At 41.2% G+C, this 72089-nt stretch overlaps 1 protein-coding gene across 2 annotated transcripts; it reads left to right on the top strand.

Moving 5' to 3' along the window:
* The first annotated feature begins 33581 nt into the window (after window positions 1–33581).
* On the top strand, window positions 33582–64799 carry LGSN (lengsin, lens protein with glutamine synthetase domain). 2 transcript variants are annotated; one of them, XM_075923686.1, is made up of 4 exons: window positions 33582–33641; window positions 42032–42584; window positions 56073–56251; window positions 59086–64799. In XM_075923686.1, the coding sequence occupies exons 1-4, from the start codon at window positions 33612–33614 to the stop codon at window positions 60283–60285; spliced, it is 1962 nt and encodes a 653-aa protein (XP_075779801.1). In that variant the 5' UTR covers window positions 33582–33611; the 3' UTR covers window positions 60286–64799. The 2 variants fall into 2 exon arrangements, with proteins under 2 accessions (XP_075779801.1, XP_075779800.1); XM_075923685.1 differs by having other exon boundaries at window positions 42032–43031.
* Window positions 64800–72089: the final 7290 nt, after the last annotated feature.

Genomic DNA, 72089 nt, shown 5'->3' with positions numbered 1-72089 from the left:
GCCTTAACAGTGCCAGCATGGGGAGCAGCGGGGTCCAGGCTGCAACATGCTGCCTCACCCGACCTCCATTTCCTCTGCTAGCACTGGGTTGTCTATTCCTGAGCCACTTTCTAGTTCCCCCTGTGGACCTACCTGTTGTGATTGCTGCTTCTCAAGTTCCTCCAGAGGTGCCAGCACTGGCAGGGTGTCCATGGGCTTGGGGTCTGAGTCCCTTCCTGGTCTTGGCAATGTAGCCCAATCGCCAGGGTCTGGTGTGGGCTTTGGTTTCCTCGACCTGTCCTTGGTGTGTGGCAGGGTTTGCAGTCACCTTGGCCCATTTCCAGGGTCGGGCAGTGGTTCCGGGGGCCCTATCCAGTCATCCCTCACATGCTGGGCATGTCATGTCTCCCTCCTGGGGAGGCCAGGGAGAGCATCTGGGTTGCTCACCTACTGGGGTCTAATTGAGCTCTCAAGCTCTGTTCTTATAGTCCCAGTCCAGCCCTTCCACTTCCTGTGGGAGGGGATGGGTGGCTCTGGACCTGCCCACCAAAGGGTCTTATGGAGGGCTTCCCCTTTCAGGTCAGTGGGCGGCCATGCTGACTCACTACGGTGGTGCATCCATAAACACCTGTTGTTTTTTGAGGGGTGCCATGAGGGTGGTGCCTCCATGGATTCTGTGAGCAGAGCTTTAGGCAGAATTACCCCGGAGTGAGGTGAGCGCTACAGAATCCTTCACACTTTATGCCCATATTGTTGTTGTTATTTATATTATCGTAGTTGCCTATGAACCTTAGTCGTAGCCCTGAACCTCACTGTTCTAGCTGAGGTACAAAGAGAGAACAAAAAGATGGTCTCTGAACCACACTTCCACTCTTAAATCCAATGAGCAGCAAAGCACATGGTCCTATATTCCACTCTTCTGAGTTATACTTGGGCCTTGATCCTAGAAGGACTTTCATTGTGTGCAGCAGGGTGTGCTAAGTTGTTACACTCCACTAGAAATGGAAATGGAGACTTACAGTAGGGACAATTTGGTGTCCTTTGCACAGAGCAGAATCCCTGAATGGATTTTCTCCCTTTTCCACATCTGCAAGATAAAGCATGGACAGTATGCTAACATTCATCATGCTAATGAGGTGTTTAAGTGCCTGTTCCTCTCTGCTTTAATTCTGTTACCAGGCAGGAATAGCTTGATAGTAGTGCAACAGCTTTCTTGTTATTACAGGGTCAGGTTTCTTTGTTCTCCATTTCCTTCTAATCACATTTTACCATGAACTAATACATGTAACACTCTGTACTTGAGCTGCACAAGATCAATGTGCTATTTATGGAAAATAAGTTCTAGGCCTTTGTTACTGAAAAAATATATTTTAATGAGTCTGATGTACCAGTAAGAACTTTGAATTGTGTTATTGCTTCTCAGAAGTGTAAACAGACTGGTGATAATCAGCCCTCTCTAGAGTACATGGGTCAGATTTGCAAAGATTTTTGGATGAATATACATACTGATGCCTACATCCCCCATTTAGGTCCAATTAGCTTTTTAGAATAGAAGTGGGTGAGGGTTGAGATAGGGCTAAAGACAGAGAGGATTACTTGTAGGTAGATGAAGGAGGACAGGGCTGTGGGATAAGAAGCAGGTAGGCCAGAGAGCAGGAAGACATGTGGAATCTGTTTGTGATGTAGCAGCTGATACAAATGAAGGAAAGAGAGGTTGTGTGTAAGGGGATAAGAGAGGCAGCAAGGCAGGTATACTAGAATCAATGCTCTTTAGTACTTGAACTGATTGGAAAAAAGCTTGGAGTCTATCATCACTCCACATCTGCCCATACCTTTGCCCACAAGCTAATTGTGTCCCCTGCATCCCAGTCAGTTGTCTTTCTCACTTTTATCTATTCTGCCTTCTACCTCTCCATCAATTTTGCATTTCCAACTTCTCCACTGTTCCGTCTGCAGCTCCCAGGTTTCCTTCCTCACCCCCCTTCCAGGACTGGGAAGGGGAGCAGATGAGGGAGGAGGAAAGAAAGAGGGAGGAGAAGAGGATACATTTTGTTATTAAGAGGTTGAAGAGGAGGAAGTTCAACCTACAACAATAGGTGTAGGACCTATTTAACATGGTGCTAATCTGCAATACTAGACTCATCCATGAATGTTGTAGCCAAGTTCATGTGATCCTGCCATGGGATGGTCAGGGCAGTGTGTGCGTGTGTGTTACACCCAAGTCTTCAACTGCTGAGACACAAGGTCTCGTTGCAGTGGGCAGCCTAGGAGGCTGGAGTGTGCCCCGAAAAGAGTTTAACGTCTGTGACTTTACTGCTAGGACCGGGGTCCCGTCGCAGAGGGCAGCCAACAGGATCTCAGACGCCCCAAGTTTATAGGAAGAGCTTATTACACCTCAGATTTTAGCTGCTAGGATACAGGATCCCTTCGCAACGGGCAGTCTAGGAAAGACTGAGAGATGCCCCAACGGATCTGTCACCTGGGAGTGACACAATCCAAAATGTCCAAGCTCTTCCTATACCTGTCCCTTTTGACCGGCTGAAGTTCTTTTGTTTGTGTTCAGTTTGGGTACAGCAGCACGGGTTCAAGTCAGAAGCTTGACACGCACTGGCTTATTTATAGGAGAAAGAAAGAGAAAATAAAATAAAATAAACTTGGTTCAATATATATATATTTATAAGTGAATGAGGGCACCCACTTATTTCCAAAGTTTATAGCTAAATCACCTTACCAAAGGCAGTTTACAATAGAAATGAAGCAGTTTGACTTAAGAAACTATAATAAAGTAACTAAACTTATAACAGAGTGACAATTAAAGTGTACACATAAAGAAACACATTGCAGGTACAATTCTCACCCCTGCGTTCCAGACTTGGCGTGGCCAGCGTCTTTCTCTCAATCCCTCGGGAAGAAGTAGGGCGAGGTTGGGCATCCCACGGACCTCAGGAGACAATCAATACCTGCCAGCAGGTGTAGGTGATTGGAGCTCAAATGGGGTGGGCTACTAAACCCCTCTTTATACCCCTTGGGTCACGTAGGCTTCTTCTTGGTCTCAAGTGGCCAATTAGGAAAAATGGCTTTGAATGCCAAGTTTCCCACGAAGGGTTCAAAGCATAATTCACACCTGGGAAAATGCAGACAATGGGCACCTCTGGTATGTGATGAGCGAAGATTCCTCTCCTGGGACAGTGCAGGCGTGTCAATTACTGATACTAGCCATCAGGGCGACGGGAGGCCTCCCAGTCATCAGCTAGCCCATTTACTGTCTGGTTTCTGTTTATGGTAGAGTCAGGAACAGGCAGCACACCTGCGTTCCCAGGGCATCAAAGGCTGACTGCCTTTCTCTTGCTCTCGGGGGTGGGGGGAAACAAGATGGGGTTCATGTCTGGCTACAGGGTGTCTACATCTGGCTAATGTCAGGCATTTCCAAATGCTCCATCATTGGGCAGTTCCTGGTGTGGGTTGCTAGGTAATAAATCCTTTATTTCCCTCTTTGGCTGTGTCTAGACTGGCCAGTTTTTCCAGAAAATCAGCCGCTTTTCCGGAAAAACTTGCCAGCTGTCTACACTGGTCACTTGAATTTCCACAAAAGCACTGACTTCCTACTGTAAGAAATCAGTGCTTCTTGCGGAAATACTATTCTGCTCCCATTCAGGCAAAAGTCCCTTTTGCACAAAGCTTTTGCGCAAAAGGGCCAGTGTAGACAGCTCAGATTTGTTTTCCGCAAAAAAGCCCTGATCACGAAAATGGCAACTGGGGCTTTTTTGCGGAAAAGCGCGTCTAGATTGGCACGGACGCTTTTCCGCAAAAAGTGCTTTCGCAGAAAAGCGTCTGTGCCAATCTAGACGCTCTGTTCCGAAAATGCTTTTAACGGAAAATTTTTCCGTTAAAAGCATTTCCGGAAAATCATGCCAATCTAGACGCAGCCTGTCAGTATAAATCTGCATCAACTGCACCACCCCATTTTACTATCATTTTACTCTTCAGTCCATTTCACTACATTTTCTCTCCAAGTGGCTATAATAAACCTAATAAATAATGATGTGTGGTCTGACTGGACACTTCCCTCTCACAGGAGACCAAGTGCATCCATTGATGCCAATTTTCTGCCCTCACCCTCTGTCATGCTTATAAACCCACAGGCATGGTTAGAGGAATCATCTTTGTCAACTTAAAGAGGGGATGGAGTTGTCACCATCCGTTAAGTGACACACTTCAGTATAGCACTGCAAGTATTAACAAGGTATTCCTGACATGTAGTGTGCTTCATAATACAGCACTGCCACATGGAATACATCTTTCTGAGGGGATAAATATAAAAAAGCAGGAAGCTGATGAACCACCAAAAAGTATCCCCCAAGAGGATGTGATCTAAGGAACGCTTGAAGCTGACCAGGGCCATCTAGGTCTAAGAGTATCACTGGTTATGTCTAGATGGTGGTGCTATTTCAGGATACTGGAAGTATCCCAAAATAGCTATTCCATGACTTTAAACATGCATGTTATTTCAAAATAGATTTCGAAATAATGGGCACACTATTCCAGCGTCCCTATAGCCCTCATGCCATTAGAGTTAAGGGACATTTCAGAATAGCATTTTATTTCAAAATTTGGTGCTGTGTAGGCTACACCAAATTTTGAAATAAGCTATTTTGAAATTATATGTAATAAGATGGGTGAACTAGAGTACCTCGTATTAAATGAGGAGATTGACATAATAGGCATCACTGAAACCTGGTAGAATGAGGAAAATCTGTGGGACACAATCATACCGGGATATAAAATATATAGAAAGGATAGAGCAGGCCAGGTGGCCGGCGGAGTGGCACTGTATGTGAAAGATAATGTAGAATCAAACGAAATAAAAATATTAAGTGAATCAACATGTTCAATAGAATCACTATGGATAGTAATTCCATGCTCCAATAATAAGAAATTAGCAGTAGGGATATATTACCGACCACCTGACCAGGACAGTGATACTGACATTGAAATGCTAAGGGAGATTAGAGAGGCTACCAAAATAAAGAACTCTATAATAATGGGGGATTTTAATTACCCCCATATTGACTGGATACATTTCACCTCAGGAAGAGAAGCGGAGATAAAATTTCTCAATGGCTTAAATGACTGCTTCTTGGAGCAGCTGGTGCAGGAACCCACAAGGGGAGAGGCAATTCTCGATTTAGTCCTGAGTGGAGTGCAGGATCAGGTCCAGGATATAACTGTTACAGGACCGCTTGGGAATAGTGACCATAATATAATAACATTCAACATTGCTGTGGTGGGAAGAACACCTCAGCAGTCCAGCACCCTGGCATTTAATTTCAAAAAGGGGAATTACACTAAAATGAGGAGGTTAGTTAAACAGAAATTAAAAGGCACAGAGACTCGAGCCAAATCCCTGAAAGCTGCATGGAAACTTTTTAAAGACACCATAATAGAGGCCCAACTTAAATGTATACCCCAAATTAAAAAACATAGCAAGAGACCTAAAAAAGAGTCACCGTGGCTTAACCACCATGTAAAAGAAGCAGTGAGGGACAAAAAGGTATCTTTTAAGAAGTGGAAGTCCAATCCTAGTGAGATAAATAGAAGAGAACATAAACACTGTCAAATCAAGTGTAAAAATGTAATAAGAAAAGCGAAAAAAGATTTTGAGGAACAGCTAGCCAAAAACTCAAAAAGAAATAACAAAATGTTTTTTAAGTACATTAGAAGCAGGAAGCCTGCTAAAAAACCTGTGGGTCCCCTAGATGATCGAGCTATAAAAGGAGCAATCAAGGACAATAAAGCCATTGCGGAGAAACTAAATTATTTCTTTGCTTCAGTCTTCACGGCTGAGGACATTGGGGAGATTCCTGAATCTGCACCATCCTTTGTGGGTGATGAATCTGAGGAACTGTCCCGGATTAAAGTGTCATTAGAGGAGGTTTTAGAATAAATAGAAAAACTTAATGTTAACAAATCTCCGGGACCGGATGTCATTCATCCAAGGGTTCTAAAAGAACTCAAATGGGAAATTGCTGAGCTATTATCTGTGGTTTGTAACCTATCCTTTAAATCGGCTTCTGTACCTAATGACTGGAAGGTAGCCAACATGACACCAATATTTAAAAAGGGCTCTAGAGGCGATCCTGGCAATTATAGACCGGTAAGTCTAACTTCAGTACCGGGCAAATTAGTAGAAACAATAGTAAAGAATAAAATTGTGAAGCATGTAGAAGAACATAATTTGTTGGACAAAAGTCAACATGGCTTCTGTAAAGGGAAATCCTGTCTTACTAATCTGTTAGCGTATGTCTACACTACCCCCCTAGTTTGAACTAGGGGGGTAGAATCATAGAATCATAGAATAATAGGACTGGAAGGGACCTCAAGAGGTCATCGAGTCTAGCCCCCCGCCCTCAAGGCAGGACCAAGCTCCACCTACACCATCCCTGACAGATGTCTATCTAACCTGTTCTTAAATATCTCCAGAGAGGGAGATTCCACCACCTCCCTTGGCAATTTATTCCAATATTTGACCACCCTGACAGCTAGGAATTTTTTCCTAATGTCCAATCTAAACCTCCCTGGCTGCACTTTAAGCCCATTACTCCTTGTCCTGTCCTCAGAAACCAAGAGGAACAAATTTTCTCCTTCCTCCTTGTGACACCCTTTTAGATATTTGAAAACCGCTATCATGTCCCCCCCTTAATCTTCTTTTTTCCAAACTAAACAAGCCCAGTTCATGAAGCCTGGCTTCATAGGTCATGTTCTCTAGACCTTTAATCATTCTTGTCGCTCTTCTCTGTACCCTTTCCAATTTCTCCACATCTTTCTTGAAATGTGGCGCCCAGAACTGGACACAGTACTCCAGCTGAGGCCTAACTAGTGCAGAGTAGAGCGGCAGAATGACTTCACGAGTTTTGCTTACAACACACCTGTTGATACAACCTAGAATCATATTTGCTTTTTTGGCAACAGCATCACACTGTTGACTCATATTCAACTTGTGGTCCACTATGACCCCTAGATCCCTTTCTGCCATGCTCCTTCCTAGACAGTCGCTTCCCATCTTGTATGTATGGAACTGATTGTTCCTTCCTAAGTGGAGCACTTTGCATTTCTCTTTATTAAACCTCATCCTGTTTACCTCTGACCATTTCTCTAACTTGCTAAGGTCATTTTGAATTATGTCCCTATCCTCCAAAGAAGTCGCAACCCCACCCAGTTTGGTATCATCCGCAAACTTAATAAGCGTACTCTCTATCCCAATATCTACATCATTGATGAAGATATTGAACAGTACGGGTCCCAAAACAGACCCTTGCGGAACTCCACTTGTTATCCCTTTCCAGCAGGATTTAGAACCGTTAACAACAACTCTCTGACTACGGTTATCCAGCCAATTATGCACCCACCTTATCGTGGCCCTATCTAAGTTATATTTGCCTAGTTTATCAATAAGAATATCATGCGAGACCGTATCAAATGCCTTACTAAAGTCTAGGTATATGACATCCACCGCTTCTCCCTTATCCACAAGGCTCGTTATCTTATCAAAGAAAGCTATCAGATTAGTTTGGCATGACTTGTTCTTCACAAACCCATGCTGGCTATTCCCTATCACTTTATTACCTTCCAAGTGTTTGCATAGGATTTCCTTAATTACCTGCTCCATTATCTTCCCTGGGACAGACGTTAAACTGACCGGTCTGTAGTTTCCTGGGTTGTTCTTATTCCCCTTTTTATAGATGGGCACAATATTTGCCCTTTTCCAGTCTTCTGGAATCTCCCCTGTCTGCCATGATTTTTCAAAGATCATAGCTAAAGGCTCAGATACCTCCTCTATCAGCTCCTTGAGTATCCTGGGATGCATTTCATCAGGACCTGGTGACTTGCTGACATCTAACTTTCCTAAGTGACTTTTAACTTGTTCTTTGTGAATCCTATCTTCTAAACCTACCCTCTCTCTGCTTGTATTCACTACGTTAGGCACACCTCCAGACTTCTCGGTGAAGACCGAAACAAAGAAGTCATTGAGCATCTCCGTCATTTCCAAGTTTCCTGTTACTGCTTCTCCCTCCTCACTAAGCAGTGGGCCTACCCTGTCCTTGGTCTTCCTCTTGCTTTTAATGTATTAATAAAAAGTCTTCTTGTTTCCCTTTATGCCTGTAGCTAGTTTGATCTCATTTTGTGCCTTTGCCTTTCTAATCTTGCCCCTGCATTCCCGTGTTGCTTGCCTATATTCATCCTTTGTTAGTTGTCCTAGTTTCCATTTTTTATATGACTCCTTTTTTATTTTTAGATCGTGCAAGATCTCCTTGTTAAGCCAAGCTGGTCTTTTGCCATATTTTCTATCTTTCCTACACAGCGGAATTGTTTGCTTTTGGGCCCTTAACAACGTCCCTTTGAAATACTTCCAACTCTCCTCAGTTGTTTTTCCCTTCAGTCTTGCTTCCCATGGGACCTTACCTACAAGTTCTCTGAGCTTATCAAAATCTGCCTTCCTGAAATCCATTACCTCAATTGTGCTGGTCTCCCTTCTACCTTTCCTTAAGATCATGAACTCTATTATTTCGTGATCACTGTCCCCTATACTGTCTTCCACTTTCAAGTTCTCAACTAGTTCCTCCCTATTTGTTAAAACCAAATCCAGAACAGCTTCTCCTCTGGTAGCTTTTTCAACCTTCTGAAACAGAAAGTTGTCTCCAATACAGTCCAGAAACTTATTGGATAGCCTGTGCCTCGCTGTGTTAGTTTCCCAACAAATGTCTGGATAGTTGAAGTCCCCCATCACCACCAAATCTTGGGCTTTGGATAGTTTTGTTAATTGTTTAAAAAAGGCCTCATCCACCTCTTCCACCTGGCTAGGTGGCCTGTAGTAGACTCCTAGCATGATATCACCCTCGTTTTTTACCCCTTTTAGCTTAACCCAGAGACTCTCTACACAGCTATCTCCTACATTCATCTCCACTTCAGTCCAAGTGTGTACATTTTTAATATACAAGGCAACCCCTCCTCCCTTTTTTCCCTGTCTGTCCTTCCTGAGCAAGCCGTACCCTTCCATACCAACATTCCAATCATGCGTCCCATCCCACCAGGTTTCTGTAATACCAATGATATCATAGTTGTATTTATTGGTTAGCAATTCCAGTTCTTCCTGCTTATTACCCATACTTCTCGCATTTGTATATAGGCATCTAAGATACTGATTTGATCTTGCCTCCCTGTTGTGCCCTGACCCTCCTTTCTCCTTGCCATTATAGGCCGTAGTCCCCCCCATTTCCAACCCATCTCCCAGTCCCACACATGCAGCACTTACCTGTGGGCTTTGCTCACCTGCCCCCAACAAACCTAGTTTAAAGCCCTCCTCACAAGGTTAGCCAGTCTGTGTCCAAACAAGGCCTTCCCGCTCCTAGAAAGGTGAACTCCATCTCCGCCAAGCAGTCCTTCCTGGAAGAGCACGCCGTGATCAAGGAAGCCGAATCCCTCCTGACGACACCATCGTCGCAGCCAGGCATTCACCTCCAGGATGCACCTCTCTCTGCCCGGGCCCCTACCTTTGACAGGAAGGATAGAAGAGAATAATGTAATGTATGCATACCGAACTTGCTAATGAAGCCTGGGATTTGAATTTCCCGGGCTTCATTAGCATAAAGCCGGCGCCGCCATTTTTAAAAGCCGGCTAGTGCGAACCCCGTGCCGCGCGGCTACACGCGGAACGGACTAGATAGTTCGGATTAGGCTTCTAATCCGAACTATCTGTATCTGTATCGTAGGTTAACTTCTTCCCAGCAGTATTCTTATTAATGTAGATTTCTGATAAACTGAAAGCAAATAATTTTGTTCTTTTAAAACATTTTTACTTGTAACTGCTCATTGCAAAATAAGTAGGCTTTAGAGTGTTTGTATTTTAAACTGCAATTCAGCATGAGTCCCTATATACTTCTACTTGATATGAAGCATTAGTCTGTGCGGATGGTGCCACCTACTGTAGCTAAGAAACATGACAACGTCTTTCTTATAGTTGTAGTCATTTAGTTGTCAACCATCAAGTTTAGAAGTGGAAATCCTCTGTGTTTGGGAGTCCTCTCAGATCTCCCTTCTGCCTGATTATCTGAAAGGCCAGCTTCCACAAGGGAATGGAGCAGGCTCATTGGAAGGACCTCTACCATCCCGAATGCACCTATTCCATACAAGTCTCTTTTCATATTCAAATTCTGTGCTACTCCAGTAGAAAAAGGGCTTTAAAAGATAGTAAATAGAACCAAAATTTCTGCTGGATTAATTACATGCAATCTCATTGGTGTTAATGAAATTCATCTGGGAAATTCAATTAATACAATTCCAGGAGAGTCAGAAGAATTTAGTAAGTACAGAGTCAGCTCAGGCTTACAATGAAAAAATGTGGGAAAACAACTCAAAGGCCTAAATAAGAGGTGCTCTCTTATGTGCTACCTACCTATTGTCTCGGACTTTGTCTACTTTGGGCATTTCTTCCAAGCTCAGCCATCGTGTGTGATTTCTGTGATGTGCGTGACATACTTGTAGTCTTAGGGCTCATCTAGACTATGGGGAAGATTCGAAAGACCCCATGTCTAAACTACTTTCACTTTCGAAAGCTCTGCTTTGAAAGTGAACATGTTTAGACGTGTTTTTTTGAGGAAAACCTCATTTTTTGAGGAAAGGCTCTGCTTTTGAAAGTGAGATCGGAAGAAGACATCTTCTTTCGAATCTTCCCCGTAGTCTAGATATAGCCTTAGAGATAAGTAAGACTCAGCATGGATTTGTCAAGAACAAATTGTGTTAAATGCAGGGCCATCCTTAGGATTTATGGTGCCCTAGGCGGGATTATTAAACTGGTGCCTCTATTCCTGACTTGCTCTTAGCAACACAAACGTAAGCCTACAGTATTGGAAAACTTGCCACATGCACGTTATTAAAAACAGTTTAACTTAATTAAGCACACTGTAATGCTGATGGACTAGCACTAAAGAAGGAGCACTATAGAAAAAAATTCTGATTTATTGACAGAATGATGCAAATAATATATTTTTTTAAATTTGTCAACATTTTATTAGAAATTTATACGAAGAGGTATTGAAACAAAGATTTGTTTTTAAATAGAAGTAATTTTTCTGGCTATTTTGGCTGCAAAATCAGTAATAATGTCATCATATGACAAAGACAAAGTGATATCTTGTTCAATTGCAAGAATAGCAAGACCAGTCAAGCGTTCCTGACTCGTAGAATGGAGATAGTTTTTAATGAGCTTTAGTTTTGAAAAACTCCGTTCTCCTGATGCTACTGTTACAGAAATTGTCAGTAGAAAACGAGTGGCAATGTATACATTAGGATATATGTTAACAAGTTTGCTGGTATGAATAAACTGTGAAATGTCCATCACTGATTTTGCATGTGGCAATATCGATGACAATATACTCAATTCTTCATACAGTTCAAGTCCATTTAAATCAAAACTATCACCGTGCTTCCGGAGGCTCTCTAGGTTCTTGCACTTTGTCATTAGCTGCTCTTGTTTTCCCATTTCGTTGAATTTAGTTATATCATACAAAAATCTAAACTGTTCATGATGTACTCGTAAGGTATTAAACCTTTCATCAATGGCAGATATTGCTTTATCCATCATAACATTGAAAAATTCAACCTCAAATTTCTCTTCTGGATCATCTATGGGCTCATCTGCTCCTTCATATTCTGCTTGCCGTTTTTTCCTTGAGACGCGTGTCACATTCGGACATGGAAATTTTGGTTCGACACCGAGTGCCTGTGCAAGCTCTCTTGCTGTAACCTGTGCTTTTTTTAACCCATTTTCTCTGTATTTCACTAAAAAGTCTCGTGTGTTGTTTAGTAAGGTAAGTGTTGAATCAAGCTGCATCACTGGACTCTGCATTATTTTGCTTACCTTGAGATTTTAACAAGAATGTCATACCAGATTATGACAGATGTTAGAAACTTGAAGCTGGATATTTCACAGGCCAATGACTGTGCCTCACTTTTAGCTTTTGGATCTCTGGCATCTTCCGAAATAGCAATCCGTGCTTCGTAAACTTCCTCAGATTGATATCGCAATGTTTCTGCACTTTCTACTCTGCTTTCTCAGCGTGTCTCAGATAGAGGCTTAATGGAAATATCATCGATATGTGCTTGAATATTTGCCATCGTTGAGTGGAAGCTGAAAAGAGCATGCAAATGCATTGCAGCAAACCAAAAAAGACATAGCTTCCACAGAAGACTTGGCCATATAACACAAAATCAAATTAAGGCTGTGGCATGCACACAGAACAAAAAAGACTCGTGGATTTTCTGCCAGCAGTCTAGCTTGCATGCCAGAAATGCATCCTCTCATATTGGCACCATTATCATAGCCTTGTGCTGTAATGTTCATTATGGACAATCCCATTCGTTTTAGTTCATCAAGGAGAGCTTGAAGAAGTCCAAAACCTGCAGTGTCTTCTACTTCTAAAAATGTGATAAACGATTCCTTAACTGTATTCTGTGCTGAATTACTAATGTCAACAAATCTTACTGCTAACGACATCTCTTCTTGATGACTTGTGTCTGGAGTGCAATCTAGAATTACAGCAAAATATTTTGTCAAAGTAACCAATGAAACAATTTTGTCTCTCACTTTATCACTCATTAGCATGATCAGTTCATTTTGAATTCTTGGTCCCAAATAGTGGTCATGTATTTCATTTTCAGTTACTCTTTGGAGATGTTCACTCATCACTGTGTCAAATTTTCCCAGCAGTTGTACAAGGCCCAAAAAATTGTCATTTTTGGGCTGGAATAATTTCTCAATGCCTCCTTTAAAAGCAAGATTGTTTGTTGATAGATATTCAACAACAGATTATAGACGTTCAAGAACACGACACCAATGCTGCTTCTCTGACTCCAGCAATCTTTCATTTTGGGCATCAGGAGTTGTTTGATTTTTTAACCTTATACTCAGCTCACACCATTTGTGCATACTTTCAATGTGGTGTGCCTTTTCATGTTGTGGTAATATGTGACTAAGATTTTTCCAATCATTAATACCCATGGTTGCTATCTTAAAATTTCAATTATTGAAAATCTTGAGAAACAAAATACAGCATCCTTGCATTTAGAGTACACAAGCCACCGTCTGCTGACAATTTCACTGTTAGAAAGTCTTTTGTAGTAATTGTTTTCTCTGAATTTCCTACCTCTAATGTCTTTAGGATATTCAAGTCCTTTTATTCTCAGAGGGCCTTTCTCAAGTATAATGGCACGGAATGCGTTCTTTAAAGATTGCGGCCATGTGTCATAGCCCATGCTAGTACAGTTTCAACTGTTGTAATTTCTTGTTTTGTGTCTGCAACTGTTTCAAATGATTGTTCTGTGTGTTGTTGTATTTCTTGAGCTTCATCTGCATAAAAATTTTCTTCGGCAGTTACTTGATGATCTTGATCAACTTCATTGTTTTCATGACTACAAACTTAAGTAGAGAACCCTTCTGTGCTTGTATAGCTAATCCTATTTCATCTTTCCATTTTCTTTTTTGTGACCCAGAAAGTTGTTTTTGATGTGACATAACTTGTAAGGGTGTTTTTTAAAGAAATAACTGTTTATATTATTGTCAATTATCAGAAATATTATTTAAAATAATTAATATAGGATAGTTGTGAGTCTGTGACCTTGAGCTAGTGTGAAGACATCTCACAAAGTGCTCCATCCTGACTGAGACACAGTAGAGTTGGAAACCCATGTCATTTTTACAAAGCCACTTTTTAGTTTTAAATGTATAATGGGTATCAGTTTTAATGTTAGTTACAACTCTATATCAACCTTATACAGCCGGTCCCCAAGTTACAAACGGGTTATGGACCAAACACGGGGCCGTAACTCGAAATGTTTGTAAGTTGGACCCCATTGAGTAACATTGCGACCGCGCTGTTCATAAGTGCGGGTCGCGTTCGTAACTCGGGGACCGCCTTTACAACTGCTTAATTGGAGGTTTGGTCGTAAATGCGAACGTTCATAAATCGACTGTTCATAACTCAGGGATCAGCTGTACTGTAAATAGATTAATGGCATTATCCAGTTTAATAAGCTGGGTTTCCAAGCAGTGGGAAAATATAACCTTAGTTTTATTCCTAGGTAAAGCACAAAGTGACCAAAATTAAGTCAGCACAGAATCATCTTATCCAGATTAAGGTAGCACAGAAATGTTACAGAAGTCCTATTGTGCCTTATTTTTATTTGAAAAGACGTTAGCAATAACAGCACATTTTGGGTACTGCCAAAAATACATGATAAATCACTGCCTTTAAAGTTCCATCAAAAACTGACATTTTCACAGCTCTAGTATGATCTGCTGCACAGATTCTTCACAAGGAAGTGTCCCTGGCCTTTTAAACTCATATTAACCATGTATTTACTTTATGAAAGTTGGACAAAACATTGTGAAAATGTAAGACATTGGCTGCCCAACCTCTGGGCTGGCAAAAGCTATACTGACTCACTGGGGAAAAAAGCAAGAGAATCTTAGTACAACATATGGTCACTCTGTACACTAGTAAGGAGATGAGCATATTACAGTTGTTGGAGGGCTCTATTTAGCAGTAACAGGGCTATAGGAAAACCAGTCAACAGTTTTTGTTTCTCTGAAAAAAACTGGCCCACTCCCTGCCCCAAACCAAACTTATCACAAATCATTGTCAACAACTTAATTTTCTGTTTTTGTCTAAGATATTGATTTTCTTAAAAAATACTGAAATTGGATTCAGGATTGTTAGCAAGCATTTTTGGCAAACAAAATTGTTAAATGACCATCTAAATGGCAACACAGTAGTGCTTCCATGCTTGGCTTACTTCCCAGCTTGCTGGTCCAACAGCTGCAGTAGAGGGGAAGATAAGAGGTAAGCTGCAGGATCCCCATATCCCCCTCTTGGGGTGCAGAGTGGCAACAGCAGCAGCAAACCCCCAGGTCCGATCACACACCACTGGGCACTACTGCCAGCACCACAGACCATGGTGAAGTTAGCACAGCATCTGATCTTAGGGACGGGGCACCCACTCATCCTGCCCTGCACAGCTCCCCCCAGATGAGATGAATCGCTGCCAGTCTGGGGGAGAGATGCGCTCCCCAGCTAGGGTGACCAGATGTCCTGATCTTATAGGGCCAGTCCCAATATTTGGGGCTTTGTCTTATATAGGCACCAATTACCCCCCACCTAGGGTGACCAGACAGCAAGTGTGAAAAATCAGTACAGGGGGGTGGGGGGTAATAGGAGCCTATATAAGAAAAAGACCCCAAAATTGGGACTGTCCCTATAAAAGTGGGACATCTGGTCCCCCTACCCCAACCCCATGTCCTGATTTGTCACACATGCTATCTGGCACCCTATCCCCAGCCCAGGACCGGCTTTAGGAAGTGTGGGGCCCAATTTGAACAATTTTGACGGGACCCCACAGAAATTTTGGTTGAGCAACAACAACAACAAAAACAAGTACACAAAATCACCCGCCAACACCTCCTCCCCCCTCCTGCAGCACAGGAAAGCCCTGCGCTGAACTCATACCTCCTGTGGTGCAGGCAGCCAACACACTCCTCCTCCAGGGCTGGCAGGGGAGGCAGATTTGTATAATTTTTGGTGGTGCCCCATTATCCACAGCCCCTGGCCCCCATTACCTACGCCTCAACCCCCATTAGCCACACCCCGACCCCCATTAACCACGCCCTGACCCCCATTAGCCACACCCCCTGACCCCGTTAACCAGGCCTCTAGAGGCAACACACTCAGGGCAAGATGGACACATGACCAGAAGTAAAAGGTGTCATGTCACCCCTCTCAAAGGGTATGTCTACACTACAGCGCTAATTCGAACTAACTTAGTTCCACCTTAGTTAATTCGAACTAAGCTCATTCGAACTAGCGCGTCTAGACCTAAAAACTAGTTTGAATTAGCATTTTGCTAATTCGAAATAGCGCGTCCACATTAAGTGGACCTTGAAGTGGGGTTAAGGATGGCCGGAAGCAGTGCTGGCAGGGCATCAGAGGAGGACTTAGAGCGTGGAGATGCTGTCTCAGGCTAGCCGAGGGCTGTGCTTAAAGGGTCCCGACCCCCACCCCGGACAGACAGTTCTCAGGGGTGCCCCGCTTGCAAAGCAGTCCTGGCTTGGAGTGCCCGGACTAACCACACTGGGCACATCACAGCACTCGGCCATCAGCCCGGCTGCACTTGCCGCAGGCTGCCATCTGGGGAGAGGGAGCAATTGGGGGGCTGCAGGAGAGCTTCCACCCCCAGAAGCCTGCAGAGCCAGCCCAGTCCTCCCCATTGGGGGCTCGTGCCCCATTCCTCCCTCACCTCCTTCCACTTACCCTTCCCTAACCCCTCTTCTTGATGTACAAAATAAAGATAACTTGTCTTTCAAAATGGAATCTGTCTTTATTGAACAAAACTGGGGGAGACTGGGAAAAGGAGGTGGGAGAGGGGAAGAGAGAGGCTGGGAGCGGGGAGAGACGGAGGGCTGGGTGGCATCGGGTGGGTGGCTCGAGCTGTGCCAGGTGCAGGGTCTGCTGGCTGGGTGCTGGCAGGCTTGCACCTGGCACAGGCACCGTAGCCAGCCCGTGCCCATTTAAGGGCTCCGGGGCCAGGAGGGGGGCATACGAGTTTCCCTGGTGGTGCCCAGAGTGGCCAGCCTCCCACTAGTGGCCAGCCTCTCACTAGTTCGAAGTAAGTGGCTACACAGCCCTTAATTCGAACTAGTTAATCCGAACTATGCATTAGTCCTCGTAGAATGAGGTTTACCTAGTTCGAATTAAGCGCTCCACTAGTTGGGATTAAGTTCGAATTAGCGGTTTGATAGTGTAGCACCTATCAAAGTTAATTTGAACTAACGTCTGTTAGTTCGAATTAACTTTGTAGTGTAGACATACCCTCGGTGCCTTCCTCTTTCTTCCCCCTCCGCACAAGCCCCTTCCTCTCTTCCCCCTCCTCCTCCGCACAAGCCCCTCCCTCTCCCAATACCTCTCCTTTGTTTTCCCCCTCTCCTACCTTCTGCCTTCCACTTTGTGGGGCTGGAGCCTGCACTCAGGCCCTGGACTCTGAACCCGGAGGTAGGCCACGTGGCACCGAGGCGTTTTAAAGTCCTGGGCCGTGACATCACATCACGCCCGGGCATCCTCCCCGCTCACCTGCAAATGTGGCGCATGGCGGCGGCAGCAGCCGGCAAGGGGGAGATGCACTGAGAGCCGTGCATGGCAGGGATGGGCCGGGGTTAAGGGGGATGCTCTGAGGGCGGAGTGGGAGGACGCGCGGGGGGGCCAGCAGGTGGGGGCCGGGGCCCGCTCCAGACAGGGCTGGAGGAGAGACCCAGCTCCACATATTGCTGAAGCAGGGCCCCCGGCTATGAATATTAACTCGCTGCCCATGGCGCCCAGCACACTTCCCACACTTTGTGGGAATCGGGTGTGGAATCTCCCTCATTGGAGATTTTTAAGAGCAGATTAAATGAACACCTGTCTAAATGGTTCTTGGTCGTGCCATGAGGACAGGGGGCTGGACTTGATCATCTTTTGAGGGCCCTTCCAGTCCTATGATTCTATGATAATACGATTCTATGATTCCATAATATAGTCTATGATTCTATAATATAGAGCAATGGTCTCAAGTTGAGGTGGGAGAGGTCCAGGTTGGATATTAGGAAAAACTATTTCACTAGGAGGGTAGTGAAGCACTGGAATGGGTTACCTAGGGAAGTAGTGGAGTCTCCATCCCTAGAGGTGTTTAAGTCTCGGCTTGAGAAAGCCCTGGCTGGGTTGATTTAGTTGGGATTGGTCCTGCCTAGAGCAGGGGGCTGGACTTGATGAGCTTTTGAGGTCTCTTCCAGCTCTATGGTTCTATGATTCTATAATTCTATAATAAAAGATCATGATTGCAGAATCCTCACTGCAGGCGATATCAAATGCAGGTGGCAAAACTACTGTGCTAATTTACATGCTTCATTTTTAATAGTGAGAACAATTACACTTTGGAACAATTTACTGAGGAACATGGATGATTTTGCATTACTGACAATTTTAAGCTCAAAAAGGTCGGGAATTATTTTGGGAGGTACTGTGGCCTATGTTATAAAGTAGCCAGACTAGAATCTATGAAATGTACAGAAAATAGTGATTTGTTAAGGAAAAAGCCAAATTATCCATTGTTCTTAGTATACAGCTGAGTGAAGATTTTTTTTCATTTATTTAGTATTTTATTTCTTGGTCATTTCTTCATTGAAATTATTTTGCTTTACAGAATAGACAAGAAGCATTATATGGTATATTTCTTGCTACTGTAACTTGGCTCCCTAAGTAAATCTCTGCTGTGTAATCTCAATGGTTGTCTTTCTGTAATTTACTTACACTCTAACAATATATAAAATGTGATAACAGCAGTGTGACTAATAAGCACTTTTCCTCTTTCAAGAACTAAAGAAAATAAAAGAGAGAGAGAGAGAGAAAATTAAGGTTCCAAGGTTCCAAATAAATATTTATGAGCAAATCCTGTTCCACAAGCCAATGCTAAGTACATGGTCGAAACTCTAGGCACAGGAATACACTTAGGCTACGTCTAGACTGGCATTATTTCCCACCAATGCTTTTAACGGAAAAGTTTCCCATTAAAAGCATTTGCAGAAAAGAGCGTCTAGATTGGCACAGATGCTTGTCCACAAAAGTGCTTTTGCGGAAAAGCGTCCGTGCCAATCTAGATGCGCTTTTGTGCAAAAACGCTCTGATCGCCATTTTCGTGATTGGGGCTTTTTTGCGCAAAACAAATCTGAGCTGTCTACACTGGCCCTTTTGCACAAAAGCTTTTGCCCAAACGGGAGCAGCATAGTATTTCCGCAAGAAGCACTGATTTCTTATATGAGATCATCAGTGTTCTTGCGGAAATTCAAGTGGCCAGTGTAGACAGCTGGCAAGTTTTTCCGCAAAAGCAGCTGCTTGTGCGGAAAAACTTGCCAGTCTAGACACAGCCTTAGGGTACATCTAAACTCCGTCGACGGAGCTATGTAAAATAGTTTACTCGCGGCGGTGATGGAGGTTGGGTCCATGGAGTGCTATTAGCCAGAGAGTAGGAATGGTGTCCCTCACCTCTGTTTGTGGAAGGCTGGAGATGGATGGCACGAGACAAATCATTTGGTCATTGTCTTCAGTCCATCCCCTCTGGGGTACCTAGTATTGGCCGCTGTTGGCAGACAGGCTACTGGGCTAGATGGACCTTTGGTCTGACCCAGTACAGCCGTTCTTATGTTCTTATGTTCTAAGCTCAGGGTCGGGAGTTTCACTGGACCAACTTGATTTTCATGCAAACCTGCTCCTGGGTTCGAATGTGGCCTTTGGTGGCCAGGCTGGCAGCTATCCTGCCCTAGACAGCTGCTTTCCTGTGCCTAGTGTGGAGACTGTGGACGTTGGAGGCCTCTCCCCAAACCTCGATGAGGTCCATGATCTCTGCACTAGACCAGGCAGGCGCCCGCCTTTTGCGGCCCCAGGCAGGCTCCTGTGAGCCACTAGCCTGGTCCTGGGAAAAGGCGGAGGGCTGGGTGGCAGCAGGTGGCTGGCTCATGCTGTGCCAGGTGCTGGCTGGGTGCTGGCAGGCTTGCAACTGGCACAAGCACTGTAGACAGACCGTGGCCCTTTAAGGGCTCTGGAGCCGGGAGGGGGGGCAGAAGAGTTTCCCTGGTTTGGCCCAGAGTGGCCACCAGGGCAACCCGGGAGGGGCTAGCCTCCAACTAGTTTGAATTAACTGGCTACACAGCCCTTAATTTGAACTACTTAATTCGAACTAGGCGTTACTTCTCGTAGAATGAGGTTTACCTAGTTTGAATTAAGCGCTCCGCTAGTTCAATTTAAATTCGAACTAGTGGTTTGTATGTGTAGCCCCTATTAAAGTTAATTCAAACTAATGGGCTGTTAGTTCGAATTAACTTTGTAGTGTAGACATACCCTCAGAGAGTAATTATTAACGGTTCACACTCATTCTGCAAGGGCATAACAAGTGGGGCTGCACAGGGGTCTGTTTTGGGACTGGTTTTGGTCAATATCTTCATCAGCTGTTTAGATATTGGCATAGAGAGTACACTTATTAAATTTGCAGATGACACCAAGCTGGGAGGGGTTGCAACTGCTTTGGAGGATAGGGCCATAATTCAAAATGATCTGGAAAAACTGGAGAAATGTTCTGAGGTAAGTAGGATGAAGCTTCACACGTACGGAATGGGAAGTGACTGTCTAGGAAGGCATATTGCAGAAAGGGATCTAGAGGTCATAGTGAACCACAAGCTAAATATGAAGCACCAGTGTGATGCTGTTGCAAAAAAAGCAAACATGATTCTGGGATGCAATAAAAGGAGTGTTGTGAGCAAGACACGAGAAATCATTCTTTCACTCTACTCTGTGCTGATTAGGCCTCAACTGGAGTATTGTGTCCAGTTCTGGGCACCACGTTTCAAGAAAGATGTGGAGAAACTAGAGAAGGTTCAAAGAAGAGGAACAAGAAAGATTAAAGGTCTGGAGAACATGAGGTATGAGGGAAGACTGAAAGAATTGGGCCTGTTTGGTTTGGAAAGGAGAAGACTGAGAGGGGACATGATAGCGGTCTTCAGGTATCTAAAAGGGTGTCACAAGGAGAAAGGAGAAACATTTTTCTCCTTGGCCTCTGATTGATAGAGAAGACACAGGTGACCCAGGAGCAGATGGGGTAAACAGACCTGCTTTATTACCCATGCAACAAATTGGCACCAATTAAACACTTTTATCTATTTTAGTATGTTAATTCACATGTCTATCCCTACTTTTCCTAAAGCCTTATTTAGTAATGTTAACCCCCATGAAATGAATATTAATAAGTATTAATCAGTGATGAATACAATTATACTGTCCCTAATTACTATTTATATAATTTCTAATTAAATCAGCAATTTCTTATACTATAAACTAATAAATTACAGAGATTACAAGGAATTTGACTCTGGAAATGTTATGCAGAGCCAATGAGGATAAGCAAGAGACACCACAAGGCAGAGCAGCTCCATACCTATCCAGTTTCCTAGGCTACAAAACAGAGGGAGAGAGATCAAGGATATATATATATATATATATATATATATATATATATATATATATATATATATAACATAATACTGGTCTCAACTGGACCCTATTATCCCAAACTACAAAACAAAGGAAAAGGACATGTCCAAGGATAATGCCTGCTGTAGCTCAAACCTTAACCAACACAAAAAGGCCATTCCTATTAATTTTACACCAACCTACATTGATGATAGGACAAAAAGCAATGGGTTTAAACTGTAGCAAGGGAAGTTTAGGTTGGACATTAGGAAAAAGTTCCTAAAACTGTCAGAGTGGTTAAACACTGGAATAAATTGCCTAGGGAATTTGTGGAATCACCATCTCTGGAAATATTTAAGAGCAGGTTAGATAGACATCAATCAGGAGGGTCTAGATGGTGCTTGGTCTTGCCGTGAGGAAGGGGTCTGGACTTGACCTGTCAAGGTCTCTTCCAGTTCTAGTATTCTATGATTCTATGATTTTCTCCAATAAAGAATTATAAAAGCCTATAAGATTTTCAATATTTTCATAATATATAACTTTAACACAGGGAATGGTGTAATATTCCTGATCTCCTAATCAGTAATCCTTTATCATTTGAAAAATAATTAATAGGTTGAAGAACTTAAAATAAATCACATATGACTCAATAAGTAACATTAATAAACAGTTTATAAATTGTTTGCACACTGTATGGATGTATGACTAATAGGTGTGAAATGTATCACCATATGTTTTAATGTTTAAATTATAGAGATCTCATATTAAGCAATCACTTGAAAGAAAAATTATATTAGAGATTTCGATAAGATATGGAAGTGCTTTGGATCTTATGAAGTAATTGCTTATAGCTATTTGTTGATGAGTATTGGAACATAAGGCATCGATTTCAAAACAGTAGCTTTACATCATTAACTTTCTCGGGGTTCAATTTTTCAGTGATCCAGCCTTTTTTGTGGTTGCCATTTGTGCTGCAGTTTAGTTCACTTGCAAAAATGGGGCACACAGACCTTAGCAATTACATGTCTAGTTACCAGATTGTGGTGTAAATCAAAGTATAGACACTGAATAGCAGAAACATGGAGACTGGACAAGAGCAGCAAGCAGTGACTGGAATCTCGTGTAAACAGCAACAGCAGGAGTGAGGGAAATTTGTGGAGTTAGCAGAGCATCTGCTGTTAAAAAACTTTAGTTTGGTATAGAGTGGCAATAACAGTACAGGGAAGATTATCAGAAGAATGGCTGCAGTATTTGGATGTAGAAAACTGCAACAACTGTGTTGTGCTCATGTTTCTGTTTTTATAGTGTGATATGCAGCAACATACCTATGGAAGACTTGAAACTTGCCTGGTTGATGTCATTCAAAATCTCTGGTCGAGAATAAAATGTACATTATAAAATATAAGGAGAAGAAAAAGGCACTTCCTGCAAGAAAAAGAAGAATGGTATATGAAACAACAAATCAGGGGTGTGTGAAAAAAGCTGGAAATATCCAGGCAGTCCCCGACTTACGCGGATCCGACTTATGTCAGATCCGCTCTTACGAATGGGGCTTTTCTCGCCCTGGAGCTCGCGGACAGCGGGACCGCCCAGAGCGCAGCGGTCCCGCCACCGCGTCCTCCGGGGTGAGAAAAGCTGCTCTGGGTCTCCCTGGTGTGCTGGGGGGGACTCCCCACCACAGCAGGGAGACCCGAACAAAGCCGCACAGACGGCGGGGTCCCCCGCCTCTGCGGTTTTGCTCCTGTCTCCCTGCTGTGCTGGGGGAGTCTCCCCCAGCACAGCAGGGAGACCCGAGCAAAGCCGCACAGGCGGCGGGACCCCGCTGCCCATGTGGCTTTGCTCCTTTGCCCCGGAGCAAAGCCGCAGAGGCAGGGGACCCTGCCGCCTGTGCGGCTTTGCTCAGGTCTCTCTGCTGTGCTGGGGGAGACTCCCCCAGCACAGCAGGGAGACAGGAGCAAAGCCGCAGAGGCGGCGGGACCTCTGCGCCTCCGCGGCTTTGCTCGGGGCAAAGGAGCAAAGCCGCACTGGGAGCGGGTGCTCCTCCCCCCCAGCAGACCAGGCTTTTGTTGCACGTCGCCTGGGGTAGAGCAGCTGGGGTGCTGCCGGGTTGGTCCTGCGGGGACCTACCTGGCAGTGTCCCAGCTGTTCTGTCCCAGGAGTCCAGATTCAGCCGCTGTTGAAACTGATCAGCGGCTGATTCCAGGAAGCCGGGGGCAGAGCAACTCTGCCTAGGGCTTCCTGTAGTCAGCCGCTGATCAGTTTCAGCAGCGGCTGAATCTGGAGCCAGTTCCGACTTACATACAAATTCAACTTAAGAACAAACCTATACAGGCAGTCCCCGGGTTACGTACAAGATAGGGACTGTAGGTTTGTTCTTAAGTTGAATCTGTATGTAAGTCGGAACTGGCGTCCAGATTCAGACACTGCTGAAACTGACCGCCAGTTCTGACTTACATACAGAATCAACTTAAGAACCCCAGGCGTCCCCAAGTCAGCTGCTGCTGAAACTGATCAGCAGCTGATTCCAGGAAGCCCGGGGCAGAGCAACTCTGCCTGGGGCTTCCTGTAGTCAGCGCTGGTCAGTTTCAGCAGAAGCTGACTTGGGGACGCCTGGGGCAGAGCAGCTGGGGTGCTACTGGACCAACCCAGCAGCACCCCATCTGCTCTGCCCCAGACGTCCTGATTCAGCCGCTGCTGAAACTGACCAGCAGCGGCTGAATCAGGACCTGGGGCAGAGCAGCTGGGGTGCTGCCGGGTTGGTCCAGTAGTGCCCACGGGCGCTGCAGGACCAATCGGCAGCGCCCCAGCTGCTCTTCCCCAGAGTCCAAAACAAAAGCCTGGTCTGCTGGGGGGGCGGGGAGCACACTAGCTGCGCCCCCCCCCCCAGCAGACCAGGGACACGGGGAGCAGAGCCGCAGCGGCAGCGGGGTGCCGCGCCTCTGAGGCTTTGCTCTGGCAAAGCCTCTGAGGCACGGGCCCCCCCCCCCCCCCGCTGCGGCTTCAGTCAGGGTGCCTGTGGTCTGCTGGGGACCGTCCCCAGCAGACCACAGGCACCCGGACTGAAGCCGCAGCCGCGGGGGGTCCCGCGCCTCTGAGGCTTTGCCAGAGCAAAGCCTCAGAGGCGCCGGGAACCGCCGCTGCTGCCGCTCCAGTCTGGATGCCTGTGGTCTGCTAGGGACGGTCCCCAGCAGACCACAGGCACCCGGACTGAAGCCGCAGCCGGGGGGGGGGGGAGGTCCCGCGCCTCAGAGGCTTTGCCAGAGCAAAGCCTCAGAGGCGCGGGACCCCCCCGCGGCTGCGGCTTCAGTCCGGGTGCCTGTGGTCTGCTGGGGACCGTCCCCAGCAGACCACAGGCACCGGGTCTCATGCGGCAGCAGCGGGAGTTCCCGCGCTTCTGAGGCTTTGCTCTGGCAAAGCCTCAGAAGCGCGGGAACCCGCCCGCTGCTGCCGCTTGGGTCCCGGTGCCTGTGGTCTGCTGGGGACGGTCCCCAGCAGACCACAGGCACCGGCACCCAAGTGGCAGCAGCAGCGGTTCCCGCGCTTCCGAGGCTTTGCTCTGGCAAAGCCTCAGAAGCGCGGGAACCCGCCCGGTGCCCCTGGTCTGCTGGAGACAGTCTCCAGCAGACCAGGGGCACCGGAGCAGCTTACGAACGGGGCTTTCTCGCCCCGACTTCCGGGGCGAGAAAGCCCCGTTCGTAAGTGCGGATCCGACGTAAGTCGGATCCGCGTAAGTCGGGGACTGCCTGTCCCTATCTTGTACATAACCCGGGGACTGCCTTTATGCACTTAAAGATGAATCTTTTGAATGGGATTTTCATAATGGGAATTGGATGACCAAATCTCTCAGATGACTTTGAAATCTCAGCCTCTAGGTCAGGCATGTCCAAAGTCCGGCCCGCGGGCCAATTGCGGCCCGTGTTCTGGTTTAATATGGCCCCACAGGTAATTTGGCAATATCTATCTTTTAAGGCCCCCAACGAATCCATATGTATTGAGATGAATACATTGTAAAATCTCAGTTAACGTCAGTTGGTCTAAATCAGTTATAAATATATTTGGACACAACATGTATACTTGGTGTTATGTTCCTGTTCATATTTTTTGAACTTAAAAGTTGACAGACAATCTTTATTACCAATAATATGTAATGTACTTTACAATGTTCCTGACATATATTTCAGCTTCCTGGATTTTTTTTTTCATCTGGCCTTCAGATATGAAAGGCAGAGTGATTTAACACCTGTTTAGATTTGTCATCCATGTGACGAAATGAAAAGTATGCCGCTTGCAATAAACTTTGCATAAAATAGTTAATTTGCATTTAATTTTAATGGTTCAAAGAATGTCAGGCAAAATGGTCGGCCCTCACGCATGTTCATTTCATCAAATCTGGCCCTCTTTGAAAAAAGTTTGGACTCCCCTGCTCTAGGTAGTAGCATAGGTTTTTGTAGATGCAAGATGAAGAGGAGAGTTTGGTTTCCTGAAGTAAGTCTTCATCGGTCATGAACCTAAGAATAATGGAAAAAATTAAAAGTATAAAATTCTGGAACTAGATCTTGTTTATCCTCTAAATTGGGAAACCAAGGCATCACATGAAACCTGCCCCATATATAACATCAGCGCTCAGATTTTTTTTTCTTAGTAGAGCTTAGTTGTCTCTAGTGATCCATTTTCAGTTAAGAAAAATGGCAGTAATCTGCCCAATGGTGTCCATCTCTGAATAAAACTTCCCAGATGGAGATGTGAAGCTTTCTCTCACTTATGGTGGTTCAAATTAGGAGTAACTCCACTGATGTTTAGGAAGCTACCCCCACATAAAACCAATACAAGCAGTAATACATAAATAAATATTAAAACCTAGCTCTTGTATAATGTTTTGCCTCTATAGATCTCAAGGCACTTAAGAGAAGATTGAGGCTCATGATGTTTTCACTCTTCTTGCAGCAACTCGATGTATAGGACCAGAAAATGTCACTTCTGGAATTGAAACCAGCAGTGGAGGTATACCTATTAATACTGTTTGAAGGCTCACTTGATTGTGCAATTTATAGAAATAAAAGATACAGGCAACCACAAGGGACATTTCCTAACTGGGGCATTTTTTGTGCAGCAGCTACCACTGGAGAGACTGTACATTGCCTGAGTGGATGAAGAGCCACCAATAGGATAACAGTCACAACATTACCACTACCACGATCTTCACCTGCCTTTGATAGAAAGTATATGTACATGTTATAATCAAAATAATAATTGATCAATTTTTATGATAGTTGGTCGATGTTTTATGTATTCTATGAAGTGTCTAGGACTTTATATTCGTGCTTGATGTACTGGAATAAATTGAGAAAAAATCAAATACACTCATCAAAAGAATTATATAAAATTCATAATTCTAGCTGTACCTCCCAAACAGAAAGGAGTCATTTTATATCAGCTCTCTTCCTGTTACAGACAACCTGCTTTATGACACATTACATCAGTTGGTTGTGGCTGTCCTTAGCTAAAAACATCACAAAGGGAATGTCTTCACTAAAATATTAGGTCATGTTAGAACACAACCTTGGGGAGATGTGTTTACCAATGAAATGCTAAATGTGATTTTGCAGTCAATGCAGACCAGGGCAAGTCAATTTTATATTGATGTCAACTGGTCATGTTTATCCAGATGGTTCAATTAGAGTTCTTTTATAGCAAGAGATCGAGGTAGTCCACTGAATACAGATAAAAGAACTGATACAAGGATTATGAAAGGCCTGGTGTGAAGCCTGCTTATCACTGCAGCGATGAAGGGGAAGATCCACTCAGATGTCAGAAATAGAAACCTGCATTGTCCATTGTTACAGAGGAATCATTCAGTTAAACTATTGGGAACAGAGCTACATTTGGAGACATATAAAGATTCCCATTAAGGAATCTGGGAATATAATTATACAAAAACATATATGTTATTGCCCAAATAACTTTTTCTGACTTCATGCTTCTCTGTCAGCTGGTTACTGAATTGGGGTAACCTCCCTAGCGTAAAAGTAAACAGGGCCTAGTGGGGATGTTGGAGTAACTTTTGGCTTCTGAATCAAGCTCTGCAAATGCTGAGTTGACGAAAACCTTGGAAAGTCTTCCCAGCAAATTCCATGGGAAGGCTCATTTTTCTTACATAGAAATCACTCAGCTAGCAATTGAACAGTTAAACGAGCATAGTGTATGACAGAATAAAGGATTATGGTTTTACTTGTGAACTATTAAATTTCTATGAATATAAATTCCACCTTATAAATTGCTAATGAATAAAGGCTTGATCATGAATCTTAGCATTTTAAAATTTTAATGAATTTTGTAGAGCAGAAAGTTATAGAGGTAAAGATTTCTTTAATTTTAATGCTTTGTTCTTATAATACAGACAATATACCACTATTTAATAAATACAATTTAAAATTTTAACAATAAAAGCACATTAATTTTCCCTAAATTCAATGGGGCTATTATTACAAACATGGAAACATTTCATTCTTCCTCCTGTGTGAGGAAAAATCTCTGCAGCCCAGTAGGAGTCCAGAGGGCTCACACTCTCAGATCCCAGACTGTAGCAATTGCTCTTCCAGCTCAGGAAGCCAGGATAAGATTTAAATCCTGCCCAGGCCATTCTATGGTCATTTGGAGTTCTTAATATGAAACGTCTTTCTTCTCCTTATAAAAATTAAGAGTGTGAAATTGATCCCATGCAGACAGCCCTGTATTAGGCCTACATTCACCACTTAGATCTTATGTAAGCCCACAAGCAGGGCTGGCCAGAGCCATTCGCACACTCCAGGCCCCAAGAGCGCGGCACTGCCCCCAGGAGTGCGACACATGCACAGACCCACCCCTAGGCGCCTGGTGCATGCTTGGTGCCGCCCCCGCCTGGCCCGGCAGCCCCGCGTGGCGCCCCCTATAATGGGGCGCCCTGGGCGGTAGCCTAGCTGGCCCGTACCTTGGTTCGGCTCTGCCCAGAAGCCATAGACTCTGTCAAGCAAGCTTCAGTAGAACACAAACGTTGTGAGAGATTTCAAGGCCAGAGCAACTGTACCTATATTATCTCTCTGTGGCATCAACGCTAAGCTCCTGGTTTCAGGGCTGTCACCTTTCTTGGGCAGAGACTGGCTTCTCTCTCCTTGCTGCCCAGGGATTTTCCAGGCTTCACAGTTCCCTGACTACACTGTGATAAACCCAGCAAGTCAGACTGCTTAAAGAGGCCTGCTTTACACTATCCTTTCTCTTGAAAGGCAGCGAACAATGTAATTGCCAGCAGCTATGAATTACCCCATGGATCTTTGTAAGCATGAAACATTACAAAGAAATACAAACCTATATTTATTTTGCTGCTCTATACATTCTATATAGGAAAAACATCCTTTAGGCATGTTTAAGCTTACCAGAGGTCATCCATCAGTCTTATGGGAACTCCCCAGGCTAAAGTCCTTCTCAGGAATCATTAAAGCTCCCCTTGGACAAAAGGGCCTATCCATTTGCTAGATTGGAAAGAAGACCCTGAATCAATTTATCCAGAAGTCCTTTCTTTGTTGGTTCAAACTAGATCCTCCAAAGATCAGTGTATGCAAACTTCTCCAGGTGGGGGGAACTCTCTGGAGATGTTATAATCTGAGTGAATTTGCTTAATCATCCCCCATGTTCCTAATAACTGGAGGAGGGCTGGTCACCCTTCCCCACATAATTACATCGGACACCTGGCCCACAATGATACATAACTTAATACAGTAAGATTTCTCAAATATATTGTAGAAGTTTGCCATATCTGACACAAAGGGCTCTCTGCACAGGCTTTAATTTCACCACCATCCACTAACTGCCAACCCAAAGGGTAAAATCTGTCCTTCCCAACAAAGAAACACAGAAGACAGGATGTGCACAAGGCATTGCTAAAAAAGTCAACACATAAGTGGAGATTGAACCTTCACATTTGCTGCTTCAGAAGATCCCCTGGCAGCAGAAGTTGGGCTGGTAACACTGCTTAAAGGGACAGGGATTTGGGGGCAGGCACAGGACAGAACCAGTGCAGAACCTTATTCCATGAGGCTTCCTGCAGGAGCAGTGCACTGAAGGGAGAATTGAGGATGGGGCTAAACAGCCTGCCTCTGAATAGATTGCATGGTCTGAATATCACTGGGATTGTGGAGAGATACTTCATTCACTTCAATGAGGCCATGAAACAGCTCGATGGAAAGAATTCCTTTTCCTTGGCACCTGTAGATATTAAACCCTGAGTCTAGGCTAGGAGTTAGCTATCACTGCAATACAATATAATTATCTTGTTGCGCTGGACATTCTTAGTATAGGAAACACTGAGAAAATAAGAACATAAAGAAAGGCCATAATAAATCCATCAATCTAGTGGAATATCCTGTCCTCTGGCAGTGGCTAATGATTGAACAGGCAATCATTAAGTGAACCATCCGCTTTCATCCATTCCCAGTTTCTGGCAAATGGAGGCTACAGACCTTTGAGCATGGTGTTGAATCTTTGCCCATTCTGGCTAATATCCATTGAAAGACTTATTCTCCAGGAACTTGTCTAGTTTTGTTTTAATCAGTTATTTATTTTTAAGCGTGCCCATTGTAATATCGGAGGATAGAAAATCCAGTGAGCTTGATTCTTCCCTATTGTTTCATTTCATTAATTTATATGGATGTCCTTGAAAAAGTGCTTTGTTGTCAAGGCACATATATACTTTAAAGATGGGAACGTTAAATAGCAAAAGCAGCATCTCTTCAGAGACTGCCTATTCCCTTAAATTGATTACAATTGAACAACAGCTATTTCATTGTATTTTATTTAAAGCTCTTGTTTTCTTGACAGCTGTCAGCTAGAACACACAAACGAAAGCATTATACAATATTATAAAATGTAATTTGAGAATCCTGTTCAGTGTTATGTGCTATAAGTGTTATTTTAAAGGATTGGCTGCTGTATAAGAAGGAAGGAAAGTCAAACTCCATTTCTTTATTAATTCTTTCCATTCATCCTTTCAGTGTGGACTTCAAATTATTTCAAAATTAATTGGCCCTTTTCCGATTAATGTTAGTTATCTGATTCAATTTTCTAATGATTACTTGGAATAAGTGTGTCCATTGCTCTAATACCCAAATTCAACAATTAATGCTGCTGCCAGCTTTGCAGTATACATCATTTGAGCTATTAAATTTCTGTTTTGCTCAAATGAATTATATACAGGATTCAAATCAACAGCAAAATCTGATCTTTTTACCCATGATTTTCTATATAAGACTAATTCCTTCAGTGTATTTGATATCTTAATTTTATTTCAAGAGCAACAATCCAATCTGCTACCCAGAATCAGAAAGAAAAAAAGAAAAGAGCATTAAGACAGAGCTAATTTGTTTATTTCATATAAGAAACACTGGCATTTCTGTTGAAATAGTAATTTTGTAATTAGTGTTTTGAAACAGTATTTTTAATACTTCTAGCAAATATTTAAAAAGCTGTAAAAGGGACATTAACATCAACAGAAGTATTTCCATGACTCATTGTTTACTTATAAAGAAACTTTCCAAATACTGTATTAACCTGATTCATAACTGCCAGACCTAGAAATGGTCTACTGTCTCTTATTTTAGGTCAGAGTTGAGTGACAGGGAGTGGGAAGGGGAGAGAGGAGAACAAACTGTGAGCAAACAACAAGGGAAAATGTTAGGAATTCTTTCAGTTTGTCTTTATCCATAATGTTGTAAGTAACAGAGACAGCATTATGAAAGGGGCTTTAGAGCAGTGTTTCTTAAACTTTTTAAGACTGTGGAACACCAAACAATAATTTTTTGGGGGGTGGGGGAGAGGAGTTGTTGAGAAAAAAAGTCGCCTGCTCCTTTAAGGGCAGCCATTTTGAATTTTGTTGTTCTCTGGCACACTGGTGTGCCATGGAACACAGTTTAAGTTTAAGAAACACTGCTTTAGAGACTGCAGCCCGGGGCCCTGGACTAAGGGGAGACCCCTTTGGCCCAGAGTCCTGGATGCAGCCACTATATCCTTTGTGTGCTGTGGCTCTGCCTGGCATGGAGGGAGGGAGGGAGAGAAGCTTTGAGCACTGCTGTTTCCCCTCTTCTCCCCTGGGCTGGAGCCCCATGCATCTATGTTAGTGGTGCTCAGCTGTAGGCTCACCCTTCTTGCCGCCAGTGGGAGTGGTGGGGGAGCAGTGCCTTCAAGTGTAAGCCTGCATGGAACTATCTGTTCTTCCCTGGGAGTGGTGCCAGGTAAGTGCCCCAGTCCCCTGCCCCTCCCAGACTCCAACTCCCACCCCATTCCTGCACCCTATCCAGACCCCACCTCACAACCTATAGCCCACTTGTGCACTTTACATCCTGCTCAAAACCTGCACTTCCACTCCACTCCCCAGCAGTTCCCACCTGCACACTGTACCTCTCATTTTTTACCCACCCTGGAGCCTATGGAGCCCCACAAAATCTATTAGCCCTAGGCCCCCAGAATAGTTGCCTAGACATATGCAAGGAAATTAATGAATAGCATGTAATATATTTATCATGGTCCAGATCAGAGGCCTTTGCTTCAATATCTGAGCCAGACTCTCAGCTAGTGTAATCAGCCTAGTTCTACTGATATCAGTACACATCAACTAAGAACATTACCCTTCTCTTCTTTCCCCTTATCCAGCTATCTGAACAGGAAAACAAATAGTATTCATGGGAGAGGCTGTTGTACGTAAGACAATAGTCAATCCCTCTGATGCAGTTGAAATTATGGCACTAGAAAGCAGTGATCATGTTTGCAGGACTGGATCTTTTGTAAATGGAATGGGGCAGGGACACATGCATTTGTTCTTTTATGGTCCTGAGCACATGTAAAAACTTAAAGAAAGAAACAAACACCTGGGCTATGTCTACACTCGCGGCTTCTTGTGCCAGAAATATGCAAATGAGGCTAAGCATGGAATATCGCCACGCCTCATTTGCATACCTAATGAGCCACCATTTTCCCAGAAGAGGCTCTTGCATCAGAAGGAGCTGTCTACACTACCCCTTCTTGCACTATAAAAGCCCTCTTGCGAAATGCTGTTATTCCTGAAAATAATAAGCATAATGGCATTGTGCAAGAGGGGTTTTATAGTGCAAGAAGGGGCAGTGTAGACAGCTCTTTCTGATGCAAGAGCCTCTTCTGGGAAAATGGTGGCTCATTAAGTATGCAAATGAGTCTCGGCAATATTCCACGCTTAGCCTCATTTGCATATTTCTAGCACAAGAAGCCACGAGTGTAGACATAGCCCAATAGTTTCTTTTTGCTGTTAGGCAAGTATCTACAGCAGATCATCTATGTGTATTAAAAATATGGTAGTAATGTTTTCTGCCTGAAAAAGTGGTATCATGAACTAAAATAAAGGTTTACATATCTGGATCTAGAATGGAAAGAATTCCTACAATATTTTATGGCAAGGCTGTTTCTCTCTTGTTGGACTGTTGGAAAACTGTGGTGCATTAAAATGTTACTATAAAAGTTAGGGGAAGAATCCCATAAACTAGAGATTTATATCACCTGGTAATAAAATAAATGCACAATGCAAAAGACAATCTTTGAAAATGTCTTCTACATTTCTTCTATTTCACAGTAGGCACCTCCTATAAATCTAATCTGGAAAGTAATACTCACATAGCAAGAAACATTCTAGGAGAAAATAAATGCTTCTCCTAATAAAAGCTTGGCAAAAGAGACTGGATGAATAATTATTTGGTTATAGAATTCATGCAGCAAAAAGGACATGAAAAAAGAACAGCTAGAGACTTTGGCTAAGCCTGCAGCCAAATCATAGAGGGGCAGATTTTGCCTAATGTTGGCACTAGAAAGCAGTGCAGCTCTATCATTTGACTACATATGGGTTTCACTTTTCCTTAAAAAATGAATTGGGCTCTGAGCTGTGAATTCCACCACATCTCACAAGCTTAATAGGGCTAGGTAAGCACTTTATGGTAGTACTTGAAGGTGTAAACACATGCACACAGGGCAGAGCTCATGATCCCCATAAACAAGGGCTGCCATTAAATACCCTACAGTTACACTCTGTTCTTGCAATGAGCTTTTCCTTTCAAATTCCTGTCTTTGTGCCCCAACAACATATTGCTGTTACAATGTCCAGTAAAGGTTTTATTTCTAAGGAGCCTAACAATGGATTCTGTTCCAGAATAAAATAGTTCAATGCACAACAAAAACCTTTTGTGAGGAAAAAAGTTGAGCAAAACAGTTTTAAGCTCAGTTCTCTTTTGTTTTCAGGCAGTCAACTAGAAATGTGCACTTGTCAGTTTACTACTTTGACACTATTCCAGCAAACTGTACTCTTGAACATGACACATGCGGGTTTGCTTTTAATGGTTCATCATCTGCTATGGATTTCTGGGAAAAGAAACTCATAGAAATCCCATTCTAACTGACCTTTATTGTAGATGTACCTATAAATACTGGGTGCAATTTTATTACAAGGCTGTTACCATTTCTGATAGGGACTTGAAACAGAATGTTCTGGAGATGGACAAGGAGGAAGATCACGCTCATCAGGTAAGACATTGATTGTGAAAGGTTTCCACACAGATCTGTTGATACATAATACTTTCTTATTTCCAGCTTTCAAGAGCTGTGAGTGGAGCAACATCTTATCAGACTTTTAGTTCAAAGCTTTTGATCTATACACAGGGAACATGTTGTGCTCTGAATTAACAGCAGGTCAGGAAGCCACAGGAAGAGACAATAAAATATCTTGTACCATGCAATAAACCCTGCAAAACGTGCTATTGGAAATTAGATCTGTTTGTGGAAGCATCCTACATATTCCATTCTTTATCAGAAGCTCCTGAAACAGCAGGCTAATTTCTGATTCCATTTACACTGATATAAATCCAGAGTGACATCACTGATGTCAAAGCAGCTATTACAAATACGAACCTCACAGTTACAGGGGGCAGTTTCAGAATCAATGGCCTTCAGAAGCTAATCCAATAACTGCATGTTTAATGCAAAGCTTTAGTGTGGGAGTAAGACTATGGCAACAAATGAGGTATGTGAAAATAGAATGAAGATGTGAATTAAACTAATTGCCATGCTTTTTTCACAGGAAGTACATTAATAGATCTGGTGTCACAGCTAATACCGATGCACCCCCTTGGGATAAGGGTGGCACCTCTCTCAGCCCTCACGTCCCCCTTTTGCAGGGTACTGTAGTACTGTTTTGACGTGCAGGGTGCTGCCTCTCAGCTTCACGTCTCAGGGATGTGGTTCTCTCCTTGTAGGTGTGATTGCAGACTGAAATAAAGGGACAGGAAAACAAAAATAATCCTGCAAAACACATAAAACAATCTGAGCTCATCCCACTGTTCCTTGGAAAATAAAACGGTAAATAGTTTCTGAAGAGGGGGCTGGGTTTCTAACCTGCCCGCATGCCCTTGAGTAGCTGAGAGGTCCAGGCTGAGAACCTGGGCTCTAATGAAAAGCAAAGCAAAATCAAATTGATCTTTATACCTCTCAAGATAGTCCAGATGCTCATTTCTGTCTGGGATGGGTAACACATATTGTACCCCTCACAACAGAACTCAGGATCCTCGATCAATTCCCAGTTCCCCTAATTCCTGTGAAAGAATGTGTGTTTTGCTTTGGCATGATGTTGTACCCCAGAGAAGTGTTTCTCAGCCTTTTTTGTTATAAAGTACCCCTTTAAAAAAATTATAAGCACCCCCAGCACCTACAGTTTTCAGACACACAATTTTTTTTCTACCATTGCAACACATTTGTTTAAACAACTTAATTGTAGCCAGGTGGGTGATGACATTTTTGGGTGTAAAAAGTACAAAAATAATAAAGCGCTGTAAAACTTAAAACATAAATTCAATTTTCTTCAAATTTCATTTGTGTTGACGTACCCCTCAGACTTTTCTCAAGTACCCCTACTTTCAAGTAGGAATAAGAAATCCTCCGGAAAAGGGCTTATTTTCCGGAGAATCATGTCTAGACTGGCGCTTTTCTCCGGCTTATCCCCAAGCCGGAAAAAAGCGGCCGCCATGTAAATGCAAATGCCGCGGGGGATATTTAAATCCCCCGCAGATTTGCAATTGCGATGTGTCTCATTAGCATCCCTTTTCCGGAAAGGGATGCCAATGTAGACACAGCCTGTTTGTCTGCAAAGCGAATTCTTGAGAAATACATATTGAAGAATAGTCCCTTGCATGACCCATTTTTCAAGGGCCTTTTCACAATTGTTAATCAGTGAATCTTCTTCGTAAAAGTCCATCAGAGGGACCATGATGGTTGTAAAACCAGGAACAAATTGCCTGTACTAGTCATCTGGCTTAATGATTCGTCTTCCCTTATTCTTTGTAGAAGGAAAAGGACAAGCCACCAATGGCTGCACATGGTTAACTAGAGTACTAAATGGGTCCTCCTCCCATGTTATAACCCAATTAGTGGCTTCTTCATTCACCAGCTTGCATTAGGCTGGATTGTCCATGGATCTGCTTCCGCCAATGGTTGGAGAACAGCTCATATTTGTTGCTCAGGCTCATTCCAGCCTGATCACCTGCTCTGGTAATTATTGAAATATTGCAGGTTTATCATATAAGCTGAATGGAATTCTCCTGACCTGTAAGAGCATGAAGGGTATTCAGAAGGCTATTTTTTCTTGCAGTGTAGGTAAGACAAGGATCTGCAAAAATCCTTTTGTAAAATCTAAAGTACTGATATACCTGTAGTTTTCTGTGCTTATGTAGATTCACATAGTGGAGCCTAATCTCTGTTTGCCTCTTTGACAAATGGACCTTGTAGTCCACAAGGATGATCAACAAACAACTTGAAAAGGTTCTTGTTACCCAGCTAACAACTTAGATTTCATTCTCAGAAGCAATAAAATAGTGTCTGGTCCTCAGGTTAGAAGGTCAATAGGTGTGAACCCTGCTTGTGTGTTTATTGTTTCACCTACTAGTCCCCCAATAGGTTTACATGGGCAACCCCCCCCCCCACTTCCTGAAACCCTCTTTGAGTTGCATAACACAATGTTATTGATCACCTTTGGGCCCTGCTCTTCTCAAATCTTCCAGAACTAGTCTTTGTTAAGACTATGCCCATGTAACAGTGCAAAGAGAGAAAATCTGGTAGAAGCTTGTGATACCTCCCTTATAGCAAACAAAGGGGGTGGAAATAGCTGAAACATCCCATTTCAACATTCCCAGGCTGGAGAACTTAAATTTTTACATTTTGAAACAACTTTATTTCAATTTTTTACATTTTTATTATAATAATGCAAGCTAAAGATCAAATATTTTGATTTTGTTGAAAAGCAATGTTTTGATTGGTCCAAAACAAAAGGGTTTTTTTTCAGATGTGTCCTTTGCAGAGAATATTGAACAGTTCAGTTTTCATTCCACTTCAGAATGAAGAAAATTTCAAAACATTTCCATCATGCAACATAACTTTCATTCTCTACCCAGGCCTAATAAAAACTATGGTTTTTAAGTCTTAAATAAGTTAACAACTGAAACAATTTCATTATATGAAAGAAAGGGGGAACAAGCAAATGAGACAGACCAGAGTTAGTCAAATTCACTTTTGACCATGTGTATACTAGTAGTAAGTTTGCATTTTTTGTTGTTATTGTTGATAGTCCAACAGAGGGTGAATTAGATTACCTCATCTTAATTAGATGTGTGCTAGTACCTGCTAGAGTGACACCATTGTTTCTGTTTCCCTTTACCATGATACTGGATGCTTTTTGCAATTGTTTCACCATAATTGCTACTTCTTAAGTTACTTTATTTTCCCTCACCTTCCTCTCAAATGCCACATTAGACAGACAGCAGACAGGCAGACAGATAGATAGAAGCTCCTTCCTGTCTGTCTGTCTGTCTGTCTGTGTCTATCTATCTAATTTGCCAAAGCATTTTGATGGCATTTAGAAATCCTATGCTTGAACAGACTTACAGCAGATCAGGAAGCAAACAGAAAGCCGGAGGAAAATACAAATATTTGTTCCAACTTCCTAGTTTCTTTTCAGGAAAAAAAATCTTGACACAGTGCCTGAGATCTATTAGGCTATGTCTAGACTGCAAGCCTCTTTCGAAAGAGGCTTTTTCGAAAGATACTTTCGAAAAAGCCTCTTTCGAAAAAGAGCGTCTAGACTGCAAGTGGAACTTTCAAAAAAGCAAGCCGCTTTTTCGAAAGAAAGCAGTGAGTGAGTCTGGATGCTCTCTTTCTAAAAAGTCCTGTTGGCATTCAAGAACGCCTTTTTTCAAAAAGGCTTTTGAAAAAAGGCGTTCTTCCTCGTGAAATGAGGTTTACCGCCGTCAAAAGAAAAGCCGCGTTTTTTCGATTTAATTTCGAAAGAACGTGGCTGTAGTCTAGATGCAGGTGAAGTTTTTTCGAAAAAAGGCTACTTTTTTCGAAAAAACCCCTGAGTCTGGACACAGCCTTAGAGTGTTTGCACTGGGACCGTTAGTAGATATATATGTAGCCAGCAGTTTCCCTTGTGTCTGTTAATTGGAAGAGGTTATTTATTGCAGTATGGATTATAACTCGGTTGATGAAAATGTTTAGAGTGGCATTACTATGTGGATGGATGGTTTTCTCATACTGTCTATTTATTTGAAGTGATTCTGTTCTGTCTAGTGATCATAAATGTGGTTGTCATAAGAACAGAAAATATATGGTCCAAACTCTTGGTTAAGAACTGAAAGTTTATGGTCAGATTTCCTGGTTGCTGTTAGCATGACCACAATGGTTATATTCTGTGTATATACTTTTCAGAGATCAGCACTGTGGACATTATGATAACACTGAGTTCCACATCACCTTACATATCAAAGAGTAGATTAAAGTGTTTTTGAAATGGACAGCCTTGACCAGCATAGGAATGCAATAGGAAGCATAAATGAGAACAAATGCAGATGTTGTTAAGAATAAGATAATGGCTTCAAATTATTTCAGAAAATGAAGGCATGTGTAAAGACTGATTTTTAAAAAAGAAAGCACTTAGGGAAGACAATATTTTTATAATGCCAGGCTGTACCAAGGAAAAAAGAGTTTAACGTTACAGTAAATTCTTTAGAAATATTGTCATTTCTAGATGATTTCCTAGCTTGAGCTCTTTTTTGTTCCAAAGAAAACATTTCAATCTGTAGAACCCCCTTAGAAAGTTGGAAAAAACCTTTTTTTCCCCCAGTGATTTTGTGCCTTATCCTATCTGACAAACATTAGTCCCTCTTCTCCCCTAGTGAATCTCTATTGTTAATGGGAAACATTAAATGTATTTGGCTTTTCAGTCTGCATTAGTGTTTCCATCAGCAGCTGCAATGTTGGCACAATTCTAGGAACTGGATCTGTTTATTATTGGCGAGGAGGGTTAGGCTGAGCAGAAAGATAAGGATAACACAGAACATTGTATTTGCATGTCAACAACAAATATAGCAGTTTTTTTAACAGATTCATGTATAAATGGAAGTAAATATATATGTTAAATATAAAATAAGGAAAGTAAATCTTTTGTGCCAAATGCTCCCACTAACCACTTTTAATTGCACCTGGATGTTATAAGGAAACTGGTATAAAGACCTGACCACAGGTGTTATGTGCTTCTTGGCTTATATTCCTTAGAATGTTGGCAGACAGCTGAATACTGTAGTCACATCCATTTTGGGTTGCATTTAAAGGTTTTATTAAATAGAGCACAAGACAATAGTCTAAAGTGAGGATGAGAGAGGTTTGAAAGACTATTGTGAGGTCTGTTTTAGCAGAGGACAAATCACATCATCTTGGCCAGACAGAGCTGGACAAAGCTAAAATGAGCCATCGCTGCTAATCAAAGAGTAGTCAGGGATCCTTGATAAAAGGAAGCCATTAATCATCTTGGCAGAGGATGGGCAAATGCTACTGCTAATATGTGCTACACACAACAATTTCTATTATTCTAAATGTTTCCATCTGCCAATAAACATCTTGTCTTCTCTAGTTTAGCATCCAATTTGCTTCTGTCCAGAAAAAAAATGGAAGTGCAGAATATAAATTTGGTGAGTTTGAAGACTTAGACCCAAGTGTCTTCAGCATATCAATAAGCTCAAACTCAGAACATTTAATTTTTTTCTATTAGCTTTTTATATATACATTTAAGGTTGATTTAAGCATGCCAGGGAAGTTTGGCTTAATCATTCAGTTCAATATATACATTTAAAGCAAAAGGTGCTATATTGTCATATTTGTTGTTGTTTATGTAATAATAGTATAGTTTTATTTTGGGATAAGCTACCTTTTTTTTTCCCACTGAATGCTATGTATTTCTGCAGACTTGAATGTCATGTATGGTGTTGCATGTGTAAAATCCTGTATATATTAATGTAATTTTTAAAAAGCAAGCTACTTGCAAACTGTTGGCATTTAACTTTTTGTTGCTGCATGTTGTGGCTTTATCCTCATTTTCTGCTCTGACAGCCCTAAAACTACTTGTTCTCCAGAAGGCATCTTTAGAGAAAGGGAAATTATGTACCGTGTAATTCTCTTTCTTTGAAAATTTCATCTTGTAGGATTCTCACTCCTCCTGTTGATAAGGTTATTTTTCATGAGGCTTTTCTCTCACACGTTTTTTGGATCTTTCCCTGAGGTACATTTTTGATAATTTCAAATTTGTGTCTCATTCTGGATGCTTTATCCTTGCTAAGTAGGAGAAACTGAATAGAACATAAATTTCATAGAATTTAAGGTGAGATGGGACTATTAGTTCATTTGGTCTGACCTCCTATATGTCACAGGTAAATATTGCATAGCCCTGGTGTACACTAGTGAGGGTATGTCTACACTACCCCGCTAGTTCAAACTAGGAGGGTAATGTAGGCATACCGCACTTGCAAATGAAGCCCGGGATTTGAATTTCCCGGGCTTCATTTGCATAAGTGGGGCGCCGCCATTTTTAAAACCCCGCTGGTTCGAACCCCGTGCAGCGCGGCTACACGGGGCACGAACTAGGTAGTTCGAACTAGGCTTCCTAGTTCGAACTACCGTTACTCCTCGTGAAATGAACCAGCGGGGTTTTAAAAATGGCGGTGCCCCGCTTATGCAAATGAAGCCCGGGAAATTCAAATCCCGGGCTTCATTTGCAAGTGCGGTATGCCTACATTACCCTCCTAGTTTGAACTAGGAGGGTAGTGTAGACATACCCTGAGTTATTTGAAATAACTCCCCTTATTTCAAAATAACAAGTGGAGCATCTACACTACCAAGCCCATTCTTTCAAAATACAGTAATGGGCTTATTATTTCAAAATAATAATTCCTGCTTTCCAAGAGGAATAACATTTGTTTCAAAATAACTATTCCCCGGATTCATTCAAAGTAATTATTCCCCAGTGCTTCCTGGGGCTCTAAGTCAAGGCATCCTCATTATGGGAGTCTGCCTCAGACTTATTCTGAGGCTTCTTCGTAGTGTGGACTTGCTATTTCGAAATAGTTATTTCAGGAGTTATTATTTCAAAATAAGTTATTTTGAAATAATTTCCTAGTGTAGACATACCCATAATTAGCTCTAGATTGAGCCCAGTAACATAACGGCTACGTCTACATTGGTCCCTTTTCCGAAAGGGGCATGCTAATTTTCCAGGTCGTAATAGGGAAATCCGCGGGGGATTTAAATATCCCCCACGGCATTTAAATAAAAATGTCCGCCGCTTTTTTCCGGCTTGTAGAAAAGCCGGAAAAGAGCGTCTACACTGGCCCCGATCCTCCGGAAAAAAGCCCTTTTCCGGAGGATCTCTTATTCCTACTTTGAAGGTATTTTTTCCAACCCTCAAAAGCGGCGGACATTTTTATTTAAATGCCACGGGGGATATTTAAATCCCCCGCGGATTTCCCTATTACGACCTGGAAAATTAGCATGCCCCTTTCGGAAAAGGGGCCAATGTAGACGTAGCCAACCTGTATTTGGCTAAAGCATATCCCCTCAAAAATCCTGATTTGAAGACATCAAGAGATAGGTCACCTGCAGTGGTAGTTTGTACCAGTGGTTAAACCCTTAAAAATGTATGCCTTATTTCCAGTTTGAATTTGCTTTGAGCTACTGGTTCTTGTTTGCCTTTTTCAGCTAGATTAAAGAGCCTTTTAATACCTGGTATTTTCTCCCTCTGAAGATATTTACACACTAATCTAGTCACCTTTCAATATTCCTTTCAGTAAACTGAACAGTTCTTTCAATCTGTCACTGTAAGGTATTTTTTCCAACCCTCAAATAATTTTGGGGGCGCTTTCCTGAACACATTTCAGTTTTCCACATCCTTTTTAAAATGGGGACAACAGAACTGTACCCAGTATTCCAAAGTTGATCTCACCATCAAAACTACACAGATAAAATCACCTATCTACTCCTACAGGATCACTTTAACTCCGTTTGCCACAGCATCAAATCGGGTTCTCATGTTCTGTTGGTTGTGCAGTTTGACTCCTAAATCCTTTGCACATTCACTTCTTTCCCAGATACAGTTTCCAATTCTGTACTTATGGTCTACATTTATTGTTCCTGGGTGTATTCATTTAGCATTTGGCTGTATTAAAAAAACATTTTTCTCATATTTAAAAAGCAGCTATACTTTGCAAGGGGTTGCACACACTAGGCAGCAGGGAATCTAGGTTGTGGTGAACCCTTTTAAACCTGCCTCGATAGTCAAAATACCTGAAGAATAGGGACCTGAACCAGTCTTGCTCTAAAAGGAACTAAAACCCCAAAATGAGAATCCTTCAAGAGGATAACATCAGTGCAGCCAAATGATTTGGTAAGCAATTTCCCACACAGAACTCTTTTTCAGCAAGAAACAATAGAATTCCCTTATGATAATAAAATACAGTTGTTGAAGCTACTCCCTGTCTTGTGTTACTCGAGCTTTATTTCATTCATGTGTATTATTTGGCTGTATATTTTGTTGATGATTACAGAACACAGTTGGAAATGACAATGATGAAGCTGATGGCAGCAGTATATGTGGTTTAAGAAGAACAAGAGGAGTCAAAGTCACTGCAAAACACCATCTCCCACTAGAATGTGAGAAAATGGAGATCTCCAATCAGACAAAAACCTCTGAACATTCTTACCTGCAAAGAGCAACTGGTCAGATAGAACCACCTGCAAATCCATCCCTTCAAAAATCATCTAATTTCCCTAATATGCAAGGTCCAATGGGTGAGGGAAATGGGAGCTTCCCTAGGGAAGTCAACATGAAAGAGGACATATTAAAGAAAACAGAAGGAGTCCACAAGAATGATGAAGGCAGAAGAGTGGTAGAAAGAAAGGTGGAGAAGCCTGAGGAAATACAGACATCAAGCAATGGGAATCAGCCTTTAGGAATGGAGCCTGAAAGCAAAGGAGGAAAATCTGGGAGTTCAGATACAGCAAGCAGAGAAGATAAATCTGGGGTGACAGAGACAGCAAGCAATGAGGATAAATGTAGGGGAACAGAAGATGAAGATGCAACAGAGAAAGAGAATAAAGGTAATACGTTAGCAACCCAGGAAAAAAGCACTGAAGAATCTTTCATGCTGGGGTCTGGAGTTTCAAAACAAACATGGCAAGAGCTGAAAAACCTACTCAGAAACACTCCTTTGCTTGGTAACAGGGCCAAATACACTGCCAAGCCCAGTAGAACTTCTTCCCATACACATGTGCCAAAACCCAATGAAAAAGCAGACAACAAACATGGCAGATCCTTTGAATCTTTTTTACTTCATTTTGGAGGGGAGAGTCAAAAGCTCCTCTACATAGACAATTATGTAGAAGGGCTGCAAAACAAGCCCCTCTTGGTTCACAGCTTTGGTGAGTCTGATCAGCAACAATCAGAAGGCAGTAACATGGAATATTCCAATAGGAGACAACCAACAGCTTATAAAAACACAGGCAGCACTCCAGGAATTAAATTCGACCCTTCTCCTGACCAGACGGGTAAGAAGTTAAACTACTGTACTGCTCAGGAACACAATTAAATTATTTTAACCTCCCCAAATTCCTTGTCAGCATTAATATTGAACAATTGGCATTAGCCGTTACTGTACATGTAACTGGACCTGATCAAATGTTGTATGGCACTTCTGGCCTGCTTTTTATATAGGAAAGTGTTTACAAACCCTGCCTGTCTACCAGAAACTGCCATTTACAAGCGGTCATTTCTTGTTCACTAAAAATTGAAATATTTTCTTGAGCAGAGACTACATTTCCCATAGGCTTGCTGGCTACTGGAAAGCCTTCAGTTTCTTGACATTTCCTTTTTCATTAACATTTCCTGCGGTGACAATTGCTCCTATGTAGGGATGATGTTTTCAATTATTAGTCCTAAGAGGCCTAGAAGGCCAATACATCTAATGTGAAGAATGGACTAAGAAAAGCAAATGAAGCAGAGAGCTTACTCATATCTTAGTGTTGTTCAATAAGACTATTTGGGAAGTGTTTGCAAAGCCAGTTCATTACTACTAATAGACTGTGGCTTCTTTGAAGGAATAAAAATTAAACTGGTGGATCAGTAAACAGAAAGTTAGCATTGACTCTATTGGTGTAATGACTTTGAACATGTTAGCTGTGATCCTGGGAAGTGGTCAGTCGTACAAACAATATTGTTAGTGAGCATTGTTAGGTGCCAGACTAAAAAGCATGTATGATGATGGTTCTCAGATAGCTTCGCTAACTTGCAAGGGCAAATAATTTCCATCTATAATATTCTTTAACCGATGTTAGAAAACATTATCACCCTTTCCAAAATTTGATATTCTAGATCCACGGGTTAATATGTGACTCATTATAAGGCTATCTAGCATTTTAAAAATTCTGCTTTCTTAGACGTAGAGAATTTGCTAAAGATGCACTGACAGGCAATTTTGCAGATGCCAAACAATTCAATCCATGGGAAAAAATCTGGTAGACATACTGTAATCATTCAAGTTACATTTTGAACAAGACAGGACATTTGGATGCATGAATAGTTCTACACTGCTACTCTTACCTAGAAGCAATTAAATTCTAAAAGGTAATCTTTTAAAGAGAGGATACTTTACAAGTATAGAACAATGAAAAAATACACTATGGTCAGCTTTCATTGTAATCATGTTTAATGTATGAGATCAGTAGACAGGCAAGTGGATTTTTTCTGCATAGACTTCATCTTCTTTACCTTCTAGATCATTTTAAATATTTGCATGTATTAAAGGCCAGTGGAATTCTTATCAAGATTTTCAGATTGCTGCAATTTTCCACTTAATTCACAAAGCCAGTTTCTAAACTGTAAAATGAAAATAGGAATAATTTCTTCAGCCTTCCATTAGTCCTTTTTGCTTCATAAATGTGTGCTATTTTATACTCCAGTTGACCAGCTAAATCATTGAATGCCATGTGGCTGTAGCTGTGTTGGTCCCACGATATTAAAGATACAAAGTGGGGAGGTAATATCTTATATTGGATCAACTTCTATTGGTGAGAGAAACCAGCTTTTGAGCTTACACAGGCCAGGTCTGAAGAAGAGCTGTGTGAAAGATCAAAAGCTTGTCCAATACAAGGTATTTCTTCACTCACCTTGCCTCATCTACATCATCGACCATTTGGTAAATTATAGTTCAAAACCTAGGTAGGGATCTATAAGGAAATGGAGATCTTGTTTTGCCAATTGTCAAATTCACCTGTATTTAAAAATATAACTCAGAACTCTTGAGAGTCCATTTGCCTTTGGGGAAGCCTAAGTTCTATGTTCCTGTGTATTTTTTTGTGCATTTGCAAGGTACAAAATAGAGATGGGACAAGAATTATTTTTAAAATAATGTGTTTTCTTTGCATTGTTTTAGCTTAGTTAGAAATACATAGTTTGAAATTTGATTTTCATTGAAAAATAGCAGCTTAAGATAAGGGGAAAAAGTTTTACAATATCAGAAAAAAATTAACAAAATCCAAAATATTACCGTTTTCTTGCTCTCACAAAATATTACCGTTTTCTTACTCTTACAAAATATTCATAATGAATTAAATTCTGCTGCCTTTACTCAGTACTAAAACAATATTCTGTTGGTGCCAGCTTATTATTCTGGGAGTTTTCTCAGCTTAAAGAGTATTAGATTTATCCCAAATGTTTTCTTTTACAATTAAAATATTATTTATTTTGAATATGTTTATCTAAGAACCAAATCCTTAGATCTGAACACAAATTTTTGGGAGAGGGGGTTAAATGCAAACCAATATTTAAATCCATATTTTGCAAATGTTCCATGTACTCAAAAGTAGTCAAATCAAAAGATCCAATTCAAAAAGTTCCCAAATTTTGGGGTGTTAAAATTAAGGTATGAAACAAATTGTGTCTTCTGTCCACCTCTAATTTCTTAAGGCAGAGTCAGACTTACTAGGTAATGTAAATACTATTACATATCCCTAGCCTTCTAAGAAGCAATTGTTGCAATGCTATCACAACACACACTTGGAACTTCATGACAAGAATAAAGATAGAACTTAGATTGTACTGTTCTAAAAGCACAGAGTTCAATCACTTGAATAAAGGAGAATCTCCTTCAGCAGTCAGCAGCATGGAGCTTGTAACACACAGATAAGAAACTCTTATTCCATTAAGTAAAAAGGCAGAGACACATCCAGACTAGTTACTTCACCTTCTAAATATATAACTCTCAAAAAAGTTCATCCTTCCCTTTCATATTTTTCAAATTGAATGATAAAGCTGTCTCCTTGTTGTCCTGCTCACATTCATTTGTTTTAGGACTTCACTCCCCCCAAATCAGAACTGAGACAACAGAAGAGTTCTCAGATTCACAGTCAATTGGGGGGGGGGGGGGGGGAGGGGGGGAGGGGAGAGGAGTCCTTTGACCTAAAAATGAAGCAAGATGTTTCAGACAGCTAGAGATATTATTCCTTGAGTACTGTCAGTTAGACCAGCTCTGAAACTACAGTTCCTTGAAATCAGTGCATCACTGTAGAAGCATGGAAGATACCAAGTGCTGGCAATTATGCAAACATTTTTATTTCCATAAGCTTATGCATTTTCAGAAGCACCTAAGATAATATATAAGATGATAGCATGCACTTCCATAAACAGTGTTCACTCCAAGCCATACATCAGTAATCAAAAGCTACCTAGGCTTTTTCACATCTGCTGGGGAAATTGGTAGAAAGAAAGGTCTCTGACGGTGCGGAGATGAAGTTTATTTAATGTATACAATATAGTATATAACCAGTCCATAGTCAATAGTAGTCTGGAACATAATATGACCATTTCCTTTCATTCGTCTTGCTTTAAAATATTTATTAATATTGACAAGTTGTGGACCAAATTTGGAATTCCTTACTCAGTTTTTCAGTCCTTGTTTTGGTGCCACTCCCATGGATCTCACACATACACACACACACACCCTAAAAATGCAGAAAGGGAAAAAGCAGTGTGGTCTCCAATTCCTTTTCAGAGACATTTCCTGTTCTTTTCTGTGAACACGTTGTAAGATCTGGATGGGGGTTTGATAGGCCTCTTGGGTAAAGGATGTTTTAGAGAGGAACAATTGGTGGAGGCATTAGAGGTGAAGTAACAACCTCAAAAATAAGAGTGAATAATGACATAAAGCAGATTAATGTGTGCCTTTAGGCTGGGGGTGAAGCAGGTGAGGGTAGAATGGAACATAGAGAGTTATTATAGGTGGAAGCAAGATTGGAAGCAAAGACATGATGGATAAATTTGACCTGGAAGGTGCAAGGGGAAGCCATTGTTTGGCATACTCATAAATTTATATTTGTATAGCTACTTACAAGCCTCAGGATTCCAAAACAGTTCATAAATTGTAGAGTTAGGCTAGAAGTGGAAATGCAGCCTTGTAGCAGATACAAGTGGGTATTTCAGCAATACTGAAAAGGTTTATAATTCACAAAGGATTACAAATCCACTAGACTAAGTGAATATTGACACTACTTCAGTGTCAGATCTCAATCACATCCAAATGTCCAGGTAGTTTAATCAGTATGATTCTGCTATATGCAGGTCATTGGAGGAGGCGGAACAAAGGAAGCCCATACAAGGGGGATGAGCTCCAACTGTCATGAAACACAGCTTTGTGGGGATTCCCTGGCTTTGTCTACACTGCAACGCTATTTCAGGATACCAGAGTATCCCAAAATAGCTATCCCGTGTCTTCACAGCAAGCCTGTTATTTCGGGCTTGCTATTCCAATGTCCCTGTAAACCTCATTCTATGAGGAGTAAGGGACATTTTGGAATAGTGCTTCATTTTGAAATTTGGCACTGTATAGACAGCGCCAAATTACAAAATAAGCTATTTCGAAATAGCATTGAAAAAAGATACACAATTTGCATAGCTCAAATTGCGTATCTTTTTTTGAGATATGGTGCAGTGTAGATGCACCCTTCCTTATGTCTCAGTAGGAAGGGGTCTTAAGAATAAGTCATGAGAGGGTCAGTGATTACTATGTAAATCACATAAAAGCGAGTCAGAGGAATCAGTGCAGTATCAGACAAGGCCATATGCTGGTGACTCAACCCTCCTAACATTTCAAATGACTAAAGCAGGCCACAACTGGTCACTGCTCTGCTGCAGCTGAATGCCCTAGTACCTTACCCATCAAATCTGTGCCATGCTCCAGCCTCACTTTCCAGCCTGGCCCTCCCAGATGTGTCTGTCATTATCCCTGAGCTCCTCTATAGCCAGGAGGCATGCCTAGGAGCTGCTAAAGCCTTTGCCCTCCCTAGTTCCGCCCCTGCCAATGGGGTCCACAGTTTGTAATGTGTGCACAACTGTAAGTGCCACTAAATGTGGGAAAATTTCAATTTCAGCCAGGAAAGAGGGGCCAAAGCAGGTCGGTCCCATGAAACTTGTTGAGCGGTATGATAGTTTGGGGGAGAATGCCATCCTTATGATTACCAGGAACCTCTTCAGTGTTCAGCCTGTTTTAGATGAGCAGTGTGCTAGGAGCAGGCTTTCGCCCCATACACCAAACTTCCCACATAGTGCTTGCTCCTCTAAAATCACATTCAGGTCAGTGATATCGTGCATGAGTACATGTAATCCATACTCTGTCCCATGTAGTGGCACTTAGACCACTTACAGCAAGAGCTAAGAATGAGTGAGCTCTACAACCTAAGAAGCCAGGCAACCGGCTTTATAACTCAAGCTTTAGTGGCTCTTGTGCTAAGCTCCAGATGTCCCTGGTTCAAATTTGCCTGCAGGTAGTTACATGCAGACTCTGGGTTTGGCCTGTAAGACAAATGGATCCCAAACAAACCAGGTTTTTGACCCTGTTGTGCTTTTACAGGCACCACAATGAGAATGTATAGCTGTGTGTATGACCAGTACTGGATTGTTAGTGGTTTTTGAGGCATTCTTAAAGGACAAGAGTGCTATTCCTCATCCTATGCCATGTATGCTTAAAAACCCACTCACTTCAGTGGAAATTTGGGGAGCACAAAGAAAGGAGGATTGACCTGTTCATACAATTATGTAAAAATGCTCTAAAACTGTTGTCCCAAGTAATTAAAAAAACCTTAAATTTACTAATAGTTCTCCACTAAGTTTTCATTTCAATGAAAATTATGTACAAAACATGATGACTGAATACATGAATTATTAAAGAATTGAGTGTCCGTTTCACAAATGTTTTTTCTTCCTTAATATATGACCTTATATTAAGTAATTTATGTCTATGTATGAAACTAAGACACAAATTACTCACAAAGACTGCTATCCAGTACTTAAATTAAAGACTGAAATATGAAAACAAGTCATTACCAAACTATCTTGCTCAAGCAGTTTTGCCATTCATTTCAATTGAAGCTGGAACTTTGTTGGTTAAAAAAGTCCTGGCCAACCCTCCCTTCCTCCCTCCTACATTCATATATAGCTTGAAAGTACTGATAATAACGATTCTACTAAGCATGGTTGGGCAGCCACAGAGAGGTTGTTCTGGGAACTTTGTGGGTCTCTTGCCATTCTTTTGGCATATCTCCTTCTTACTGTAAGGATCCTCAAGACTATATTCTTGGCCCACTTTTCTTCTCTCTCCATTCTGTGTTCTTATCTATGACACGGCTTCCCTGTATTGACAATTTAGAAATCCTACCACTGGATTCCTGGCATCTCACTTCAACCAATCTATATCTTTGCCTTTATCACTGACATCTCTTCTTGAGTGTCTTGCTGACATCTTTAATTCAACATGGTCAAAACTAAGTTTCTCTTTGTTGAAGAAACCATTATACTCCTTACATGTAGAATAGTAATAGAAATGTAGCCGTGTTAGTCTGGTGTAGCTGAAGCAAAATACAGGACTATGTAGCACTTTAAAGACAAACAAGATGGTTTATTAGATGATGAGCTTTCGTGGGCCAGACCCACTTCCTCAGATCAAGTAGTGGAAGAAAACAGTCACAACCATATATACCATGGTATATATGGTTGTGACTATTTTCTTCCACTACTTGATCTGAGGAAGTGGGTCTGGCCCACGAAAGCTCATCATCTAATAAACCATCTTGTTTGTCTTTAAAGTGCTACATAGTCCTGTATTTTGCTTCATTATACTCCTTGTCACTCAGTCCCTTATCTTTGTCCCTCCAGTTCAGGCTACACACAAATTCTGTCACTTCTTCCTTTACACTGTCCTTAAGGTTTGAGCCTATCTTTCAGTTTAGACAGCAAAAACTCTGATCTATATGGTACTATGCTATAGTGTAATCTCTTGATCCTTCATACCATTATCCACTTTCACTCTTTCCACAATCTGTACAAAACATAGTCACTAATAGTATGTCTACGTAGCAGGGCTAAAGTCGAATTAAGCTACGCAACTTCACCTATGTCAGTTGTGTCAATTACGTAGCTGAAGTTGAAATAGCTTAATTTGGATTTTGGTGCTATCTACACACCAAGAAGTGGAAGGAAGAACACTCTTCCTTTGACTTCCCTTACTTCTCATGAAATGAGGGTTACCATGAGTCCGAGTAAGAAGTCCTCCAGCTTGACAAAGGCTTGTAGTGTTATTAATAACATCATTTATTCTTAAATAATCTGCTGTGTAGACATACCGTAGGATTCTATTCCTTGCTTATTATTCTGATCACATTAGACCCCCTTTTGAACACTCCAGAAGTTACCCTTTCTGCAACATATCAAGCAAAAACTTCTTTTGTGTTTGTGTGTATGTGTGGGTGTGTGTGTGTGTGTGTGTGTGGAGGGAGTGTGGAGAGGGGAATCATTTGCTGACATGCAATAATTATGACTAATCATGACATAGTATTAAGTATTTCCATTCTTTAAAAACTGTTTTCATTTTTGTCTTCTACTGCTTATACACCAGAGATTTTCACTGAGTTATTCACAATGGGACTAAATCTCTTTGCTGAGTTTTGTAGTTAATTCAGAACCCACCAAGATATAAGAACAGTTCAAATTATTTGTTGAAAAACGGAAAACTTCAATTTTTTTTCAGTTGTCAGCAATCAAAACCATGAATATTTTTACTAAACTGGAATTTTTTGTAAAAATTTCCCTTGAATCAAAAGTCATTCTCATTGAAAAACAGAAATTTAAAATGGGCCCACTCATTACACAAATCAATTATAACACTTCTGTACAAATTCTGTTACTATTCTGTGTCTAGGTTGGTAAGCTTTTTTTAAAGAAAGAGTGTAGTAGAAAAGAGAGGGTTCAAAGAATGGAAGTAATAATAATTACTGGCAGGAAAAAGACCATGCAACTGTTAACTTTAGAAAGTAGACAACAGAATAAAGGTGAACACAATAATAAATGGAACAGAAATGTTTGAATAGACACACCCAATCTACCTTGCTGAAATATTTTTCATACCTTCCTTTAATGCATTTGGTACTGGGTACTGTCAGAGACAGGCTACTGAACTAGGTGAATCACTGTTCTGACAATTCCTGTGCTTAATACAGCATATATCAGTCATTTTTATTTCCACAACACTATATTTCTAAGGAAAAGGGACATTAATTTTACATTAGATTTTCATGATACCATACAACCCAACAAAATTTGCAGTATCAGAGCATTTGTTAGGTCAGTTTCCCTATATCCTTGCTGTTTTCCTAGGCAACGTGTATCAAAGTGTTCCTCACATTCTGTTCATTTGTCCAGAACTTAGCTGCTGGAGGGCTAACAAATTAAACTACATTACACATAATTGAACGATTAGCAACCATGGGGGAGAAATTCCTTAGAACAAGCAGTAAATTACTGACACTGGATGTGGGCATTGTCTTCTGGCAAAGTGTGTTTTGATTACTGAAAAAAAACAACAGCAACAACAAATTCAACACCAACCATCCACTCCAGGCAGTTGTGCAACTGATATGTTCAAATCCATTTATACTACATTATGTCCAATACAGTACTACGACTAGTTCTGTAGCATTTTAGAGATTAATTTATAATTAGTGAGTGCTTGTGAATAAATCCAACTTTATTAGATGAACTGGATTTTAGCCATGAAAACTCATGATTCTATATATTTTTGTTAGTCTCTAAGTGTATGTCTAGACTGCATCCTTCTGCCAAGGGAGGGATGCAGATAAGGCAGGTTGACATTGCAAATGAGGCAGGGATTTAAATATCCTGAGCCTAATTTGCATTAAAATGGCCACCACGTTTTGCCGACTCAGCACTTTGTCGGCAAAAAGCGGCAGTCTAGAGGGGGATTTGTCGAGAAAGAAAGCCTTTTTCGACAGATCCTGTAAACCTCCTTGCAGGATACATAAGGGATCAGTCAAAAAAAGCTTTCTTTCTCAACAGATTCCCCTATAGATTGCTGCTTTTTGCTGACAAAGTGCTGAGTTGGCAAAATGTGGTGGCCATTTTTATGCAAATTAGGCATAGAATATTTAAATCCCTGCGTCATTTGCAATGTCGACCTGCCTAATCTGCATCCCTCTGCCAAGAGAGGGATGCAGTCTAGACATACCGTAAGATGCCACAGGACTACTTATTATTTTTAAAGTTACAGAGGAACACAGCTGCCCCTCTGAGACTTTTTAATACAGTACTAATGATTTGAGTAAGAAAGGCAAGGCTTTCTTGATGTTCATAGGTTAACCAGTAGAATTTTCTTAGAAATATTTTGTTTTGATGGGAACGCCAATAGCAGGGGGATTTGGGTTGAATATTTAATAGGCCTAATTATGAAGTCTACTCGGTTTTCACTTTAATGGTGGAGATAGAGTATTCCCTGAGCAAGAATTAGGTAAAAACTAAGTAGTGAATGCTTTTCTATATAATGGTGATTTGTTATAATCAAGTGAAAAATATGTTTTTGCTTCAAATTACCCAATATGGACTTATTTGCTTTGTCAAGGAATCAAAGATTTACCAGAGAAATCTAAAGTTCCTTTAATTTAGTCATATTTCTTGATAATTTGCCAAGAACTTGATAGGCATGACTAATTTGCATATACATTTACAGAAATAGATTTTACAGACTGGATTTTAATTGGAAACTTTGGATTCCCTTTGAGACCCTTTCCACTCAGCTTATCCAGAACATTTTGCCCAGTTCCGAGCGAACACTTCATCCTGTTCTCTGGGACACCAAACACTCTTTCAGCTTCAGATTTTACCATTCAGGTTCCTTTATTTGACATACAGCAAAGCTATGCTGAACTGATCAGTCTCAAGCTTACTGTAGGATGTACCACACATACAAAGTTACACAGAAAACCTTTTCCTTTATATATATATATATATATATATATATATTGCTTTTAATATACATTGCATCACATGTTTTAGGATTGACTTGGTTACTTTATAGAAACCAATCCCTGTACTGTAAAAGCAGGCTCTGTCCATGTGCTTTTCATGTAGAACCTGATATTTACATTCCAGGTTAATCTTGTCCATTGGTTCTAAAATCAGTGCATTCTCCCTTTCATCGGGGCATTCCTGTTTATCTTATTCAGCATAGACATTCTGACACCAACATATTGCTTAGGAAGTTCCTGTCTACAACTTATTTTTCTCAATCATGCCCATAAAGAAATTAGAGGCAAGTTATTGATGTCAAACCAGAACTACAGAAATAAAGCCCATTATTTCTTATGGATAGCAAATAGTGAATATTGTACAAATACTCCTTTACAAAACACACAGAAAGACAATATGTTTTGGGAGAAAGACGATTATTGTTATTGGTTTATTAATTATTAAAAAAACAAAATAAAAAGTTATTCAATTTAAAAGTCAATTAAGATTTCAAACAATAACAGTGTTTTTATGTAGCATAGCATTTATAATAGCCAAGAGATTCAAAGCAAACAATAAATAAAGGACATAATAAAAGTAAACTGATCATATGAGAGTTGATCCAAACCCACTTAAGTCAATGGGAAACTTCAGTTATATGCAATTATAAATAAACAATATGTATTTGTGGTGAATAACTGTTAGCTGTTGTTTTTGAGCTCTGTTGAGGACTGTTACATTCAATTGTAAGAGTGTCAAAGTTTTGATTTATGTAAAATTACATATGTATGAGTCTTTGCATTTGAAGCTGTTTTATAAGTCAATGTATTTTTCAGTATTTTTGTTTCTTTTTCAGATTGATTTTGAGCTGTGTTTTTATTTTGGGATTACAGAACAAAGAATAATAATTATTTTGGATCAAAATTGAGTTTATTGTTTTGTGAAGAATTATATAGTTGACAAGTGTTTATTATGTGTGATATACAAGATTTCAAACAGAAGCCATTTTAAAATCTGAATCTCAAAAAGTGTTTGCAGAGTTTAAAACACAAATTCAGGAATCATTCCAATTATAAGTTAAAATTTACCTGAAAATATGAAGGAGGATGTCTTCCCTCTCCCCTTTTATGAGCTATAAAAAGAACAAAAAATCCTTATGCAAGAACTATGAATTGAACCCTAATAAGTGAGAATTTACCATGTCTGGCGAATAAAACTACACTTATAAGCTAGAGCTCTGTTCCTACAGCCACAGAAACAAACAAACAAACAAACAATACAATTAAACACATACAAACACACACATACAGCAGATTTCTAGCACTTGAGCTAAAGGAGAAAGTTTTAGCTGTCATGTACTGAAGGACCTTTATATTCTTTTAGAATTACATCCAGTTAACTGGAAGTAACATAATAATCACCACACAAGTAAAAAACCTGGTAAGTTTCAGTAAAATCTATGTTCTAAGGCAAAATTATAGGATAATAAAATCGAGTTTCTAATAGATACCAGTTGCAACCTTAACTTTGGAGAGGATCCTCATAATGGCTACGTCTTCACTGCAAGGTTTTTGAGCAAAACCAGCTGTTTTTGCGCAAAAACCCGTGGAGCATCCACACCTCAAATGTACTTTTGCACAAGTAAATCAAGAGTAAAACGGCAGAAGAGAAGGCTTTTTCCAGCATAGGTAAACCTCCTTTTACAAGACATAACTCCTTTTTGCGCTACAGCTATTACGCAAAAGACAAGGGTGGATGCTCCAGAGGGGTTTCTTGAGCAAGAAACCCCTATTGGAAAAAGCACAGATGCCCTGATGGCCATTCTGTGAATGGTAATCAGAGCTTTCTTGCGCAAGAGTATCCATGCAGTGTGGACGCTCCCTTGCGAAAAAGCACATCGCTTTTACGATATGCTTTGAGGTGTGGATGTGCTCTTACGCAAGAAATTTTTGCGCAAAAACCCTTGTGCAAAAAGCTTCTTGCGCAAGAAGCATGCAGTGTAGACGTAGCCAATGCGTGCAGCAATTTAAGAATACAAAAATACTTTAGATATCTGTGACTTTTGCTCTTTACACAAGAAACATTATATGAACAAACCAGAAATCTGTGTGGTTAACTAAACATACACCACATGGAAGCCTTCTTAATATATATACTTCTGTTCTAGTTGGGTTCTGGCAGCTCCTAAATAATTGAACATGCTGAATGCCATTAGAGAATTCACAAAGTAATGAGAGATACTACCTTATTCCTGTTGCCTACAATTCCTAAAAGTCAGTTTAAAGATAAATCACCTTCTTGAACAGCTTACAACTGAAATACACAAAAGCACAATGACAGCATGAGGGGAAAAATGGAGTATATTTATTACTACAAGATTTATCCAGCATTGCTTGAGTCCTTAACTCAATTATTTTTTATTTTTTTTTGCAAAATATAATGAAAATGTCCATGTTTCATTCAAATTATGGCTCTGGGGTGAGGCTGGGGATGAAGGGTTCACTATGCAGGCTGCTCCTGGGAGAGAGGACTACCCGAACCCTCTCTCACCACAGTAGCTTGGAGCCAGGTAAGAAGTGCCTATCCATGGCTGCTGAAGCTCCAGTGGGTAAAGCTGGGGGAGGGGTTCATGTCCCCTTGCTAAGGCAGATTCAGGTTAATCTGCCCCCTGCACTCCCCAGCCAGAGTGAGGAATACAGCAAACTTGCACTTTCCCCATACTCGCTGGTGAAGGGGAATAGCCTTCAATGTTCCCATATGTATGGGAGAGGGGGAATGGGGAAGCCAGAGAGCTTCAGCCCTACCATTCTCCCTAAAGGCTCCAGGGGGAATGGAAGGCTTGGGACTGAGATTGTCCCAGATGGAAGGCGTCTGGGTACCCCCAGCCAGTCCCTTTCACCTGCCCCTAGCTCCATAGGCTCCTCCCTCACAAGTTCTCTCCCTATGGCTATAATACTATCCAAAGAGTTTTTGTAAGTGGCTTTGTAAAATGCTTACAGACAATGACAGTCATTGTACTGGCTCTCCGGGACAAAAGTGGACATCATTATCTAGCTTGTCCTCTTGCAAAATGTTTGTGAGTGCCAAATCTTCCCATTGGTTTTCTCAGTAACCAAGTCATAGTTGCAAGTAAAAAAGGTCAAGTCCATTTAACATTTTGTCCCTTTGGTGCTTTTTAGTGAAACTGCTTGAAACACAAGCATCGGTAAGTTTGTCTGACATGAGCACTGCTCTTTATTTTAAAGATCAGAGCAGAAAGCCTGATGTAAACAATCCTGGAAATCAACCTCCTCTTCGCCTGGCCTCGCTTATTGAACATATCAAAGAGCAGATGGCCAGAGACATTATTCAGTTTGTCAGATTTGAAGCAACTGACCTGCATGGAGTGTCAAGATCCAAGAGCATTCCTTCTCGTTTTTTTCATGTAAGTTTTCCCATCTTTTATACTCTTGGGAGGTTTCATGGCCCAGCCCTTATTGCTGTGATAGATTTCCTCATAATGTGTGCAGCAATTTAAGCCTGCAACAAATCAAACATTCTCTCCTGCCCCTTTCTGATTAGTGCTTTCCAAGGATTTGGTCTTCTCTCATTACCCTCAGGCATCATTTCTCTGCCCTGAAGAAATACAAATCTAATTAAGATGGTAATTTCAGTTCTTTCCCTATGCAGTAATCTCCCTCCATGGAACTATCTTTTCACATTCACCACTAATATAAAGATTGTGTTTTATTTGACAAGTGTAAATTTCAAGAGGAGACTTAAGAGAAAATATCAAAACAAACAAAATGATTAGATAAAAATGAAGTATTCACCTTTCAACAATCAAATCAGATAAGAAAATACTATGGGGTTTCATGAGTTCTTAATATTTGCTACACTGATGCGGAAGATAAAAGTCAAATTATGAAGCACTTGGTAGCATGTATATATTTTCTGACCTTTAAGCTTTTTCAATATATTGTTTCTATGATCTTTAATGTGATTAATGCTATATTTTCAATCTCATTCAACTATGAATATTTCACATTCTACTGAGGAAGCACAAAAAAGATATCAACATGAAGCATATTTTGAAGCTAAAGCAATTTTCTTATTCTGTTTTGAGATTTTGCTACAACATTTTTACTCTAAATGTTAGCAGAAATAAACTTTTTTCAGTCAATTTAATGCTTGTGAGAGGTTGTGGGTAATCACACCATCTTTTTTAATCATTAATTTGCAGTACAGGTGCCCATCTCATCTTATTCAAAGTAGAGTTACCAACTTTCTACTCACACAAAACCAATCATCCTTGCCCCCACCCCATTCCCTGCCCCTACCCTGAAGCTCCATCCCCTGCTCACTTCATCTGCCTTCCTTCACTTGCTTGCTGTCTCCATGCGTACTCACTTGCTCATTTTCACTGGACTAGCTCAAAGGGTTGCAGTGTGGATGGGGGTGGGGGCTCTAGCTGGAGAATGACAGCTCTAGTGTGGGGCCACAAATTAGGAGCTCAGGGTACAGGAGGGGGCTCCAGGCTGAGGAAATGGGTTTGGATGCAAAGTGGGGGGAGGGCTCAAGGGGGAGGGCTCCAGCTGGGGATGTGGGATCTAGGGTGGGGCAAGGAATGAGGAGTTTGGAGTGCAAGGGGAGACTCCAGGCTAGGGGGAATCCAAGGGATTCAGAGTATGGGAGGAGACTCTAGGCTGAGGTAGGATGGTGGGATGTGGGAGGGGGTACAGGCTCTAGGCTGGGGGTATGGGTGGGACCAGAAATGAGGGGTGCAGAAAGGGCATCCAGGTTGGGGCAGGGGGATGGGTGTAAGGTGTGTGTGTGTGAGGGCTTTGGCTGGGGTGAAGACTCTGGGATATGACTGGGGATGAGGGGTGTGTAGGAGGATACTCTGGGACCAAGTGATTTGGAGGATAGGAGGGGGATCAAGGCTGGGGTATGAGGGATGAAAGTTTTCACTAGAGGTGCATGTTCACGGGATGAGAGGTTTGGGGTGCAGGAGAAGGCTCCAGAGTGGGATTGAGGAGTTAGGAGGGGATTAGAGCTGGGGTAGAGCTGGCATATGAGGGGTGGGGGTGCAGACCCCAGGCACCACTTACCTCAAGCAGCTCTTGGAAACACCAGAATGTCCCGTTTCTAGCTCCTATGTGGAGGTGTGGCTTTGCACACTGCCCTGTTCAGGGGCACTGCCCCTGCAGCTCCATTCACTGTGTTTCCCAGCCAATGAGAGTAGTAAAGCTTCACTTGGGGCAGGGCAGCATTTGGGCTACATAGGAGCCAGAGAATGGACACAGTGCTGCTCACAGGAGCTTCACAGAGCCCGCCTTAGCTCTGCTGCAATGTCAAGTGGACTTTTAATGGCTTGGTCGAACACTAAACACCTGACAGCCCTAACAGAAAGTGATCAGTTGCATTCACATTATTCCAGGGATGGAAAATAACACAAAGGCAGTTCCCCAGTTAGACCCTGGTGAGCTACCAGCACTTTATTTACCTGCTTCTCCGTTCGTACGGCCACTTGAAGCTCCTGTTGGCTGCAGATCGCTGTTCCTGGCCAATGAGAGCAGGAAGTGGTGTCTTGGTCTGAATTATTTATCATCTTGAAGCTGTTTCCTATTTTTTACCTAAACAAAGTCAGTCAAGTATAAATCTTAGATGTGGGTGTGAAAAGTCTATATTCCCTTTAACAAATTCACATCTGGGCAGAGCTAGTGCAGTTATTTGTCATCTGAGTTAGACAAAGTGAGTATAATGGAAGAGAATCCAGGCCCAGATTATCCACTGCTTTGAACCTTCTGTGGTCATTTATATCTGTGCGAAGTGGATGTAAAATGCAAATATTATATGAGAAACATTTTGTTGCGCCAAGTTTTTGCATTCAATTTTGCACTTGATTTGCACAGGTGTAAATGACTAGATACAGTATAAAACAGTACAGAAATGGCATCTGAAGTTCTGTGATTCTTTACTGACCTTATTAATTATTATATTTTAAACATAGAGGAGATTTGTATAATAATCTTGCTCAACTCTTTCCTTTCTTATACTTATGCACCAACTGGTTGTCACCCTCTATAGGTAGCTATATGATAATGGTGGTCAACATATAATCTACAGTTTTGTGATTATTTGAGGAGAAAGATCCTATGGGCCAAATGCTAAAGGCCTTACTCAAAATTTGGGCATATTATATTATGTATGGAAAATATTTTTATTAGAGTTGAGCCATCAAAAACTCAGTAATCTATTACTCTTTCCCTTGTTTAGGAAAAAGCAATCTATGGTGTGTCCATGCCCAGAGGTTACCTTGAACTTACCCTAAATCCTAAGGACAGTGAAGTGGACCACATAAGTGCAACCAATTTTAATTGTGACATACTCTTGAGCCCTGATTTGTCAACATTTAGAGTTCTACCATGGACTGAACAAACTGCTAGAGTGATATGTGATTCCTTCACTATACTCGGAACCCCTCTATTGACCTCACCCAGGTACATTGCCAAACAACAGCTGAGCCAGCTTCAGGAAAATGGTTTGTCACTACGCTCTGCCTTCACCTATGAATTTTGTATTTACGGCATTGCTGAGATTGTAAATTCAAAGACGATATCTTTTCCTGCAGCAAGCATATTAAATAATTATGACCAGCCTTTCATTCAGGAACTCATTGAAGGAATGTATCACATTGGTGCCAACATTGAGAGTTTTTCCTCTTCCACTGGGCCTGGACAGATGGACATCTCTTTTCATCCAGAGTTTGGCATAGCTGCTGCTGATAGTGCCTTTACCTTCAGAACAGGTATTAAAGAGGTGGCAAAGAAGTACAACTACATTGCAAGTTTTTTCACAGAGAATGGGTTCTACAATTCAGGGATTCTGTCACATAGTCTGTGGGATTTCAATGGCCAAAAGAATTTGTTTTCGGTTGATGGGGGGGTTCAGGCACTTACCAATATTGGAAAGAATTGGCTAGCAGGACTTTTGGTACATTCTGCAGCTCTCAGCTGCCTGATGGCTCCTACTGTCAGCTGCCGTAAACGCTATGCCAAGTATGGTAAGGAATCAAAAGATTTTGTAACTGTAAATTCGGCATTCAATGATAATAGCTGCGCCTTTAACATCAAGTGCCATGGTGGAAAAGGCACTCAAATAGACAACAAGCTAGGTTCAGCTACAGCAAACCCCTATCTGGTTCTTGCTGCTACTATTGCTGCAGGTCTGGATGGAGTAAAGAGAGAACTTAGCTTCCAGGATGTGTCAGAAGAGAACCAGAACACTCCTCAGTTGAAACCTGCAGCAATCCCCCTGAAACTAGAAGATGCTCTTGCTGCACTTGAGGAAGATTTGTGCCTTAGGGAAGCACTGGGTGATACCTTTATTCGATACTTTGTTGCCATGAAACGTTACGAGTTGGAAACTGAAGAAACAGATGCTGATCGGAATAAATTTTTAGAATATTTTATTTAAAATCAATTAAACAAAACCTGTCTTATAATTGGTAGAAAAAATCTGAAGTAATGCTGTGTAAATGCTTAAAGATCAATAGAGAGACTAGAATTGGAAATTAGAACTATTTATAAATGTTTACTAAAGTTTTTCCTGCCATATCATTTTTAATATAGTGGGCGGTGACTGCATATTCTTGTATGGGTGGATTGAAGAGACTGCAGAACTGGTGTTCATAAACTAGTGCTAAGAGGCTTTTTTATTTTTTTTCTAATTTCTCAGAAAACCTTAACTAAGAGTGGTCATGATGGGGAAGAAACGAGAGGAGGACATGAAAGGATGATGGTCAAAAGTAAAGAAAAGTAATAGGAAAACAGGAATAGGAGGGAGGGACTGTCTTGTTCTCATTTTCTTCAGAGGTGTGAAGTGTAGCCTGAAGTAGAAACAGATATTAGATGTAAGCTCAGCAGAGGCCTAAAATGATGAACATTTTGGTTGGAAAGAAAATCAAAGGCGTAAAAAATGGAGGAGATTGTAGAGTAGACAGAATCAGCATCTGAATCACAGAGGTGGAAGATGAGAGCTAGGAGAAGGGAACTGGAAGTGGTGTATAAATTAGGATTATCGATTTGTCAGAGATGACTGAAGGGCCAACGAGGTTGATGGAAAGTGCGAGGGGGTAAACTGGCTGAGATGAAAGGAGATGAAATTGTAGATAAAACAAGAGAAAAGAGTGCTCAATAAGGGATGAGATTAGAAGGGTAATTTTATTGAGAGAAGAAGTTAATCCAGGGTTGAAGATCAATTGAGGAAATGATAGTAAAGAGTCAAGAAGATAAAGAACTGGTTTGGACATTAGGGTGTAAATGGAAGTCACCAAGGATGAAAACTGGGAAACTGAGAGAAAAGAAAGAGGGATAATCATTGTCAAAACCAGAGAAGATAATCGAAGGGGAGGAGACAATGGGCAGCAAATAGTGGTAACATGGAGGGATAGAATCAGACTGAGGACAAGGAACAGGAGATGATGCAACAAAAAACAGGACTATGTAGCACTTTAAAGACTAACAAGATGGTTTATTGGGAAAGCTCATCACCTAATAAACAATCTTGTTAGTCCTGTTTTTTGTTTCAGCTAGACTAGACTAGCACAGCTACATCTCTATTACTAGGAGATGATGTGTGAGAGAAGCAAAGTTCTAGAAATGGCTGGGGCAGAAGTGTCTTTTTATTCCCTGTATTATTTCTCCTGTACATCTCTCTCATGTGTCTCTTGATGTCATGGCTGTCCTCTGTTTAAAACACCAAAGTGAATTTAGCAAACTCTTATACAGCACTAGTTACCACTCTCAAATGTGCCCTAGTTCAACCTCATTTTTTGCCCCCAATGAGGTATACATTCCTATGTGAAATGTTATGGTCATCTATGTGGAAAATCCAAGATTCTATTAGCATCACTGATAGTTTGATTTGAAGGTTGATGCAGGCATGCCTTTATTTACTATTGATGTGTTACCTTCTCTCCCTTGCTTTCATTAACATTGTACTAGAAGGCTTTCACAGAGTAGTACCAATGATTTTATCAACACTTTTATTAATTTTATGGATTTAAATTTTAAAATACACATATAATGTAATACAGTATTTATCTGAGTTACAAGTAAATACATTAGGCCAATTGTGCTACTGTAGGAATGATTTTGGTTCATTTATTTATGCCATAAAAAGTGACCCTAGAAACTTTTAATGGGAGATAGCCATGAACTGAATACAACAAACTTTGGTAGTCTTCAAAATCTGAAGCCAGATCTGGATCTACATCTTGCAAATGATCCTTAGCTTTGTAACAGGCTCAACTAATCAGATTCAAAAGCCCATAGATGAACTCCACCTTCCAGATAGTTGGGCCATCCAGCGAGAGACAACAAAATTCCCTATAAATTGGACTGAGTTTCTCTCTCTATTTCTCTGGCTCATGGGTAGCTACCTATCCACAACACTGGCCACATTTTAAAATTAAAATCTGTGCAAAGACTTTTGCTTTCATTCACTTGCTTGCCCTAGCAGAATAGTGCTTATCACTGCTGGGCTTGCCTCTTAATATGAGAATTTGGGAAAGTTCACTATAGAATGACGGATTTTTCATTTAGGTTGTTCCACATTCAGTATGATACCCTGCCAGTACACCACATTAGCTTATTATTACCATATAATAACCACAAAAAGAAAATTAGTTATGATGCACTTGGTGGGTTATAATGGATTTTGCAATAACGTAACATTGCATTCAGTATGCGGGCCAAAAACAAAATTCCCAAGAGAGGGGATCTAATGAATTTAACTTTATATTGCTTCCTTGCCACAATATTAAAGAGAGAGCAGACAGACTCCTGTGACCACAGTCACATTATTTTTATACTTAATGCTCACCATGTAGTAGAATTCAGTTAATAGAAAATATTATTTACATACCCTAAGGAGTTATTGCAGTGTATCTTATCTAAAATCTGCATATTAAGGAGTTTCCAAGTTGTTCTCCATGGCATAGTCTATAAAAGAAAAATCCCTACATATGAATTTACATCGACACGATTCAAGCTTTTTAGCTGATGACCTTTTTTCCCTTTTGAAACAGAAAGTTCAGAAATGCAAACCGAAGCAAAAGGGTGAGAGCAATATAAACCATTGAATACATGATACATTTTGTACACTGTACAATATATGAAAAATAACACGATGATTCCTTATTGTGAACTATTTTAAAAATATCTAATATGTTTTCCAAAACAGATTATTTTGCATTTTACATTTTTCACTTTTCATGACCAAGCTTTCATGCACATGCTTCAGAAAAAGGAGCCTAACTGGTCACATCTGCTTCACTGAAATGAATTCTTTATGCTGTATAGATGCAGTCACGTCAATCCCAGGATATTAGACACACAAGCTGGGGGAGAAACATTTTTTATTGGACCAATCTCTGCTGGTGAGAGAGAGAATCTTTCGAGTCAATCAGAGCTCTTCTTCAGGCCTTGAAAAGACACTGCAAAAATGGTGGAACAGAGAGTATTTAGCATAAGTAGTTAGCACATATTGTAAGCAACCATTCACTTTACTCTGAACCCCAAAAGAGACAGAAAAACCTGATGGGAGTTCCTTTAGCCAGACCTAACTTTCTTTAAATGCACCATCTTTGAAAGTCTACTTTTTAAAGGACCCTTTTAAAATCATTTAAAAATGATGAAATGCATCCTAGCATACTCAAGGTGCTGACTGAGGAGATATCTGAGCTGTTAGCTATTATTTCTGAATAATTTCAAGGACTATGAGAGAGAGATCCCAGAAGGCTGGAAAAGGGCAAATCTAGTGCCCATCTATGAAAAAGAAAAATAAAGACATCCAGGGGAACTACAGGCAAGTCAACCTAACTTCTGTACCAGGAAAGATAATGGAGTAAATAATTAAGGAATCAATTTGCAAACATCTAGAAGATAATAACTTAATAAGCAACAATCAACATGGATTTATCAAGAACAAATCATGTTAAATCAAACTGATAGCTTTTTCTGGCAGGATGACTAGATTTATGAATAAGGTAAAAGTGGTACATATAGACTTTAGTAAGGCATTTTATACAGTTTCACATGAATAGGGAAATGCTATCTAGATGGAGGTAGGTGAATATCTGGTTGTATACCAAACTCAGAAAGTAGTTGTCAATGATTCAGTCATGCTGAAAGGGCATAAAGAGTGGGGCTCTGCAGTAATCAGTTTTGGGACTGGTTCTGTTCAATATCTTCATCAATTATTTAGACCAGGGGTCTCCAAACTTTTCAGCCCGAGGGCCGCATTAACTATCAAACAGCAGTTCGGGGGCCGACTACACACTTGAGGTCCAATTTTTAAAAATTCTTATGATTTCTTAAGTTAAACTTACCTGAATATAGTGTGCAAATATATCCACTTATGGTAGAGAGATTGTTGCTTTTAATGTTTCCTCTTCAGAATATTCGCCTGCGAATCCGTTTCTCCCGGAAGGGGGGGGGGGCTTTTCCCCCTGCTCTCCCCTTCCTCTGCACGCTGTCCTCCCCTCCTGCTTGCCACTGCTCACTCCTTCCCCCCCCCCGGGCGGAAGGGGTCACTTTTTTAAAGTTCCCGCCGGGGTTCACGTTCCCCTGCACGTCGCCGGGCGGGCGTTACCACCACCGCCCATCCTGCCCCCTGATTGGCCGGCTGCCCTGTCAGTCTGGGCGGGGGAACGCCGCCCGTGCTAACCCCCGCCCCCTGCGCCGTTTGCCGCCGCGCGGCCGCTTGTCAGCGGAGCGGCCCGCTTCTCCTGCCCCCTGATTGGCCGGCTGCCCTGTCAGTCTGGGCGGGGGAACGCCGCCCGTGCTAACCCCCGCCCCCTGCGCCGTTTGCCGCCGCGCGGCCCGCTTCCCCTGCCCCGGCGCGGCGTGAGTACACGCCGCACACCCCTGACAGGGCCCCCCCCCCCGCGGCAAGAAGGGCCTGTTCGGCAGCACCCCAGGGACGGTCTCCACGGGCCGGATGAGAGGGCCTCGCGGGCCGCATCCGGCCCGCGGGCCATAGTTTGGAGACCCCTGATTTAGACGATGGCATAGAGAGTACACTGATAACGTTTCCAGATGACACAGGGGTTGCCAGTGATTTGAAGGATAGGATTATAATTCAAAATGATATAGAAAAACTGGAAAAATGGTCTGAGGTAAATAGATGTATTTCAATAAGGATAAGTGCAAAATACTCCATTTAGGATGGAATAGTCAATTGCACATACAAAAAAATGGGAAATGACTATATAGGAAGAAATACTGCAGAAAGGAATTTAGGGGTCATAGTAGACTACAAGTGTGGCACTGTTGCCAAAAAGCCTAAAGAACATTCTGGGATGCAACAACAGGAGTGTTGTGAGAAACACACAAGACATAATTCTTCCCTTCTACTCTGCCAGTTTTGTGCACCACTTTTTAGGAAAGATATGGGCAAATTGGAGATGTTCCAAAGAACAACAAAAATGATTAAAAGTCTGGAAAACATGACCTATGAGGGTTTGTTTAGTCTGAACAAGAGAGGACTGAGAGGAGAAATGATCACAGCTTTCAAATACCTAAAAGGTTGTTACAAGGAAGAGGGAGAAACATTATTCTCCTTTACTTCTGATGATAGGACAAGAAGCAATGAGCTTAAATTGCATCAGAGAAGAGTTAGGAAGTTTTTCCTAATGTCCAACCTAAGTGTAAAGGTGGTTAAGCACTTGAATAAATTGCCTAGGGAGGTTGTGGATTCTCCATCATTGGAGATTTTTAAGAACATGTTACAAAACACTTGTCAGGGATAGTCCAAATGGTGATTGGTACTGCCATGAGTGCAGAGGACTACACTTGATGCAAACTTAAATTCTATTATTCTATCTTCCTTCCAGTTCTGTGATTCTATGAAAATGCCTCTGTCTGGAAGCATGAGTGCCCAAAGACACCCTGAAAAGTTTTAAATTGTCTAAAATAAATAAAATAAATAAAATTATCATAGGCATTGACCTAATAGAATACACCAGTGAGCTGGAGTTTGATTCTGCATCAGTAGCAGCTTTGTCACTCACTTCAATGGAAGTAGATTTCTTTCTTTGAAACTGGATGCTTCAAAGTGACACGTAAGTTTTTTGAAATGTCCCTAGTTGTATAATATTGTAACAAGAAAGGAATATTCCTGTCTCACTCTGTAATCTTATGTCCTTACTGCAAGATTAGTCATGGGGATAATTTGTATTCTTTGTAACCATGTGCATAACTATATATGCTAGATCCCTGATGTTGCTCCTATTGTAATCATATGAAAATAAGAACAGCTGTATGGGGTCAGACCAAAGGTCCATCTAGCCAAGTATCCTGTCGACAGTGTCAGGTGCTTTAGAGAGAATGAACGGACAGGTAATCACATGATCCATCCCATCACCTATTCTCAGCTTCTGGAAAACAGAGGCTAGGAACACCATCCCTGCACATCCTGGCTAATAGTCATTCATGGACTTCATGGATTTATCTAGTTCTTTTTTGAACCTGGTTGTAGCCTTGGCTTTCACAACATCCTCTGGTAAAGAGTTCCATAGACTGACTATGTGTTGTGTGAGGAGTTTATTTTGAAAACTCCTGACTATTAAGTTCCTGTGGTGACCCCTAATTTTTGTATTATGAGGAGCAAATAATACTTCCTTAATTACTTTCTCTACACCAGTCATGATTTTATAGACCTCTATTATATCCCTCCTTTGTTATTTCTTTTCCAAGCTGAAGAATCCCAGTCTTACTAATCTCTCCTCATATGGAAGTTGTTCCATACCCTGAAGCTGTATGCACAAGTCATTGACGTTAGTGGGAGATCTGACTTAGTAGAGAGTGTGTGACCCACTGGCAGATCTTTGACAGTTAATGGGAACAGATCTCTTTGTTTGTTAGGGAACACAAAATACTATTTCACTGTCCATGCATCATATCCATGCACTTTCCTATGCCAATTATAAACTAGAGGCTATTTTTTCAAGTCAAAGGGAAATTATTTCCTATTAGTCAATTCTCCTTCAATCTGTATTTTACTGCTATTGCTCTCAGGGCTAGTGCATATTTATATGCTATACATTTTCTGTGCATTATAATACCTTGCATTGCATAACATTTGAGGGGGCAAATTCTATCTTCAATTACACTGGAATAAATCTGAGGAAACTCCAAATATGTGTCAATGGAAATTTTGATAAGTAACTCACATTAGTGCTACTGAGAATTCTGTTAATTTAATCAGAAATATTAAAAAAATACATACTCCATATTGAAATAAGAACACAGTATATATTGAAACATGTGCACTGTAATTATCTGCAGTGTATGAGAAAAGTACACACATTAGAATCTGAAATAATATACTGAAGTGCAACAGTATAGTATGGAGACATTCACACATTTTGTGCTGCACTTTGATAATATCATTCTAAAGCTAAATTTGGAGATGGGCCCAAGCTATGCAGTTTGGATAAACTTGAGGGAAATTTGAATGTGTGAGTGTGGTGAAGTTTTGGATTTTAGTTTGGCCCACTATATAGAGGACTTAGTCCTTAGTACTGCTTGAATTTGTAACAGAACCGTCAGGGCCACCATACTGGTGGGAGTACCCTGGCCATATCTCCTTCTGCTCTGGCAAGCACTCTACACTAGTTTCATGGCAACTGAGCATTGCCTCACCTATGGAGAAACTTCACCTGCTGCTCATTTAGAGCAACCTTAAGTCTTTGTGCTACCAGACTGCTCTTGGAAGACAGCAAACTGACAATTCCAGAGACTTAGGGTTTCTTTATTAAAAAAACAAAAACAAAAATAAAAAAACCCTTGACACATACCAACAGCACAAGCAATGTGTAATCTTCCTTCCATTGCCCTGCCAAAATAGTTAATCCTAATCAGAAAACCAGCCCTAGGGATGATAGGCTAGAGTCTTTGGCCTTTTTACTTGATCCAACAACAACAACAATAATAATTAATAATTAATAATAATAAATATCTATTGTCACCTAGACATCTCTGAAAGTGAAATAAGGCCACCAACCCATTTCACAGATGTCTTTGACTAGCTAGTAGATGGTAACAACCTTTATGCACTTCCAGCCATGACTGGATTTGAATTGTAAGTGCAGTAAAGGTCATAAAGTATTAATGAAGTTCTTAATTGCTTAGAAAGAAGCAGAACTCTGACCCTGGTTTATTAGACTTAATAATTCCCTATGTGATATTCCTTCATCTATCCTGGAGGAGAAGAAAACTGGCATTCAGCCAGGGACAAGAGTTCTTGGTTTCCCTGAGTATATCCCACAGAATATGTACAAAATATTTCAATAGTAAATCAAAGTTTAATGGACAATTTATAGGCTGATATTTACCACATGCAAGCCTTCAGACATCACTAGAAAGATGAGAAGGGGTTAAGATTTTGACATCATGTGGATATTTTATCATAATCAATTTTTAGTGTGATATCTGGAATATTATCTTAAAAGATAAAGAAAAGAAAATGTTTATTTTGAAATAGTAAACATATTAAAGAGAAGGGGAGGAAAACATATTAGAATGGAAAAAATATTAGTGAAACTGTTAGAAAAAAACAGTACAAGTTATGACTAGAGACATTCAGCAATGAAATAAAAAGGATGCATGCAAATCATATTGTATGACTGTGTTGTGAGTACACAAGTAAGTTTGCTATTGTACACTGAATAATAATAATATACCTGCTTAGTACATCTTTTTTTGCTCTGTTTTGTAATATAACATGGAAAGTAAAATACAATTTAAAGTGTTCTGCACACAGTAGCTCATTTTCAACTTAGCAATACTTTACTTCTAATTACAAGTTTTAATTCATGGGATCTGACTGATAAATAAAATTTCTCAAATATTTCAGTTACTGATACCATGTGTAGTGGCAAACATGCAGTCTTGTTTTATACTCAAGCCAGGGGGCAGCAGTGTACTGCAAAACTGATCATTCTTATGACAGCTCAGCAGCATTCACTGTAGACAGTAATGAAATACTGGAAAATGCCACTTTTTATAAAATAAAATCGTTTTTGAAAATGAGTAACATGAAATCCCAATGCTAATATATGTCCGTGTTTTATGACATTTGATTAGTTCAGCTTGGTTTACTGTTGAGATTGCATAACCTTTTCACTGTCTGATACAAAGTAATACTTGAAGGGTTCTCAAAGGGTTATTATAATTATCATACTAAAATTCATATGGCTCTGTAAATTAAGGTAAGATGATAACCCTATATGCTGTAAATGAAATATGTACAGTAATGTATACCTCTCTCTCTGTGTATGTGCATGCGTCTGCGTATACACAAGCAATTTATATCAATTATGCCTTAATTTATTCTGCAATTACTTATGACTCAAAAGTTCAGATTTTGTAATTTCCAAGTAATAGTGCTCTCAATAGATCTTCTTGCTGCCTATTAAATATAAAATGGTCAGTTTGCTCATTTGATCATATAAGGCCTGCCCTCCATGCTGTATATTGGCAACTTCAAAGATGGCACAGTGACTTCATATTAGCGCTCATTTTTAAAAGCATTCATTTGCATTTGTCCTGGCTACGTTACAGACCTGCTCCTTAACTTTTGTGTTTACACATCCCTCTTGATCTTTAGGATTATCTACATCATGTGCTTGCTGATGTCATAGACATACTTTTGCTGTGAAAGATCTTAAGGCGTGGAACTTCTCTGAAATCCCTTTCCATTTTTTTTATATACTGTATACCTTAAACTCTTTTCCTTCTCTTAATGGTATTTTGTTTTTCTTTTCAACACGAACTACTGCTGAGCCCATATTTATTACTTTCCATTCAGTTTCATATATTTTCAGACTAATGAAAAAGTCATGAGGAACTGAAACCTCTAATGACCTGTAGTTGAAGGCAAATCCCCACAAGTGGTCAAGTCCGTAATTTACAAAATTCTCATCACAGCAACATCCATTATTAAAGCTTTCCACCTTCTCTGATTGGCTAGGGGGACATCATTCTAGCCTGGTTAATGATGACTGATCTCAGTTATTCATACCTTTGTCACCTTTTGTCTGGACTACAGCAATTCAATATGCCTGGGCACAAAATCTTCACCACTTAGGAAATTCCAACTATAAAACACTATCATATGTCCTCAACAACTCTGGCTACATCAAGTACATCAGACCTGTTCTCCATGTTCTATGGCTTCTTTCCATATAATAATGAACCAAGCTCAACATCTTAGTCCTTAGCCTCAAGGCGCTCAATGGCTTGGGTCAAGCATATCTAAGAAATTGCATAAAGCTTTGAGAGATAGATCACGTTCAACAAATCCACTTCTTGGTCACAATGGATCTTTCCACCAAATAGGTGAAATTTGTTTGTGCAGAAAACAAAAGATTTCTTGAAAGCTGAACCAAGACTGAGGAACAAACTCTTAGAGGATCATCAGAAACCTCACCACTTTCTGCTCAAAGGGCAAGGTGCATTTCTTTGAGCTTACCTCCTTTAACACATAGCACCCTGAACATTTAAAACTCAAAGCACCTCAAAATCAAACCACTGTACCACAACAAAACCCTCCACAGCACACACAGTTTTCCCCTCTGGGGAGACAATGAGAGGGAGAATGGGCAACATGGGATGGATGTTGCTTAATGGAAGGTGCTCAGACCCTATGCGTGATGAGGGCAGTATAAGAATCTGAATAGAATATAATTTCAATTTCAGTCCATCTCTTTCCTTTTATTTTAAAAAACAAGCTCTCTGTGAGCTTTTAAGAGTATTTTAAGAGGGCAAAACAGTATATTTTTATTATACTGTACTTTTTAATTGTGTTGTAGCACATACAAGCACATCATTGAGAAGGAATATTGCAGTAAAGGTAAATAACAGGATTCTAGTGGCATCTCTTGAATAATTTCACATCTGCAAAAGCTATACTTAAGAGCATATTCCCTTGTTTCCACATACTCATAATAATCTTGAAGAATAATATCTTTAGCAGTGAAACTTATCCTATGTGGTTTCAGCACAGAGGCACATTTTTTTTTCTGGAAATGAGGAAAATCTACTTAACTAGTTTATAACATTTTCCAGCATGTTAAGACTGCAGCTGAATATCCTCTCCCAGAATTTATAATCTCAGTGAAGCTTTATCTCCCTCTTTATGACTTTATAATGCAGTGGTCCCCAACCTTTCGAGGTTGTCGGGCGCCAGGGGGCGTGGCCGTTCGCCCGCCGGGCGCCAGGGGGTGGGGACACTTGCACCCCGGGGGCGGCCCCCCCTATAGCCGCATGCCCGGGGCCGGCGCTCCCCCCGCCCAGCGCCGCGCGCCCGGAGCCGGTGCTCCCCCCGCCCAGCGCCGTGCGCCCAGGGCCGGCGCTCCCCCTGCCATGCGCCCGGGGCCAGGCCAGCCCCGAGCCACCATTTTTAAAGCCCCGGTAGTGCGGACTCTGTGCCCGCGGCTACACGCGGCACGGAGTAGGTAGTTTGAATTAGGCTTTCTAATTCGAACTACCGGTACACCTCGTTCCACGAGGAGTAATGGTAGTTCGAATTAGAAAGCCTAATTTGAACTACCTACTCCGTGCCGCGTGTAGCCGCCGGCACGGAGTCCACACTAATGGGGATTTAAAAATGGTGCTGCCCAGCAAGATGCAAATGAAGCCCGGGATACTTAAATCCCGGGCTTCATTTGCAACTTCGAATGACTACATTAACCACTCTAGTTCGAACTAGGGTGGTAGTGTAGACATACCCAAAGAGTCTCACAATAAAGCTATTCCACAAACTTCTGTACATTATACAGTAAATCAATATAATTTTACAACAGAAAAACTCTTCTAAGTACGATATGTTAAATCAATGGATATTCACACTAAGATTCACCTTTAAGCTTTCACATATTACTTGATAAATGACTGAGTTTCAACAAGCTCCATCAAATGCATTATAGGAATAATAAATAATAATAGCTCCAAGTAAACTTTAGTAGAACCTTGGACTTACAGACACTTTGGGAATGGGGGTTGTTCATAACGCTGACCAAACAAAACATTACAGCTGCCTTTTTCTAAAGTTTACAAATGAGCCTTGAGTTAATACAGCTTGGAAACTTTATTATGTAAAAGAAAAATGCTCAGTACTATGCTGTGCAGGTTGAACCTCCCACACATGGGATTCTCTGGACTGGCAGCATCTGTGGTCTGGCAAAGAGCCCCAGAACAGCTCAGGGGCTGGAG

The sequence above is a fragment of the Pelodiscus sinensis genome, chromosome 3 (assembly GCF_049634645.1).
Source record: "Pelodiscus sinensis isolate JC-2024 chromosome 3, ASM4963464v1, whole genome shotgun sequence".
NCBI classification, from domain to species: domain Eukaryota; kingdom Metazoa; phylum Chordata; order Testudines; family Trionychidae; genus Pelodiscus; species Pelodiscus sinensis.
This window is presented reverse-complemented; position numbering and strand designations above follow the sequence as displayed.

Excerpts from the sequence above, each read along its gene's own strand:
- LGSN (XM_075923685.1), top strand. The coding sequence starts at position 33,612 with ATGGACAAGGAGGAAGATCACGCTCATCAG. Across the intron at positions 43,032-56,072 it reads CCCTTCTCCTGACCAGACGG|ATCAGAGCAGAAAGCCTGAT; the intron begins GTAAGAAGTTAA and ends TTTATTTTAAAG. Across the intron at positions 56,252-59,085 it reads TTCCTTCTCGTTTTTTTCAT|GAAAAAGCAATCTATGGTGT; the intron begins GTAAGTTTTCCC and ends TCCCTTGTTTAG.